Consider the following 60,948-nt stretch of genomic DNA (forward strand, 5'->3'; position numbering starts at 1 on the left):
CGCCTCCTCAGGACCCTTGGCTGGCTGCCAGCCTGGGTTCCCGCATTTGGCCTGGAAGCCACCTCCAGCTTTAGGCCTCGATCCGTGGCCCACTCCGGAGGCCTTCTTGTCCTCTGCAACACACCCAGGCCTCTGCTGTCACCACGCCAAGTGCCTGCCTGGTGCCCGTCAGTGGCGCTTTCTTACTCAAGGCTGGCTATCCACCGTGGAGTGATCCCGGGGAAGAGACCCCCAGCCTCCCCCAGAGTGCTATGTGAGCACTGTGTGAGCACTGTGTTAGCACTGTGTGAGTACTCTGTGAGCACTGTTGTTAGCACTGTGTGAGTACTCTGTGAGCACTGTTAGCACTGTGTGAGTACTCTGTGAGCACTCTGTGAGCACTGTGTGAGTACTCTATGAGCACTGTGTGAGTATTCTGTATGCACCGTGTGAGTACTGTGTGAGCACTGTGTGAGCATTGTGTGAGCACTGTGTGAGTACTGTGTGAGCATTGTGTGAGCACTGTGTTAGTACTCTGTGAGCACTGTGTTAGCACTGTGTGAGTACTCTGTGAGCACTGTGTTAGCACTGTGTGAGTACTCTATGAGCACTGTGTGAGTACTCTGTATGCACCGTGTGAGTACTGTGTGAGCACTGTGTGAGCACTCTTTGAGAATTCTGTGAGCACTGTGTTAGCACTGTGTGAGTACTCTGTGAGCACTGTGTGAGCCCTCTGTGAGTACTCTGTGAGCTCTGTGTGAGCACTGTGTGAGTACTGTGTGAGCACTGTGTGAGCACTGTGTGAGTACTGTGTGAGCACTGTGTGAGTACTGTGTGAGCACTGTGTGAGCACTCTGTGAGTACTGTGTGATTACTCTATGTGCACTATGTGAGCACTCTGTGAGCACTGTGTGAGTATCTGTGTGCACTGTGTGAGCACTCTGTGAGTACTGCGTGAGTACTCTGTGAGCACTGTTGAGCACTCTGTGAGCACTCTGTGAGTACTGTGTGATTACTCTATGTGCCTGTGTGAGTGCTGTGTGAATCCTCTGTGCCCTCTATGAGCACTGGGTAGGCATGCCTTTGCCCTGATGCTGGGAACAACTCCAGGACCATCTCGTGCACCCCCTGCCCTGGTGCTGGGAACAACTCCAGGACCATCTCGTGCACCCCCTGCCCCAGTGCTGGTGTCGGCTGCCTCTCCTTGGAGTGGGAGCCGGGTGTCAGACCTGGGCCCTTCTGGGCTCCTTGCTGGCTGCCTGGCTGCAGGACTTGTGCACAGCCACCATGGGAAGTGAGCAGGTTTAGCCCAGAAGACAAACACATGTCACAGCACAAGAGAACCAGCTGAGCCAGAGGCATGTGGCTGGGGACAGAGGTGACAGGGCTGTCAGAGACAGGGCTTGGGTAACTGAGGTTCTCAGCCAGTTTTTGTTCTTGTCAGCCCAGAAGAATGAATGTGGGAACTGAAAGGCATTCCGAGCAAATAAAGATTCAGCCCGTGATACTGACCCTCTGCATCTGTGGAATGGCACTGTGTGCGTGTGTCTGTGTGCGTGTGCACTGTACTGTTGACTGTGTGCTAATGTGTCAAGAACAGCATTGTACACTGCTAACATGACTTTTGATGGCTGTAGACTAGTCCACCGAGTTGACACAGCCTGGATTAAGTGTCAGGTGGGACACTCTGCTCTCCGGCTTCTGTTGCAGTGGGTGGTTTTGCCACCTGCACCCGAGGACGTGAGCGCACTGACGTTTGTCAGCCCTTTGGTTTCTTTCTGAACCATGCTCCAGGAGGCCTGTCCTGCAGGACAGGGACAGCCCCTCATGCACAGCCTCACAAAAGGGTCTCCTTGCTCTGCCTCCTCCCCTCCCTCCCCCTCTGTCCGTCTTTTCCTGAGGGACACACTGCCCTGCACGGGTTCCATCACCTGTTCTCCGTCCACTCACCTGCTGGGGTCTTCAGGTGCTTTCCCTGGCTCAGCCCTGTGGACAGGGCTGCAGTGAACGTGGGTGACCATCACCTGGGCATGCACCCCGGCCACGGCTGTGGGCCACAGGGGTGCTGTCGCCTTGGGTTTCCGTCACGGGGTGCTGACCGTTGGTGCCTCTCGCAGGGCACAGCCCCTGTCCACACCTCCAGCACTGATTGTCCCCGTCTCCCTGGTAACATCATGCCGCTGGGTGACAGTGCGAAAGACCCAGCACCCAGAGTGGGGTGTCCCAGGCCAGAGATGGACAGGGTGGCCCTGGGCAGAGAGGGCAGCGTGGGGACTGTACCCAGCTGGTGGTGCCACAGCCATCCCACGTAGACACACCACAGAGACCCCGGGGCGGGGGCAGGGGCCAAGGCAGGTCCCTGCGCCACGTGGACGAGGGTCTTCCTCCGAGGCCGAGGACATGGCTGGCCAGGCCAGCTGGGCTGGAGCCTCGCTCCTGGCCGAGGACCTCTGGAGGGGAGCGGCAGAGGACCTGGGGCAGGGCAGCCGGCATCCAGTTTCTCTGGGGACCTTTCCCACGCGGAGCCATCAGGGAAGTAATGGGAGAGGACTAAAGCTGTGACAGGTGACCAAAGGTCCCATGTGCCACACGCAGCGAACGTGGCATCAGCTGGGGACACATCCTCCACACACTCCGCAGGGCGTCCCCAGATTGGCTTCCCTTCAAAGCCCCTCCAGTGCCGGCCGGCGGCCAGGCCCCTCTGGGCCCCGTGGAACAAGCTCCTGAGCTCCTGCCCTGGACCCCCACCGGGCAGCCCCAGGCCACCCCACCAGCTCAGGGAGGCCTGGGAACGCTGGGTCCCCACCAGCCGCCGTGGCCCCCGCCTCCTCTTAGGACACTCAGTGTGAGTGTGTCCCCGCGTGCTGGGTGGCTCCCTCCCTGTCCTCAGCATGGAACTGCCCTTGGCCAGGGGGCTTGGCCTGTCCTGTTCACAGCTGCTTCCCAGCCCTGGGGGCCTGGCACGGGGCTGTTCTGGGGGTCCCTGTGGTGCCAGGTGTTTGTCCGGGCTTTGGGGTCACAGCCCACTGTCAGGAGCCTTAACCCCGCAGGAAGCTCCTTCCAAATCAGGTGGGTTCCTGGCCACTGTCGAACCTCAGGGCCTGGAAAGCCGGCCATCTTGCGGCCGGCCCTGGCCTCGCGTGCCCGAGGAATCAGATCCAGGGGCCACTGGAGTGGAGCCCCTGGGAGGTCCCTGGCCCAGGGCCAAGGCCCGCTGGGCGGCGTCTTGTGAGCGTTGAGTACTAAATGGCAGCAAGAGCCCTGGAGAGAAGAGGCCTTCCCTCACGTCCAGGTCTGCTGCCTGCTGCGTGGCTGGACAGAAGGCGGTGTCCATGGCCGAGCCGTCTCCCGGCAGGGCCTAAGTCACCAAGCTGGCACTGACCCGTGGCCGAGCCTGGACGCAGCTCCACCCTGACAGAGTGAAGGACGGCGTGTGGGCGTGGGGTGGGGAGAGAGTCTCACAGGGGACTTTCCTCCCAACACCAAGCTCGGAGCAGTCGCCAGGTGACGTTGTGAGGCCCTGTTACGTCACCACCTGGTCCTCCACTGTCAGAACTCGTGGACACGGTTTCACTGAGGAGCAAGTGTCCAGCCTCAGCAGCAGCACTGTCCTAGCTGGCCACCCGCTGGGGGAGGTCACTGGAGGAGACACCCCCAACGGGGGTCAAGGGCGGCCGTGAGAAGGCCCCGCAGACCCAATGGGCTTTCTCTGAAGCAGGCGGTATCCTGACTGGGACGCGGGCATTGGCCCCCGAGCACCCCTTACTGTTCTTACAAATGTCACCTCCAGTTCCTTGATCCTGTGCCCAGAAGGCTCTGGCCAGCGGCCCCTCAGTGACGCTAGCCCTCAGCAGACGCGAGTGGTGGCCGTCTGTTTCCCTGCAGCGCATCCTGGCCCTGGGCCGTGACCTCTGTTCTGACCTTCTCTGCCTCGCACACATTCAGTACTTGCTTTGAAGGGGGGGGAGGGGTCCTGGAGCCGCTGGATGTGCCTGGGTCCCCGGGCTACATGGCTGCCACTCCGTCTGAAGTCACGGGTGCCTGAATCACAGCGGCCTGCCTGGCCTGCCCAGAGGCCGACGCTGGGCCGAGGTCTTCCTTCCTGGAGGCTCACAGAGCGCGGCTGCCATTCTGGCACGAGGCGGGAGGAAGAGGCGCACCACAGCTGTGTCCTCAGGTCCGAGTCCCCGTCCTCACCCCAGGTGTCCTCGCCTGGGCTCAGTCCCACCCGCTCCCCGGGGGTCACCCCACCTGGCTCTCCCACCCAGCCCCCCTCGTCCCTGCACCCGGGACCGTCTGAGCCTGAGTTTGCCACCTGGAGAGCTGGAGGGGCAGAGAGGACTTCTGTGCCCTGCCAGCCTCCCTCCAAGGTGGCACCGCAGTGCCCACCGCAGCACAGACGCTGAGCTGTCCCCACGGAGCTGAGGCAGTGGGGCGGACGACTCTGACCCCAGGGCCTGGGGACATGGCAGCTGGGGGTGTTCTGCTCTGCCCAGGTCTGACTCGGGCGGAGGGGAATGGGTGCCGAGGGCCAGGGCCAGGGCTGGCTGACCAGCAGCCTCAGCCCAGGGTTTATTCCAGCTCTGGGGGGTGGCCTGGACCTCCCCAAGGGGCAGCCTCAGGTGAAGGCCCAGGAGAGCTGCCCCAGGTGCCCAGGGTGTCAGGAGCCCGAGAGAACAGGAGCCAGGCCCGCGTGGAGTGGTGGCCAGGCTGCCCCACAGCAGCAAGCCCAGAGCCCGTGGCGCCGAGCAGGGCCACCGTGGCCAGGGAAGGTGGCCTTGGGATGGCAGGCTGTTTTCCATGTAAATCAACAATGGGGCTGGGGTCCGGGCTGAGCCAGGCGAGGCCGTGTCCTGAGACCCCGTGGCTGGGCAGGCTCTTTCTAGCCTGAAGCCCATTTCTAAGACCTTGAAACTCACAGTTGTGAAGGTTTTTCAGGAAAACGATGTCCAGCAGATTCACCCACCTGAACTGCGCCCTGGTTCAGGACCCTCCCAAGGTTTTGAAAATGGGGAGAGAGGAGTGGTGCAGGAGCTGGGTGGGATCTGCGCCCGGCCAGAGCTACACTAAGACCCTGTGCTCCTGGACGGCCTTGAGGGACAGGGGGCTGACCAGCTCCCAGCCGAGGCAGCTCACAGCTGAAGGGGGAACACGGGAGAGAAGGGCGGGCCCCCGAATGGAGCTGGGAGCAGGCAGCAGTCAAGTGGCCTTTGTCCTGTACGTCCGTAAGTCCAGACCTGAGTGCCCACCGCCTGGGTATCCTGGGGACACAACAGACACAGGCCTACGGTCTGGGGTGGCCGGGCAGCGTGGGGGCTCCCTGGATCAGAGAAAACAGGCCTCACCCCTCCGGCCGGGGTTGTCCTCGCGAGGAGGCCAGTGGGCAGGCCTGTGAAGCCGGGGAAGGACGCTGCCAGCCCTCCCGGTTCCCAGGCCCCGGCCCCAGCCGTCCCATTAGAGGCCCTTTCATGTGGCGCCAGGGTTGGATTCCTCCTGTGAAACCACAGAAACCCAATCCCCCTTGACCAGCCCCAGGGCAACTCACAGCGTCCTCTTCCAGATGGGCCCCCTGCCCTGGCCCCGTCCTGACCCTGCATCTGCTGAGAGGAGTTTGTCCCCAAGGGGACCAAGGGGCAGGCCCTCTCACAGACACGATAGTGGACCTGCATTGGGGGGGTTGGGTGAGCCCCCTGCCCAGAAACTCTCCACGGTCACAGTCTGTATGTCCTCTCCCCTTTCTCTGGTCAGAGGCCACTGGGCTCAGGAGCCAGAGGCTTTGGAGCAGCAAGGTGCGAGCCAGCCCGGGAGGGGCGTGGGTCACCAAGAGGTGGGGGGCAGAGGTGGAGGGCTGGCCAGGGCAGGAAGCCGCCCCCCGGGAGCACAGAGAGCAGGAGGCTGCCCACTGCGGATCTGAGAAGCACTGTTGGCCCATGTGGGGACGTGGCCATCTGTGGGGTCTTCTTGCTAGAGGTAGGGACGGAGCAGGACGAGGGTGGGTGAGCCCTCAGGGGCCATCTTTCTCCTGGAGGTGCAGACCTGTCACCCAGATGGAGCTTCCCAGCCCTGGGCCCTGCCCAGCCAGTGGGCCCTGAGCACACCAGGAGGGACCGCGGTGGGTCCCAGGGGCCGATGGCCCTCCCCAGCTGCCAGCCTCTGCCTGCAGCTGGTGCCCCCTGGGACCTGCCCTTGGCCAGGTGCAGCCTCTGGCCCAGGGACAGCCATGGCCAACTCCTTGTCACACACACCCCACCTCCATCAGGGTGACCTGGGGACCTGGGGCCACCCTAGGAGCCCAGCTGCCCCTGGGCCACAGCCTGGCCCCCCTGGCACCCTGGTGGGGTGGGATGTGCCCCTGACCTCACCTCTTCAACTTGCCCTGGATTTCCAGAGGTGTGTTCTGACCACTGACCACTGGGGTGGCCCTTCCAGGTGGCACCTGTGGCTGGAAGGTGAATTTGTCTCACCTGTAGCCTAAGAGAGGCCCCGGAAGGGAAGCCCCTCCACACACATGTCCCCTCTGGGCACCAGCACTCAGCTCAGTGGAGCTGACCCAAGTCCACTGAAGTCACATGGGCCTCCCGTGAGAAGCCATTGGCCCTTGGGGCCCTGCAGATTGCACTGAGGCACTGAAGGCCAGCACCCGGGAGGCAGGGGTCGTGCTCTGGGTGGGTCTGGAGGTGACTAGACAGTGTGGGATGCAGGCTCTGGCAGAGAAGTGGACAGGGGGGTGGACAGCACAGCCTGGGGCCAGCACAGCTAATGGACCCTGGCCTCCAGTGCAGAGATCCGTCCCTCATCTCTACACGGACGGGAAAGGGAGGACCACAGAAGCCTGTGCAGGGGAAGGGACTGGAGGCCGGGTGCTAGGCCCAGGGACCTGCTGTCCACAGCGGACACCCCTCTCCCAGAGGCACCCCACTCTGTCATTGGCATCTTCTGGGAGGTCCCCACTTTCTACCACAATCGTAAAACTTGCTCTGGGGACGCAGAGTTATCAGAGGACCACAGGATGTCCCGATTCGGCTTGTCACCTGGTCTAGATGGGGGACCCAGGACCCAGGAGCAGCAGTGACGTGCCCCTGGGGTCAGAGCACTGCTCCCGGGTACTAGATGCAGAGCAGGCCACTCCCGGGCCTGGGACACTGAGGTGGCCCTCGTATTCTTGCAACTTGTCCTGTCAGAGGCTGAGGGTGCTCTGCCCAGCTGTGGGATGCTGTGGCCACCTGGACGCCCGTGTGCAGCTGACGCGCTCCAGGCACCCCCCCTCCCAAGGAGCGAGGCTCTGACAGCCGCCTGGATGGCCCCCCGCACTCGGGGACGCTGCCCACGACTCTCAGGTTCCCGTCTCCTCTGTGCTCAGGCGGGGCCCTGCGACCTCGTCTCCCCTCACCACTTGTGGGGACACAGACAGGTCTCCAGCGGGGACGGTGACGGGACGAGTTCCTGCCTGCCCAGCTGTCTCCTCTGTCACTCAGGGTCTCCTCTGGGTGGGCTTTGAGCCAGAGGCGGCTGAGCTGGCAGCCCTGGGCATCCTGAGGACGAGACCAAGACGGGGCTGGGCTGGGCAGGGCGTTCCCTCCTAGAAGCCAGGTGGGCACCTGCAGGTGTTGGCCGGGGGAGGACTGAAAGGAGCCACTGAGAGGCCAGGCTAATTGGCATCTCTCGCCCCACACGTCGGCGTTGCTGGAGCCAGGCGTCCTGCAGGAGGCCCTGGCTGGCTCTCCCGCGTGTGCGCCAGGCTGAGCCCCCCTGGGGGAGGCCGAGGCGGCCCTGCAGAGGTGGTCCCCCCTTTCCCAAGTGAGCCCGGCACTTCTGTGGCTCCTCCTCCTGCCAGGGCGTGGGCACCCCATGCCTGACTCTCTGCTGCCAGCAAAGGCTGAGGCAGGTGGAGACCAGGGACAGACGTCAGGGGTCCCAGAGCTCACGGCGGGTCAGCAGCCAGCGCCTCCAGAAAACACCTGGAGTCGTCCTCCCGGAGAGAGGCGCCCACGCAGCCAAACCCAAGCGTCTGGGGTCTGACAAGGGGTGACTGAAGCAGGCGGGCAGGGGCAGCAGCAGACCTGAGGAGGGTGGGGGCCACCTGGAGAGCGGCCTTCCTGGGCCCTGTGCATGGTCATGCTGGACAAACCTGAGCAACGAGGCCGGAGGACGTGGATGGTGGGCTGCGGTCCACGCTGCAGCAGGGCCAGGTCCTGAGGCCCCTTCCACCAGTCCTGGGGGCTGGGTTCTCAGGGCTGAGGCCTAGGCGGACGGCAGTCTCTAACCAGAGTGTCAGCTCCAGGAATCAGTGTGGATCAGGCCACACGTGGCCACAGTGGGCATGATCACTGTGGAGAGATTCAGAGGACCCCCTGGGCAACACTCCTGAGGAGGCTCAGGAGAGCTGACCAGGGGGTGGGGGCAGGGTGCACCATGCCCAGGCCTGGAGGCTCCTCCACTTATGGGTCTTATGGGAGGGGCTGCACCTGGTGAGGTCACTAAACTCACATGTCTGAGGTGGCGGATAGGATTTGGGATGGCCACATGTCTAGGTGCTCCTCCATAAGTTTGATAAGGTGGCACTTACAAGTTCCTTATCAATTTACGCCTCATGGTGGACCTGGGCAGAGAGTGGTTGTTCACTTACACAAAGAAGGTGTGTTCATCTTCTATCTTGGCACCTGTGCTTAAAAACGGAATAGCTCATGGAAAACCAAGTGATCTGAGTTGATCTACTCGCATTTGAATTTTTGGTGGATGGACCATGGTTGAGGATAACAGACCTCCTAAATAATTAATTGGAAAATTTAATTGTACTTTATCTATTGCTATCTCTAGATTATAATTTTTTAATAAGTTTGTAAGTGTGGCATAATATTCTAGCAATGTGTTTTTATCTTTATGTGCTAATATTACATCATCCATATAGTGAAATATTTGTAGCTCAGGATTTTGATTTCTAAGTGGCTGGATTGCTTTGTTAACATAAATTTGACACATAGTTGGGCTGTTAGCCATCCCTTGAGGGAGTACTTTCCATTCATATCTCTGATCAGGACCTTCATGATTCAGTGCAGGGATAGTAAATGCAAAACGTGGACTATCCTCAGGATGAATTGGATTGAAAAAAAAACAATCTTTAATATCTATAACTAAAACCTACCAGGTTTTTGGCAAAGCAGACAATTGGGGAATCCCTGATTGAGCAGGTCCCATAATAACCATCTCATTATTAATGGCTCTTAAATCTTGCAATAATCTCCATTTACCAGATTTCTTTCTGATGACAAAAATGGGAGTATTATGGGGAGATACAGAAGGTTGTATATGTCCTTCCGCTAATTGTTGTTTGACCAGGTCATGGGCTACTTGTATCTTTTCTTTAGTCAGGGGCCACTGAGGAACCCACACTGGTCTTTCTGATTTCCAAGTAATTTTTATTGTCTCAGTGACCCTTTCTGATAATCCAACCCATGTCTCTCTGTTCCTTGATCTATTTGTATTGGTGCTGCTATACCTTGTTCTTGTTCTTCTAATCTTTTTTCTTTCCTAAAACCTTGTCTAGCCCTAATAGTGGGTGCATTTTGGTTGATGTTATTTGTTAATGTCAAACCTAATTGATCTAGGACATCTCGTCCCCATAAATTTATGGGAAGATGATCCAATACATATGGCTGTATAGTTCCTTCACATCCTTCAGGATCCTTCCAATCTAATACCATTGCACTTCTATCGGGATTAGTCACCACTCCTAGGCCTCGAAGCGTTTGAGTGGCTTGTTGTAATGGCCAATGTTTTGGCCATTCTTGACGAGAGATGATGCTAAGGTCTGCACCTGTGTCCAGTAGCCCATTAAATTCATGTCCTTGAATATTTAGTTTTAGCATGGGGAGAGAATCTAAATTTAAAGACAGCATAGCCCAATCTACACCTGTGGAGCCTAATCCCTTGGAACCTCTTTCTACAGCATGACTGGAAAATTTATCATGCAGGCTGGGTATTATTAGTAACTGTGCTATTCTATATCCTGGTGAAATTACTGATATACCTCTTGGAGAACTGGCTATAATTTTTATTTCACCTTCATAATCGGGATCAATTACCCCAGGACTTATCATAAGTCCTTTTAGAGTAGAAGAACTGCATCCCAATAATAAGCCTACTGTTCCTTTGGGAAGAGGTCCTTTTACTCCTGTGGGAATGATTTGAACTCCCATCTCTGGAGTTAGTACTGCTCTGGTGGAGGCGCAGATGTCCAACCCTGTGCTCCCTCTGGTTTGTCTGATGAGAGATCTAATGGACAATGTGTCCTGGGCACTACCCTGATGGGGTTGCTGGGTTCCTCCATTGCCCCGTATATTTGTGGTTGTGGGCCCCGGAGCATTGGGCCCCCCTGTTCATTTTTTGGCAATGGAGCGCGATGCCTTTCTCCACAATATCGTGGATACACACCTGGTCCTTGTTCATTTTTTGATAATGGAGTACCCTCTATGGTGGTTTGAGAACGGCATTCATTAGCCCAATGTCTCCCTCTATGGCATCATGGGCAAATACCCACTATTCTACTCCTTTGATTTCTAGTTTTGTTAAACCCTCCTCCTATGGGGCAATTCCTTTTAAAATGTCCTGTTTGTTCACAATTGTAGCATGTTTCTGGCCTGGCATCTAAAGCCTGTTTTACTGCAGCTGCCACGACTTGCTCTTGTTCATTAATGTCTCTACATAATTTAATATATGTGTTTAAATCTTCATGTTTCCATGGTCTAATGACTTCTCTGCACCAACGATTCACTTGCTCATAAGCCAGTTGTTTTATTAATGGCATTGCTTGCTCTGTATTCCCAAAAACTCTGGTAGCTGTCTGAATAAGCCTATCTACAAATTCAGCATAAGGTTCATTAGCTCCTTGTATTACCTTAGATAATTGACCTTGTAAACCTCCATGTCCTTGTAAAGTCTTCCATGCCCTTACCGCATCTACAGCAATTTGTGCGTATACGCCAGGATCATATGCAATTTGTTGCTGCTGATCCTTATAAGGTCCCTTTCCTAACAACATATCTAGATTTCTCTGAGGGTAACCAGCTGCTGCATTTCGCCTAGCCACCTCCATGCAAAATTCCTCATTGGCAACCTTCCATAACAGGTATTGTCCTCCATTTAGCACAGCTTTACACATACTAGCCCAATCTGCTGGCGTCATGTCCAAGTTGGTAATGGACTCGACCAAGCTTACAGTGAAGGGTGCTTGAGGACCATAGGTTGTTACCCCCTCTTTTAGCTGCTTCACTTTTTTGAAATTTAAAGCACAGTGAATTCACTACCCTCCTGCCTGCTCAAGTACAGGGCATGCTAATCTTTGAGGTCCTGTCTCAGGATCCCAACTATCAACTGCGGGGGTTGGAAGCCTCCCAGCATATGGAGGTGGCGCTGTTGGTTGGACACTTACACCCTCTGGTGACAGAAAGGTGTTAGTAGCAGTCTCCTGTTGTAACTTTCCCCTGATGGCTTTTTCTGCTCTAAACTTTCTTCCTTTGTCTGACTAGCTCGAGAGGCCTTCTCTTTTACTTGAATTTTTCTACTATAACTATAATACAACCAACAAGATGACGCCAAACAAAACCAAGACAGAATGAAATAAAAATGGAACCACACAAAGTCATTCTATCAGCCTTTCTATCCTCCTGAAATGTCCATCCGTCCTTTCTCCCTATCCGTTCCTCAGATGTGGGTGGTTTTTCTTCCGTCTCACCCATCTCCAGGGTCAGGTAACTTAAAACAAAAGTGAAACAAAACGAAAGAATAATCTTAAAATGGCTCCCCCTCCTCTCGCCCTGCCCTCAGGGGCGAGCAGTTTACCTTATCACTCACCCTCAGTCGTTCTCCTGTGGGCCACCAAATGCCGCAGTCTGGCTGGGCACAATTCAGGAGCCACTTGTCAAAGGAAACGAACTTTATTTTTAGAACCACACACACCACACCACACAGCTCTTCAGGAAGTCCCTCAGAGCCCAACTGCCACCACCGGCTTCCCACAAGCCCTCAACCTCCCCCACTCCTCCTGCTCTTGAGGCCTATTGGCTGGGTCGCATGGGCGGAGCCAAAAGAGTCCCCCAATAAGCAGCTCCGTGGTCTGAAAGGGCAGGGAAACAGCCCAATGAGCATCACCGCAGAGGACCAATCAGCTGGCAGCTAGAAGTTTGCTGGGGCCGCTGTGAGCCAATCATCAGCTGGCAGCTGGAAAGTTTGCTGGGGCCCCTTCGGCTGTGGCTCTCAACACCTGCTGGCCTCTGAGATGGGTTCCCCGACCCCCGTCACCCCTCCTCATGGCCACCTCTGTGTGCCCGGGTGGCCTCCTGCCCCACCTCCCAGCTGTCCCTCATCCTGCTGCCTGCTCTGCATCATGGAGTGCCCGTGGTGATGGGTGCCCACAGCCCTGCGTGAGCCACCTGCTGGGCCAGGGGAGGGAGGACTGGAGGACAGTGGGGAGGGGAGGCTGGGCCAGGGAGAGGGGTGAGGGGTGTCTAAGTCCTCCCTGGGCCCATCAGCATGTGCTAGTGCTCCCTCAGCAGGACTCAGGGCCGCTCCTCAGGGACCCAGGCCTCAGTCACTCACATTAGGTGTCCGCCGGCTGCCCTGTGCATGCCAGTGCCCCCCTGTGGAGATGAGACAGTGGTCTCCTTAGAAGCCACTGTCCCTGAGAGGCCACAGGGTGGACAACTCCAGCGGGAAGCCAGACCTCTTGGGCATGGCCTCAGGGCTTCGGCCCTCCAGCCTCAGGGACACTGCTGGCAGGATGGGCTGCAAGGCGTGGCCTCTGGGCTGCTGGCCCATCAGGGCAGGCAGAGTGGCTGGGCCAGAGCGGCCTGCTCCATGGGGGCCAAGTGGGGAGGGCTTCCAGCAGAGCTCAGGGGGGTACAGGAGCCTTCCCTGTCCTGGGTCCAGGGACCCTGAGGCTCCCGGTTCTTCATGGAATTTGGTTTGGGCACCCACAGGCAGAGCCCCAGTGGGAGCCACCACCCTCCTCTATCTCAGGACTTGAGCTGAGGGTCAAGGTGAGCCCCAGGGCCCATGGCCCAGAGCTGACCCCTGTGAGGTCGGGGCAGTCGAGCCTGATGGTCAGCAGGCTGTGATCACCGTCCTGGAGTGCAACTGGGTTCTCACTGGGCAGTGCAATGAGGAAGTCGCAGCCCAGGTTGTGTGGGAGCCTGAGGCCCTGGCCACACCTTGGGCCTGGCCACACTGTCCTCCTGCCTCTGCTTGGTGAGAGAGTCCAGGTGGTGATGTCTGGCTATCACAAGTGCCCTGCAAAGCCATCAGCATCTGGAGGCTGTCTCCGGCCCACCTAGAGGCCACCCTAGTGTGGACAGTGAGACGTTCCTGGGTGGGACTCTGCAATCTCTCAGGCCGCTCTTCCTGGGCCTTGTCCTTTCTGGAACTTGGTCTTGCTCCCAAGGGTCAGATGAAGCAAGGCCAGGCCCCCTCGCTCCCTGCTCACTCCACGGGGTGCTGTGCGGGACGGCCTGTCCTTGCCGGCAGTACCTGCCAACCAGTCTCCCACCTAAACGCTACCTCAGAGGGTCACTGGCCCAACAGCTTCCATCCGGCACCTTCTCTGTGCCCACGCCTTTCCCAGGCTGGTGAGCCATGAGCTGCTGCTGGCAGAACCTCCTCCTCTCCACTGTCAGCTGAGGCTGCCGCCCCTGGGTCCCCCACCCACATGCCCTGGGGTGAGTGCTAGGTGCTTCGATGACCATGACTCTGGGCTGGAAACTGGAGCCGCCCAAGTCACACAGTTGTCCTCCACCGGGGTATGTGGCTCGCTCGGCTCACAGGTCCTGGTTGCCGCTGTGGAGAAATGGAAGCTACTGTGCCATTTAGTTCACATTATTTTACGTCTTAGTTTCTCTGTCTCCATTAATTGAGGTGAACAAGTTGACTTTGCCTGTGGACGTGGGGTTTTGAGAAACCAAATGGAGCCTGATGTGGCCACTTCAGCCTGGGCCACATAAATGCACAACGGACAAGGGATTCAGCTGGAGGCCGGGAGACAGAAGTGGAGCCGGAAGAGGGGCCTAATGCCACTCCAGAACCTTGACAGGGCCCAGCAGGCCGGGCCACACCCAGGACGGGGACTTCCTCCGAGATGTCTGCACTGTCCTGACCTGAGAGCCACCCACCCCCTGCCACCCATGTGTCCCAAGGTCTAAGGACTCCTGTGGGGATGGGTCTGTCCCTGGTTCTCCACCACTGAGGCTCAGGATCCATCCCAATCATGGGAGCAGGGACTTGAGGTGGCCTGGTCACCTGCTGATGCGGAGTGGGGTCAACCAGCCATCCCTGGACTGACCAGGGCACCAGGCAGACGGAGGCCTAACCCTCCTTGAGTGGCAGGAATCAAGTATTTCCCTGGGGTGGAGCCCGCCTTCACACCCCAGGGAAGCCGTGGCTGCGACGACTCCAGCCTCAAAAGCCGAGTGTCCTGTGACGGGCCCTCCTCCTGCCATAGGCCTTCCTCCTGGCCACCAACCTGACCCTGACTCCCAGAACCCACCCTTAATACAGGATCGCCCAGAGTCCGGATGGGGCCCAGGGCCCAGGATGGCCTCCCGCTCTGCCCAGGCAGGACCTCAGAAGCCCGTCAGGATCAGGACCGGGAACAGCAAGGCTTCCTGTGGGGGCCAGAGCGGGCAGTTGTGCTGGGGGAACTTGGGGCTGGGGCTGCCAAGGTGCACCTCTGAGTGGGGTGGGGGGAGCAGTGTGCCTCTCCTCTTGCAGGAAAGCAGACGGCCGTGTCTCCCAGCCCTTGTCCACAGAGAGTGGCCAGCACCGTAGAATCCTCGGGGCGTCAGGCAGCAGCCCTGAGCTGGAACGCAGACCGTAGCCAGGAGCCCGCTCTCAGCAGAAGTGCAGTTGGCCCTCAGCTCTGCATCTGCGCCTCTCCAGGGGCTTGCTGCTGCCTCCCAGCCTGGCCACCCCCCTCCTGGGCCACCCCCCTCCTGGGCCACCCCTCTCCTGGGCCACCCCTTTCCTGGGCCACCCGCCTCCTGGGCCACCCTCCTCCTGGGCCACCCCCCTCCTGGGCTGTGTGAGCCTGGCCACCCCCCTCCTGGGCTGTGTGAGCCTGGCCACCCCCTTCCTGGGCTGTGTGAGCCTTGGCCACCCCCCTCCTGGGCCACCCCCCTCCTGGGCTGTGTGAGCCTGGCCACCCCCCTCCTGGGCCACCCCCCTCCTGGGCTGTGTGAGCCTGGCCACCCCCCTCCTGGGCCACCCCCCTCCTGGGCTGTGTGAGCCTGGCCACCCCCTTCCTGGGCTGTGTGAGCCTTGGCCACCCCCCTCCTGGGCCACCCCCCTCCTGGGCCACCCCCCTCCTGGGCCACCCCCCTCCTGGGCTGTGTGAGCCTGGCCACCCCCCTCCTGGGCCACCCCCCTCCTGGGCTGTGTGAGCCTGGCCACCCCTCTCTGGGCTTCCGAGGTTTACGGCGAGGTGAGATCTGGAAGTGAGCAGGTGTCCCAGTTCAGCTGGTGCAGAGGGGACTGAATCTGCAGGCCAGGTGGGGCCAACTACTGACCAGCACCCGGGGGCCCCCAAGCTTGGTCCTTGAGGTTCAGGAAGGGACTGGGGGTTATTCTCATTGACGTTTTAATTTGGCTCCCAACAGTGGGACACCCATGTGCCACTGGTACCACTGGGGAAGGTTGCTGCGTTAACCCTTCCTTTCTGGAAGATTCCGATGCCTCTGCTGGTGGCCCAGCTTCGGGAGCTCCGGGGCATGTACGCTGAGGGACAGGCTGAAGCTGGACGGGCGGCAGGCGCCCTGCCATGCAGACCTGGGGCTCTGCTTCCTCTGAGCAGCCCCTGCCCTCCTCCCACGAGGGCTGCCCTCTCTGCAGGACACCTGGCCGCATGGAGACAGTGAGCTGGGAGCGCAGGCCCCTGAGTGCTGGCGCAGCTTCCCGCTTGGGCTCGGCCTCCCCTTCCTTGTACTGCAGGCGCGCTGGCCACCAGGGCTGGGGCCCTCCTCCTCCCTGCCACTCACTCTGCTGTCACAGCATGGGTGTGGGCTGCCTCTGGGGACCTACGGGAGGTGCTCCGTCGGTGCCCCTCCCTGCTCCCGTGATGGAGGCGGAGAGCTCTGCAGGAGGGGCCCTGGGGAGCCCCCTCCCTCTGCGGGGGCACTGGAGACATGGTGCAGAGCCCCCCGTGGGGACGACTAAGGCCTCAGTTGCCAGTGACCTCATCCTGCTCCATAAATCATGCCTGGCTGCCCCACGTGCTGCCCAGACATCTCCAGGGCCCACGGCTGAGGGCAGCTGCTTTTCCAGGCCAGGAGGAGGGGTGCTGAACGGCAGCCAGCGTCTAGCAGCCCCTCACAGTCTGTCCCTGGCGGAACCCAGCTCCTCCCAGGCCCTGACCGGCTGGCCTTGCCTAGCCCAGCTGCTCTGTGGGGGACCCCTCCACGAGGCCCCGCAGGTGCACCTTTCATCTGGCGCGTGCTGCGCCCCTCCCCTTCACAGGTCTGTCCTTCACAACTGTCCGACAACAGCAGCCCAGCCCTGGGCTCACATCCCGTTCCTGGGGGACAGCAGGTCTCCACTCCACAGAGGGGAAAAGCCCATTCAGAGACGCACAGCTCAAAGCTGGAGTTCCAAGTCTACAGTCAGACGGCACAGAGCACGTTCTCAGACGCCACCCCCCTTCCCCCGGGCAGCCTCAGGCCCTCCTAGGGGCCTCAGGTCAGAAAGGGAGGTCCTGGAGGTGAACAATCTTGTCCTATCTTTCTTCTGGATCTGGGCCTGGCCTACAGTGAGGGCTTGGTAAATGGTGGGTGGGTGGGTTGGTGGGTGGGGACAGGGGGTGGGTGGGCGAGGGGCATGGTGGGGGAGGACTGGGGGTGTGGGGATGTGTGTAGGTGGTTGAGACAGTGGGTGGGTGGGCGAGGGGCATGGTGGGGGAGGACTGGGGGTGTGGGGATGTGTGTGGGTGGGGACAGTGGGTGGGTAGGTGAGGGACATGGTGGGGGAGGACTGGGGGTGTGGGGATGTGGGTGGGTGGGGACAGTGGGTGGGTGGGCGAGGGGCGTGGTGGGCATGGCGGGTGGGTGAGCTGGTGGAAGGCAGGTGGAAGGTAAGTGCTCTCTTCTCGAGGACTGTTTGGGAGATATTTTGGTACCTAAGTCTCCATGACTGACTGGAGCCGCTTTCCCACCTCTGGTCAGAGAGATGAGGCAACAGAAGAAGGTACCAGGAGATGTCACGGCGTCCTCTTCTTCCCCTGGGACGTGGGGCGCGTCCACCTTCTCTGCAGTTCCTGGGGCTTCCTGCTCTCTGTGAGGAATGGCCGGTGGCAGGAGCAGGTGTCCCCCGAGAGCACACAGGGCCTTCTCTTCACAGCCCGTCCCAGGCCGCCCCACCTCACTCCAGGCCACAGTGCCAGCAAGCGTCAGGGTGTGACCTGGCCACTCCCTGCAGAGCCCCGGGGCAGGACTGGTCTTGTCTTCCAGCCGCTGGTGGCCCAGGCTTGCTGGGCCAGTGGCCACCTGTGGCCTCACCACCTTCTCCCCTCCACGTCCCCCACCACCCCGAGGCGTGGCACTCTGCTTTCCTGGTGTCATTTCTCAGGGGCTTTCCCATGTGTCTACGGTTTTCTCATCTTTTAAAGTGTGGGTGGGACGGGGTGGGGGAGGGGCACGGTGGTGACTCTGCCGGAGCTGAGATTGTCTGAGTGGTGACTGTGTCCTGCAAAGAAGCGAAAAGGAAGGAATGGAGAAAGGAAGGACATGGGAATGCCCATGGGGTGGCCACAGGGTCCCAAGTATTTCCAGGAATAACCTGGAGGGATTTCCCATGCGATTGGAGTCTGCTGTGACAGTGGATGTGAGAGCCGGTGACGTGTGTCAGACCTGCCAGGCTGTGAGGACACTGGCCCTCAGCGGGGCTGTGCTGGCCCTCGGGGGCCACCGTGCCCCCATCCTGTGGGAATGCAGAAGCACATGAGCCATGGCAGCAGCTCAGGGTGTGGCAGCCACCAGCCGCCCTCTGCCACGGTGTTGGCCAGCTGGGCCCAGGTCGCCCAGGCCAGCAGCTCCACCCTGCCTTTTCCCTGAGCTCTGTGATGTGCCCACGGTCATCAAGGCCACAGGGGCCTGTTTCTGAATTCTGACTCTGCAGGAGCTGAGATGGCCTGTTTCCTGAGGGACTGGGCAGGTGCAGCCTGCTGGGTCAGTAGCAGCTCCCCGGAGGCCTACACATGGCCATTTCCTCCGTGGCGGAGGAACACAAGGCCAGAGAGAGGGCTCTTCTGCACTGTTGGCCACCCTCGTGCCTCTCCTCCCACCATGGCACGGCATGAGCCAGCAGGCACAGAATCTGCCCAGGACCAGGGAGACGGTGCTGGCACCCTTGTGCCCCAGACAGCTGCCACAGCCACAGGGCTCAGTTCACAAGCCACTGGCAGAGGACCCCACAAGATGGACACAGCTCACGGCCCTCAAGACCTGGAGCCCTGGGCGGTGGCCAGGGAGGAGCTGGCCTGCAGTGTAGATGGGCAGGAGGCACAAAGGGCCAGAATCGCCCATCTGGGCTTCAGGCTGCAGAACTGTGCACCAGGTGCCCTCGGTTCCCTGATAAAGGGTCCCTTTCATCCCTCGCTCACACATAGGGTTCCAAGAGCTCTCCAGGAGAAGCTGCTGCACTGTCCACCGGCACGTAAAACCGAAACAGCTGCTATATTTAACAAAACACATCCCGTTACCATGACAACCTGTGCTCTAAAATTAGAAACACGGCATACCACGGGTGGATGCCAGCCGGGGGGAAACTCAGAAAGCCTCCATCCACTCTCCAGACGGAGCGAGGGCCCCACCCCCTGTGCCCACGAAATCTCCAGTTTCCTTCCTGTCGGCAGGCCCTGCACGGCTGGGAGGGGTTCCCTGCGTCTCCAGCCCCGGGGGTCTCTGGCAAGCCCGCGCGGGTGGCTTCACTAGGAGGACTCGACCTGTGCCAACTGTGCCGATGCTCTGCTCCCCCCGAGTAGACACACCCTCACAGGAAGTGTGGCTGGGGCATCGGGCAGGGAATCGACGGTGGCCCTGGGGACACAGAAGTCCCCTCCCTGAGATCCCTTCTTGCTTCCAGATGAGAAGTGCATTACTGTTAGCCACAGGACTCAGCCCCTTCCCCGACTCCCACCAGGCCTGACCCCCCACCACCCACAACACTGGGGTCCTAGACCCTCATGGTCCACACCCCAGCACAGTCTCCTGAAGGACACAGACCTGGGGACCTCAGCTAGTGCCTTACAAGCAAGGAGCTGGCCTCGTCAGAGGAGGAGACACTGCCCTCCTGCCTGGGCACAGCCTCCAGGCCACGTTGGCACCCTCAGGCCTGCAGGCTGCCACCCTGTTTCCAGAGGCGGGACTGTCAGCTGAGCCACCTGCTCCCCCAGGCCCCACTGGTGGCCCTCACTGTCTGCGGTCACCTAGCGTCTGTGTCACCCTGTGAATCTTAACAGACGTGGAGATTTGCAGGAGCCTCCACTCAGGGCTGGAACCCCCATGTCCCGTCACACCCCTACCAAGACTCCTCCAGCCACAGCTGTGGCCGAGAGGCGGAGCCATGCACCCAGCGCCCCCAAGACCAGCTGGCTCTCTCCGCGGTGCAGGACACGGATGGGAATGGTCTGTTGAGCCACCTGACCCTTCGGGGTGGTTTGGGGCTCTTCCAGTTGGGCAGATGACTGGAGCCGCTGTGGCCCTCAAGTCCAGGTTTGTGTGAACCAAGTTCTGTTTTTCCAAGAGGGGGGCTGTGGGGGCCCAGTTCAAGGCTGGCCACGCTGTGGTGTGAGTGGCTGTGGCACCTGTACTCCCATGAGCCCGTGTGACGGCTCCCAGATGCTCTGCCCTCCGGGTGCCCGCCCACTCCCGGGGTGTGCTTGCTGTGTGAGCAGGCTGTGCCCAGGTGCTGAGGGACAGTGCTTGCCACCTCTGGCGAGGCCAGCCCCTGGCTGCACCCTCAGGTGAGGCCCAGGCCGTGCTCTTCAGGGAAACACGAGGCTCCTCCTCCCACACTGCCGTGCTCTTCGGACACAGGGAGAGGGGTTCCAGCCTTACCATGCCACAGGATGACCATAGCCAACGCCGATGCACCCACAGGAGTCGGCCTGGCACCAGCACGGTGGCACCCCTCCCCACGGAACCGTGAGGCCACGTCACCAAGCCTCCCTTGACCGCTGAGCCCCTCCAGACGCACGAGCTTAGGGGCAAACCTCCGAAGGTGTGGAGGCTGGAGCTGGGGCCTTCTCATGAGAAAAAGTCCTCCTGAGAAATTGCAATTTTGGACCTTGTCCCCAAAGCTCTGCCAGTGCAACAAAGGGAAGTGGGTTCAGAATGTCACCGCTCCAGAACGTTGGCTGCCCAGGGAAATGGGAAACACATGGGCATTTCAGGGCTCAAACACGAAAGAAATAGTGTAGAGACTTTCGGATTTTGATGACGACCCAGTTTTCCCTTGACGTTTCCAATGGTGAATTGCCAAGTCAAAACAAATTTCCTAAACTTTCAACAATTAAGAAAAGAGTTGGTTCACTCATGTTGGAGGACAGGACTTCTCTCTTTTCTTTACAGAAGGTAATGATAGCACATTATATGAAGAGCTGCCAAAATTACACAGACAGTCGCTGCAGAGGGTGTGGCCAGCGGGTGACCGGCATGGTGGACAATGTTGTGTCCTAGGCTTTGGTGATGCTCATGGTACTTGCCAGATTTTAAAGTATTATGATTAGTTGCAATTTTTTCCCATTACAAATGAGTATTCACTTTTATACCTAAGTTTATATTTACTAATTTTCTCGTTTTCTGACAGCCTCCAAAGTTGTGAACGTCTCAAGTCCCACGCACCTGTGTGCACACCTGTGCAGGTAGGGGTGCCAGAACCTGAATGTGATCGCTCCTGCAGCTGCTCCTGATGCGGAGGGGACAGGGGAGACAGAAGAGGGTGTGAGCCCGGCACAGCCCAGGGCTGTGCTTTGGAGGAGCAGAGCTCCTGAGGGGTGCGTTTCTGGAGCCCCGACCCAGGTCTCACCCCAGTCTGCTCCTTTTTGATGCCTTGGGGCCACTGTGATGCACGGGGTACAGCTCAGGAACACAGCCTCACCTGGAGACCGCAGGGGCATCTGCACAACCGAGTCCAGGCGCGCTGCAGGGTCCCCACCCCCCTCCACCCTCCGTCATGGGCATGGGGCTTGGTCATCGTGGTCCGAGCCCAGCCCACCAGATGGGGCCTTCCAGTGATGGGCAGCTGGCAGGCAAGGCCACCAACGGCTCTAGACTCACCCTCCTGCAGCCTTGGCCAGTGCAGCAGAGCGCGTCGTCCTGGTTAGCTGCCTGGCTGCTCCACGCGGAGAGGAAGCGCTCTCTCCACTGTCCCTGGCAAGCTTCCATGACCCCTCGTGGCCGGAGCTGTCCCCTGGGACGCGGGCCCTCTCGGCTCACCTTGCCCGGCTCGACCCCCCTCCCTGTGGACATCTCGTGCGCTCCCCCAGGCACCGGGGAATCGATCTCACCCCAGCTCACAGCTGACTGGGGAGCGGCTCGGGTCAGTGTCTCAACCTCCTGGCTCCTGTTTCCCCAGGACGACAGCACAGGGCGGGGTCAGCCACAAACACTCCAGGTCCTTCCCAAGCTGACCTTCCTCCCGCGGCCCTGTGGCTCCCCCAGGTCTGCACGTCTCTGTGTGAACAGCGTGTGTGCAGTGTTCTCGTCAGGCGTCCTGTTCCCGGGACCGCCAGGATCCGTGGAGGAAAGGAGGCCTGGGAAATGGGAAATGAGGTAGGAAGAGAAGTTCACAAATTTTTTTTTATTTTAGTTTTCTGCGGACACAACATCTTTGTTGGTATGTGGTGCTGAGGATCGAACCCGGGCCGCACGCATGCCAGGCGAGCGCTACCGCTTGAGCCACATCCGCAGCCGGAAGAGAAGTTTAAACCAGATCCTTTCTCACAGGGAGAGCGGAGGTCAGCCTTAATGGACCTACGTTTATCTGGCCAGGGGAGCCATGAGGAGAGACTCTCAGTGAAACTGAGAATCCTGGATGAAGACAGGCCTGGGGGGACGAGGTGGGGGAGGTGACCACCCCAGCAGGAATGAGGGTCCGGGCAGCCTAGGCCAGCTGTCCATCACACTCACTGGTCACCTATGGGTTGACTGGAATTTCTCTTTGGCCCAGAGACACCCAGGAGGGGGAACCAGCCAGGACCCTCCACTCACCTCAGCCAGCCTTGGGCACTGATGAGGTGGGGGCCTGGGCAGCTCTCCCACATGGTGGCAGGTGGCCCCAGCGCCATCAGACCTGATAGACTCTGCCCCCCCCCAAGCTCCCGCGGGCCCTGGAGCTTGCCATGGTCTTACCCACGGTGCCCGCCTCCCAGGAGCCCGTCCTGGGCGTCCTGCTCTGCCCGGCCCCTGGTTGTAAAGTGCCCCCTGCACACAGCATTCAGTGTTCAGGTGTGTGGCTCATCTTTGGGCCCTGGGCAGAGAGGGCCTGCTGGCCAGGTGGCAGGTGGAGGGGCAGACCAGGAGGACAGGCCCTCCCGACACCGTTCCCAGCACCCAGGACGAGGGCCCCAGGGCCACGGGTGGCTCAGCAGGGGACTCAGCTGTGGCCCCTGCTCTCTGCCAACTCCAGGCTGGCCCAGTGGGTCCCTTGTCCCCCTCCACACCTGTCTGCTGGGGGCAGGACCCTGCCCACCCTTCCTGAGACCCTCAGCCAACTCTTTGACACCTGTCTGAGGCTGAAGTGCCTTAAGGCCTCTTCCTCGAGGGCTCCGGCTGCTGGTGACACCATTGCTGAGGGCTGGGGACGCAGCTCAGGGGTGCCTAGCAGGCTTGAGGCCCTGGGCGCAGTCCTCGGTGCTGCCCAAACAGACAACCACGAAGAAGATCCGCCCTGAGGATCAGGACTGAGGAGGGGCCTGAGTCAGAGGATTCCCTGGGCCACGTGGCAGTGCCCTGAGCGTCACACAGGCCACTGGGCCTGCCAGGAGGCCGAGGCTTGTCCATCCTCTGGACGAGGAAAGGAGTCTCAGAGACCTGCAGTGGCTCAGGGTGTCCATGGCCGAGGTGCAGACCAGCAGGTGACCAGAGTCCCGCAGCCCAGGAAGGAGGCCTGCCATCCCCGGCTGCTGTGTGTGTTGGGGGGGACAGCTGCCCTCTCTGCTCTGGCCTGGCAGGCTGGCTCCAGTCTTCCTGGCCTCCACCCACCCTCCCTCCCCAGGGGCCCCAAAAGTTGGCCTGGCCATGTGGCCCCATGACTTCACAGGGCCAGGAGCTGTCAGCCTGCTACCGGCCAAAGAGAGGGCTTCGTGTAGAAAGCATCCTTCCTCCTGGCTCACAGCAACAGCTGGACGCAGGCGGAGCAGCCCGCCCCAGGGACCGTCCTTCCCTGAGCTGGGGGCAGCTGCACATGCTTCCTTCATCTCCCTCCCTCTGCTGTCCCTCCTGCTCGTCCCGACCCTCCTCCCGCTGTCCCTGCATGCCCCGTCTCTCTGTCTTCTCTTCCTTCCTCGGTGCCCATCTCTGCCCCTCTCTCTGCAGCACCCAGCACAGCTCCCGACCCCCCGAGCACCTTGTCCCCACTGCAGACTCGAGTTCATCCTGCAGCTGTCCAGGGCCTTCTGAGTCCCCACATTCCTCGGCCGAGACCGCAGGAGCCGCCCTCCACCCAGCGCCCTACCTGGGCAGTGCCCACCCGCCGCCCCGGTGCCTGAGGACAGACGTCACAGGGCTGGTTCATCACAGGCACCACTTGTGGGTGGGGCAAGGGAAGGCACAGGCCGGGGAGATGCCACTGTCCACGCCACCAGGAGCTCCCTGTTCCCAAGGGTCCTGGGAGGACGCAGGGAGGGAGCCTTTCCTGGGACCTCCAGTGGAAGGCAATGGGACCGGTCCTGTGGGAGGCCGTCTCAGGAGTCCTGCACCTCAGGTTGCCATGAAGAGGTGGCCCGTGTCCCCTCCATGTCACTGCAGGTGTTGGGCAGCCCTCCCACTCCCGGCAGCTGTGTGAGGGCAGGAGCTGGAACCTGGGGACGTGCAGAGCCAGAAGGTCACCCTGGGTCCTCACCAGCCCTCAGCACTTCTGTTCCATGGACAGTCATCCTGAGAACAGAGGGCCAAGTCCAGCTCCAGCCACATCTGAGCGGTGAGGTCAGTGTGCCTCGTGGACAGTGTGGCCCAGAAGAGTGTTCTGGAGCTCAGCTCTCTTCTTGGAGGACCAGGGCTGAGGGATCGGGGGCTCTTCCCTCAGGGCAGGCAACCAAGCCCCAGCCTGCAGGTGCCTGCCCACCCTGCCTTCCCCCGACCCCCGTCCTGGCTGGTCCGCCCCTCCTGAGACTTCTGGGTTTCCGTCTGCTCCGGCCAGCTCCTCCGCTGAGGTCCACAGCCCATCACCAGGAAAGACCAGCAGGTGTCGCGGGGGCAGGTTTAGGTGACCCCGGGAGAACCAGGACTCGGAAATGCTGTGCCCTGCACGGGGCAGGTTCCTCTTGTCAGGGCTCAGAGCTCCCGAGCACGGGACCGCACCCCAGATGGGGCACGTGGCGGTCCCGGTGGCCTGTCCTTCCCCAGGACCAGCAGCACAGGCCCTCGTCCTCCTGGCCCGCTTCCTCTGGCGGCTGATAGAGAGGAACCAAGGTGTGCTGCCCAGAGAAACCATCTCCGCCCAGGGAAGGTGCTGCCCGGTGGGTCAGAGGAGTGACTGGGGCCTGGCCCCTCCTCTGGCGAGTCTTCAAGGCACGTGGTCAGCCTGCCGATTTCCCCCGACTCACGTGCAGGGCTGCGGCCCCTCCGTCTTTCCATCGGACACTCGGCCCCCTGTGAAGAGGAGCTGGTGAGCGCCTCAGGCCCCAGGCTCCCCTCGCTCCCGTTCAAAGGCGCCCTGCACCCCGGGTTGGGGAGGTCGCTCAGGGCACACTGGCCTTGGAGGGGACCACAGGCTCCCAGGAGGGGGTGCTGGGCTGGCTCCTCTCTGAGCAGCTTCCTGCATGGTGGCCTCCGCGGGCACCGGGCTGGTGGACCTCGAGCTCAGCCCGCTGTGGCCTCTGGATGCTGTTTAAGTCCGTTGGCTTCGCCCACCCGGGGCCCAGGCTCCCCTCTGCTCTGCAGACCACACGGTGGCTGCCATGTGTGGGGCCCAGGGCACCCGCCAGCCGCCCACCAAGGGAGACTCGGGGAGCCGAGGCCCCAGCACAGAGCCACGTCCCTAACAGGGAGCTTGCCAGAGAGCCTGAGGCTGTGGGCTGGCGTCACTGGGGCTGTGTGGGGCCACGGCAGGGCTCCTAGATGGCGGGACGTGGCGGAGCAGGTGCGGCCTGCACTGTCCCTGACCTGGCACGGGCGGCACAGGGCACCCTCACCCACCCTCAGCTGCTGCTCGGGGGCAGTGGCTCCGGACCCTGCAGGAGTAGCTCTAAGGACCCACCTCCCGGCCACAGCCCGGGCGTCCCGTGGCCACTGCCACTCCTAAGGCTGGGGAAATGCTCAGGACGTGGGAGGCCAGGACCTGGAGGCCAGGGCTTGCCCAGCACACGGTCTCCAGAAAGCCCTCCCTCGTGTTGCCCACGGAGAGACCGCGGCTGAGGGGACGGGAGGCGGAGCTGGCATCTGACTGCCCAGACACACTCATGAAGACCCTGTGCCAGCAAGGGCTGGGTGAGGCCCGATGGCGGGTGGGTTACAGCCACCAAACGCACCTGCACAGCAAGCACACGCCGCAGGACTTTAAGTCCACGGACTGTGACCCACTCACACTCCAGGCTTGGGACACTTCAATCCTCTCCAACCCGCCATTGTACCCAGGCCCGCTCCACCACGGGCCCCTCTGATAGGCTCTGTCTCCCTGGAGGCGCTCTGGTGGACAGGAGGGACACTCCCAACACCCAGGCTGGTGGCCAGCAGTGGCCGCGCAATCCACCTGTGGCCAGCACTGTGCTCAGAAGCAAGCGCAGGGCTTCTGCCCCACCATCTTCCCCCTGAAGCCACTGGTCACTCTTCCCTTTCACTTGTGTCTCGGAAGTGAAGTCCGGTGGGACCAGGGGGCCTGAGCTAGGTAGAGGCCCACCTCCTGCTCCTTCCTTCAGATGGGGTTCATCTGTCCACCCCTTGCTGCTGGTGTCCTTGGTCCACGCCTGGTCCCCAGCCTTCCCATTCCAAGGCCAGGCTGACCTCTCTCCAGAGCAGTGCTGTCCACCTGGGCTGTTGGGGCCAGCAGCACTGAGGAGGGCCAGGAGGTGGCCGTCCTGGGGCCTGGGCTGCAAGAGGGTCCCCAAGGGCTTCTCTCACACACCTCTGAGCCAGGCCTGAGGTCCTCCCCTCTCCATTGTCCTCCTCTGAGCCGCTGGCCTCATGGTCACGTGCTGTACCCTGTCCCCATCGGCAGCACCCCTTTCCTGGCCTCCTCACTAGACCAGGGCTCTGCAAGGAAGGGCTAGTCCACGTGGCTCATTGTTTCCTTCCCAGTGCCCAGCAGGGTGCCGGGAACACAGCTGGTGCCCAATGAGTGTTTGCTGGGTGGACAGAGGATTTTATGTCACTTTCCCAGGGACATCAAATCACTGAGTCCCGGGTGTCCCCACTGACACGGAGCCAAGGGAGGCTCACTGCGGTGGCTGGCCTCCCCGGGCAGGACGCCGCAGAGAGCCTTGTCCTCTGAGCACAACTGCACCCCCGCAGGCTCCCGAGGTGGCCCAAGAGGCCATCCAGGGCCTCTTCAGGACAGCAGCCCCGTCAGCCCTCCTGTTCCCAAAGCCACCTTCTCCGTAGCCCCCTGCTGGACCCTGCTGCCCTCCCTGTGCCTCCCTGCACACTGGCTGGGTGTGCAGGTGCCTTTCCCAGGCCTCGGGCCTCAGAGGGACGCTGCAGCCTTCCGGCAAGGTCTGTGGAGAGGGTGGCGTGCGGAGGAGGGGACCTGGGGGGTCGCAGGGAGTGAGGCTGGGGCTCTTCCCTCCCCAGCACCGCGGCAGACACCCACGTCCACCAGGAAACAGAAGGAAAAGGAAACCCGTCCAGGGGCACAGTGGCCTTGGTGCCAGGAAAGGCCACTGCCCGGGGCTCAGGTGAGCACGCCCCTGCCAGCCAGGACTTGGGGCTCCATGGATGCCCGAAAGCCACCCTGGGCGGGGCAGGGAGTGGGGCTGAGGGATGCCTGCCGCTCTTAGGGTCTGGACAGAGGGTCATCTGCACCCCCGTGAGGGGCTGTGCCTGCCGGCTCCCCGGTCACTCCACAGCCTTTCCTCTGGAAACAGCCCTTGGACATCCCTCACTGTGGCCATTTTAGCACCCCCCCACACCCATCAGCAGCTTCCGGTGGTCCTGTCCAACAGTCCAAGCGGACAGCGGATGTCAAAATCCAGCTGCAGATGGCCCAGAAATCCCACTCAGTCAAGGCCCTACTGAAAGCCAGCCTGGAGCAGAGGTGACCACTGGAGGAGAGCTGAGTCACCTGCCTGTCACCTGGGGCCTGGGTTCCTTGCCTTGTGACCCCGGGATGACCTCGCTGTGTCATGTGGTCCTCACCTTGGACCAGTGACTGCTCTGATCCTCTGCACCTGAGCCTGACCAGCGGAGGCCAGCTCACCTGTTGCCTGGCACCCCAAGCTCCCAGCGGGACCCCTGGGAGGTCCTCCCCAGTGAGCAGGTGCTGGGAAGCCCAAGTCCTCACTGTGAGAGAGAGTGTTCCCGGTGGCCAGCGGCTCCTGTGACCCACAGTCGCATCCGGGAGGCAGTCTATTCTAGAGAACAGCCCCAGGAGGCCATGTCCCCTGAAGAGGGCTTCAGTAAGGCATGGATGTTGGAGCTGCCCGTCCTGAGCACCGGCATCTGCAGAGAGGGTGCATGGAGCCTGTCCCTCCATGCCCCCAGCACCAGCCCCTGGGGGTGACTACAGACCGAGGGGTCCCACGCTCCAGCCACATTAGCCACCAAGATAAACCCTGAGTGTGAGGGTTCACCGTTTCTACAACAGCTGACCCTTTTGTCCCCGTGAAGCGGGGCCATGTGACTATGTATGGCTTCAGTTATGGATCAAGTCCATGGAGACTGGTCACATTCACCTGCCCTGGCTCCCCTTCTCTGCCAGGGCACCATGCCCGCAGGGAGGAGGAGAGCAGAGCTGCCGAGGACCCCCTGTCCCCAGGCGCCTGCCCACCTGACCTGGGACCCCTGTCCTAAGACCACCCCTCCCACCTGACCTGGGACCCCTGTCCTAAGACCACCCCTCCTACCTGACCTGAGACCCCTGTCCTAAGACCACCCCTCCCACCTGACCTGAGACCCCTGTCCTAAGACCACCCCTCCCACCTGACCTGGGACCCCTGTCCTAAGACCACCCCTCCTACCTGACCTGGGACCCCTGTCCTAAGACCACCCCTCCTACCTGACCTGGGACCCCTGTCCTAAGACCACCCCTCCCACCTGACCTGAGACCCCTGTCCTAAGACCACCCCTCCTACCTGACCTGGGACCCCTGTCCTAAGACCACCCCTCCCACCTGACCTGGGACCCCTGTCCTAAGACCACCCCTCCTACCTGACCTGAGGCCCCTGTCCTAAGACCACCCCTCCCACCTGACCTGGGACCCCTGTCCCCAGGCACCGGCCCACCTGACCTGGGACCCCTGTCCCCTGGCGCCGGCCCACCTGGCCCAGCAGGTCTGGCAGTTACTTGCACTGAGCTTCTGTGAGTCCCCCAGGCCCAGAGGTGCTGGGTGGAGGGAGGGGCTGCATTCAGTCCTGGACTCCTCCTGGGGTGCCTAGCGGGGCTCTGGCCCAAGCTCAGAAAGGACCTGGCCCTGTCTCTGGGCGGGAGAGAAGGAGACACCACCACAGGGGCCAGAGGCTAGAGCCCGAGCTCATGTGGCAGCAGAGGGGACAGCAAACAGGAAACCCGTAGAGGAGGAGAGGGGCCTCAACCTCCAATCGCAGGAGTGCTGAGTCTCAGGGGAGCAGCCCCTAAGGACCGGGGTGGACCTGGGGCCTGGAGCCAGCCTGCGTTCAGACTAGAACCAGGCAGAAGGGACAGAGAAGGGGAGGAGTGGGCAGCACCTGGATCTGGCGCCAGAGCCCGCCTGGTCCCCTGCTGCTGGTGGCCAGTCGGCCCCCTCCCATGCTCCTGTTCCTCAGGCTCCGGTGTCTGAACACTTCTCTCCTGTCCTCCCAGACATGGGCTCTCCACAGAGGGTCCCAGCCACAGATCAGAGGCTGGGCCTTCCCGTGTGGGCAGAGGACGCTGACTGAAGGAGAAGCTGGGCCTGGCACCCGTCCCCGCTGCCTCCATGGGCGGTCTGCGGGCCCAGGAGGGGTCCCTGCTCCAGCCCAGAGCCCTGGTGTGAGCAGGCCCCGCCTTGGAACCCGGAAGGGGGTTCTAAGAGGGGACCCAGGGAGAGCCCCGGGCCTGGGAGTCACACAGACGGGCCACCGCTCTGTCACTGCCTGTGAGGGAGATGGTGGCTCTCCAGACCTAAAGTGCTGGCCGTGTTAGCTTTTCAAGACCCCTCCACGGGCAGTGCCAGTGAGAAACGGCCACCTTGCGCTTCTCTGTCCCCTCACAGTGGGGAATCCGCAGAGCCACCGCCTTCCACACCTGGCACGGGTGGCTCCTTCCCGGGGTGGGCTTTCCTTCAACGCACTGTGGTTGACAAGTTTGCGCTCAGCTCATCTAAATGTCCCACCCAGTCCAGGAGAAGAAGGTGGCACTGAAAGACCCCAGCCTCAAAGCCTTAAGCTTAATGTTAAGAAATATAACGTTTTGCTCTGCAGTCACAAGATGCTTCCTCCTAACCGCAACCCATGCCCCACACCCCCCATGTTGTAACCCATACGTTAATACCCTCATGTCAAAACCGCAAGATGTCCCAGACAGTTAAGAAACCACGAGATGTTCCAGAGGGGCAGACTTGAGCAAAAGAGGACAAAAATAGGAGCACATGGGTGGGGTCTCCAAACCCACTCTGCCCCCTGTGACCACTTTTAGGGGAGCTTGAGAGGGGGCCAATGAAATAGCTGATACTGTGCCAAGCTGTCATGGGGGGGCCAATGAAATAACTGTTACTGTGCTAAGTTGGAATCTTATCCCTTGCAACCTATAAGAATCCTGTAACCCCGAGCCCATGCATGCAAGCTGCCTAAGCCACGGCTGAGGTTCTGCTTTGCATCCATAGGCGCCTATGTGAATAAATTCCTCCTGCTGATTGCATCCAGTGACTCGCGTGTTCCATTCTGGGTTGGGGTCTCGGGGGTCTTTCATTTGGGGGCTCGTCCGGGATTACCGGAACGACCCAGACCCAAATCCGGAGGACACTCGACTTCACTGGGAGGTAAGCCGGCAAATACGAGCTCTCTGTCTCTATGTTTGTCTCTATGTTTAATGTCTTGCGCAGCGTCTGTATTCTGAAGTCTACGCGTAGCTCAGTATCTGAAGGCAGCTTGAGAAGGAGCTAATTTGAGGTTTAGCTCGGACTTCTCCCCTGCCACCCTGGGAGACGTCCCAGGGATCCGAAGGGTCCATTTTTTCGGGGCCCCCAGTGTTTCTGAAGGATACACTGTCTTTGTAGGCGAAAGAGAAGTACTAACTTCTCCCAAGCCATCTGAATTCGGTTTCTGCCGGCACCGCGCAGCGCTCGTCCCGTTCGGTCTCGTCTTTGTACTACTGTGTCTGTCTGTCTACTTTCTGTCTGAAAGAAATATGGGGAACACCCTAACTACCCCTTTGAGCCTTACTCTAGATCATTGGCAGGACGTCCAAAAGCGCGCAAACAACTTGTCCGTGACGGTCAAAAAGAAGAAATGGAAAACTCTCTGTGCCTCAGAATGGCCTACATTCAATACCAGCTGGCCTCCTGAAGGAACCTTTAACATTGATTCTATCTTACAGGTGAAGTCTCGAATCTTCATCCAAGGTCCTCAGGGACACCCTGATCAAATACCCTATATTATTACTTGGGAAGATTTAGCTTCCACGCCACCCTCCTGGGTAGCTCCTTTCTCTCCTCCTAAGTCTCCTTCTTCTTCTTCTCCCCTCGAGCCCTCTGCCCCTCTCCTTCCAGTTCCTCCTCTTCTACCCCCTCAAACCTCCCAACTTTACCCTGTTCTCGACAAATCTGAAACTTCAACTAAGCCAGGGGCAACACCAAAGAAGGTTTTGCCACCAGAAGACTCAGCCCTAATTGACCTGCTAGCTGATGAGCCTCCTCCTTATCAGCCCCAGCCCTTGCCAGCCCTTGGGTCCAATCCACCTTCCTCGGAGGAAGAAGAAGATGACCAAGAGGGTCCAACAGCCAGTGCTCCCCCAGATCCATCCCCCATGGTGGGACAGCTCCGAGGACGACGGGATCACACTGCACCAGGGGACACTTCTAGAGTTCTCCCCCTGCGGCAAATGGGGGGTCCCAATGGCCAATATCAGTATTGGCCATTCTCAGCCTCTGACCTTTATAACTGGAAAACTCATAATCCTTCCTTTGCTAAAGACCCTGTAGCTTTAACCTCTCTGATTGAATCTATTCTAGTGACTCACCAGCCAAGGAGAAACAAAAAGTTCTTTTGGAAGCTCGCAAAAATGTACCAGGGGATGATGGGCGACCTACCCAACTCCCAAATTTGATTAACGAGGCTTTTCCTTTAACCCGGCCAAACTGGGACTATACCACTGAAGCAGGTAGGAACCACCTACGTCTCTATCGCCAGTTACTCATAGCGGGTCTCCAAGGAGCAGGGCGTCGGCCCATTAATTTGGCCCAGGTAAGACAAACTATTCAGGGAGCAGAGGAGAGCCCAACAGCATTTTTAGAAAGACTAAAGGAGGCATATCGGAGGTTCACACCCTTCGATCCTGATAGTGAGGATCAGAAAGAAAATGTCTCTATGACATTTATTTGGCAATCTGCCCCAGACATCAGAACTAAGTTGCAAAGACTGGATAATTTGCAGGATTTCTCTCTAACAGATTTGCTGAAGGAAGCAGAAAAGATATTTAACAAGAGAGAAACTCCAGAGGAACAAAAGGATAGAATCAGGAAGATGCAAGAAGAACGAGACCTTAAGCTTAGAGAAGAGTCAGACAAAAGGGAAAGAGAAAGTGATCGAAAGCGTAACAGGGAACTAAGCAAAATATTGGCCACTGTAGTTCAGGCAGGACGTCAGGGAGACAAAGTAAGTCAGGACAGGGAACGGAGCAGACCCCATGTAGACCGAGACCAATGTGCCTACTGTAAGGAAAAAGGACACTAGGTAAAAGACTGCCCAAAGAGACCCCCCAACCCTAGAAGAGGTGCAAATCGGGCCTCGCAGTTACTAGCATTAGATGAAGACTGAAGGAGTCAGGGCCAGGAGCTCCCCCCTGAGCCCCGGGTAACCCTACAAGTAGGGGAGCAACCTGTAACCTTCCTAGTGGATACGGGAGCCCAACACTCAGTGCTGACGCAAGCACCAGGACCCATAAGCCACAGAACAACATGGGTCCAAGGTGCCACCGGGAACAAACCATACCGATGGACTACCGAAAGAGAAGTACACCTTGCCACAGGTAAGGTTTCTCATTCGTTTCTACATGTGCCTGATTGTCCGTATCCACTACTAGGAAGAGACCTGTTAACCAAATTGAGGGCCCAAATTTATTTCAAGGACGGGGGTGTCTCTATTACCGGGCCAAACCAGACCCCCTTGCATGTATTGACTTTCAAACTAGAAGATGAATACAAACTTTTTGATAAGTCCTCACTACCTATTAAAAACATGGACTATTGGCTTAGTTCCTACCCGGAGGCCTGGGCAGAAACTGGAGGAATGGGAATAGCTAAACAACAACCTCCAATAGTCATACAGCTAAAAGCCACTGCAACTCCTATTAATATTAAACAATATCCTATGTCAAGGGAGGCCTACCAAGGCATCAAGCCGCATATCAAACGCCTCCTAGATCAAGGCATTCTAACATCTTGCCGGTCGCCCTGGAACACCCCGCTGCTACCGGTCAAAAAGCCAGGGACTAATGATTATCGACCGGTTCAGGACTTAAGGGAAGTTAACAAAAGGGTAGAAGACATTCACCCCACAGTGCCAAATCCCTACAATCTCCTCAGCACCTTGCCTCCGACCCATACCTGGTATACTGTTTTGGACCTAAAAGATGCCTTTTTCTGCCTAAGACTGTCTCCCCAAAGTCAGGCCCTTTTTGCATTCGAATGGAAAGATCCCGAGGAAAGGGTTTCTGGACAGCTGACTTGGACGAGACTACCACAAGGATTTAAAAACAGCCCAACGCTCTTTGATGAGGCTCTGCACCAGGACTTGGCTGAATTTCGGGTAAGACACCCTTCCTTAATTATGCTTCAATATGTGGATGATATCTTGTTGGCTGCAACCTCCAAAGAAGACTGCCTAACAGGTACGAAAGAATTGTTGCAAACCTTGGGACTACTGGGGTACAGGGCATCAGCAAAGAAGGCCCAAATCTGTCAGACAAAGGTTACCTATCTTGGCTATGAACTTTACGATGGTCGGCGCTGGCTGACAGCTGCCAGGAAAGAGACTATCTCAAATATACCAACTCCCCAGAGTCCCAAGCAGCTGCGGGAGTTTCTAGGAACCGCAGGTTTCTGCAGACTCTGGATTCCTGGGTTTGCTGAGATAGCAGCCCCCTTGTATCCACTGACTAAACCAGGTATTTCCTTTACCTGGACTGAGGAACATCAATTGGCATTTGAACAAATTAAATTGGCTCTTTTATCGGCCCCCGCCTTAGGTCTGCCAGACATTACCAAGCCTTTTGATCTGTTTATAGATGAAAAACAGGGTTATGCAAAAGGGGTTCTAACCCAAAAACTGGGACCCTGGAGGCGCCCTATAGCCTACCTGTCAAAGAAATTGGATCCAGTGGCAGCCGGATGGCCACCTTGCCTCCGGATGATAGCAGCTGTGGCTCTTCTGATTAAGGATGCCACCAAACTGACTTTGGGACAGCCATTAACCCTATTAACCCCTCATGCCATTGAAACCATAATTCGCCAGCCACCCGACCGCTGGATGTCAAATGCCCGGCTCACCCATTACCAGTCTTTGTTATTGGATACTGACCGGATCCAGTTCGGCCCCTTGGTGACATTAAATCCAGCAACCCTCCTGCCGCTCCCGGAAAAAGCAGATCCTCACAACTGCCAGCAGATTCTTGCAGAAACACAGGGGACCCGGCCAGACCTCACAGACCAACCAATGAAGGATGCAGAGCTAGTCTGGTATACAGATGGAAGCAGTTATCTGCTCAATGGAGAACGACGAGCAGGAGCGGCCATCACCACTGAATCTGAGGTAATATGGGCGAGTGCGCTTCCGGGCGGGACGTCAGCTCAGCGGGCAGAACTGATAGCTCTGACTCAAGCCTTAAAGCTGGCAGAGGGGAAAAAGCTAAATGTATACACAGACAGCAGATATGCTTTTGCCACTGCTCATATACATGGGGAAATTTACAAGCGCCAAGGATTACTAACCTCAGAAGGAAAAGAAATCAAAAATAAGACTGAAATATTAGCTTTACTTAAAGCTTTATTTTTGCCTAAGAAATTAAGTATCATGCATTGTCCCGGCCATCAGAAAAAAGACACTCCAGAGGCCAAAGGGAACAGATTAGCAGATGAGACAGCCAAGAAAGCAGCTCTAGGGCCACAGCTCTTAATAATGACTCTATTGCCCCAACAAGTAGACCCACCGCATGCTAACCACGAAGAACAATGGGTCTATGAAGACAAGGACTTAAATGTCATACAGAGACTGGGGGCTACCTACAGCCCAGAGGACAATACCTGGAAATATCAAGGAAAGACTATCATGCCCCTTAAAGATGCAAAACAACTAGTGAAGTCCCTACACAGACTCACACACCTTGGAGCTAAAAAGATAAAAGAACTTTTAGACCGCGGGGAAGGTACTTTATATCTCCCAAACAGGGATCAACTTCTTCGCCAGACAGCAGAAAATTGTCAAGCATGTGCCCAGGTAAATGCTGGTAAAAACAAGATTGGAATCGGAATTCGAATAAAAGGGCATAAACCTGGAACCCATTGGGAAATAGACTTTACTGAAATCAAACCAGGTATGTATGGCTATAAGTATCTTCTAGTTTTTGTTGATACCTTCTCCGGATGGGCAGAAGCATTCCCGACTCGACATGAAACTGCTAAGGTGGTTGCAAAGAAATTATTAGAAGAGATTTTTCCCAGGTATGGGGTACCTGGGACAATTGGATCGGATAACGGGCCTGCCTTCGTTTCCCAGGTAAGTCAGATGGTGGCCAATATATTGGGGATCAATTGGAAATTACATTGTGCTTACAGACCCCAAAGTTCAGGACAGGTAGAAAGAATGAATAGAACTATTAAGGAGACCTTGACCAAATTAACGCTTGAAACTGGCACTGGAGACTGGGTACAGCTCCTGCCTTTAGCCTTATATCGGGCCCGAAATACCCCAGGCCCACAGGGACTAACCCCATTTGAGATTCTGTACGGTGCCCCACCACCTGCTGTTAACTTTTATGAAACTGAAACCTGTGCCTCCCTCGCCCCATCTATGCAGACTCATTTGCGTGCCTTGCAGCTGGTTCAGAACGAGGTCTGGAAGCCTTTAGCCGCAGCATACAAAGAGGAACTTAAAACCCCATCGCTGCCACATCCCTTCAAAGTCGGAGACACCGTCTGGGTACGCAGACACCAGAGCAAGAACCTTGAACCACGGTGGAAAGGACCCTACACTGTCCTGCTGACGACTCCTACTGCAGTCAAAGTGGACGGCATCTCTGCTTGGATCCACGCCTCTCATGTAAAGACTGCTCATCCACTGGAATCCACCAGCACCTCTTCAGGATGGAAATTGCAGCGCACTCAAAACCCGCTAAAGATAAGACTCACTCGCTGCTGACTTTATTCACTTTATGTCTAGCTCTCCCCATGTCAGCTGCCAGGCACCACTTGTATAACCCCCCGCACCCCCGAAAGTCCCAGACAGTTGGGGATCCTAGAAGCCGCAGTACAGCAAGATCTGAGGACAATAGAAACCTCTGTAACTGCTTTAAAAAAATCTTTAACCTCCTTATCAGAGGTAATATTGCAAAATAGACGGGGTCTAGACTTATTGTTCTTAAAGGAAGGAGGGCTTTGTGCTGCCCTAAAAAAAAAAAAAAAATTGTTACTTTTACACAGATCATACAGGGGTAATAAGGGAATCCATGACAAAACTCAGAGAAAAGACTAGATGCACGGGAAAGATCCCTGCGGAGCTCTCAAAGTTGATTTGAAGGCTGGTTCAATAAGTCCCCATGGCTGACTACTCTATTATCTACTATAGCTGGACCCTTGATTATCTTGCTGTTGATTTTAATGTTTGGACCCTGTATTTTTAACAAATTGATGCAGTTTATAAAAGACAGGCTTTCTGTAGTACAAACCATGGTCCTTACCCAGCAATATCACTTGCTTCAACAACAGGCTGAATCTGAACCCGAACAGGCAGATCTATGGATATAAGATTATATCCCTGATAAAAAAAAAGGGGGGAATGAAAGACCCCAGCCTCAAAGCCTTAAGCTTAATGTTAAGAAATATAACGTTTTGCTCTGCAGTCACAAGATGCTTCCTCCTAACCGCAACCCATGCCCCACACCCCCCATGTTGTAACCCATACGTTAATACCCTCATGTCAAAACCGCAAGATGTCCCAGACAGTTAAGAAACCACGAGATGTTCCAGAGGGGCAGACTTGAGCAAAAGAGGACAAAAATAGGAGCACATGGGTGGGGTCTCCAAACCCACTCTGCCCCCTGTGACCACTTTTAGGGGAGCTTGAGAGGGGGCCAATGAAATAGCTGATACTGTGCCAAGCTGTCATGGGGGGGCCAATGAAATAACTGTTACTGTGCTAAGTTGGAATCTTATCCCTTGCAACCTATAAGAATCCTGTAACCCCGAGCCCATGCATGCAAGCTGCCTAAGCCACGGCTGAGGTTCTGCTTTGCATCCATAGGCGCCTATGTGAATAAATTCCTCCTGCTGATTGCATCCAGTGACTCGCGTGTTCCATTCTGGGTTGGGGTCTCGGGGGTCTTTCAGCACCCTGTCCCCGCCAGAGTGCAAGGCAGCCAAGGGCTCCTGCTCCGGCCTTCTGGGCTGTCATTCATAGGCTCATGGGGGGGGGGGGTGTGGGGAACCGCTCCGAGTGACCACGCCTTCCAGTCCTGCAATGACCACGCCTTCCGGTCCTGAAATGACCATGCCTTCCAGTCCTGCAATGACCACGCCTTCCGGTCCTGAAATCACTACACCTTCTGGTTCTGCAATGACCACGCCTTCCGATCCTGCAATGACCACGCCTTCCAGTCCTCAAATGACCACGCCTTCCAGTCCTGCAATGACCACGCTTTCCGGTCCTGCAATGACCACGCCTTCCGGTCCTGAAATGACCACGCCTTCCGGTCCTGCAATGACCACGCCTTCCGGTCCCGCAATGACCACGCCTTCCGGTCCTGCAATGACCACGCCTTCCGGTCCTGCAATGACCACGCCTTCCGGTCCTACAATGACCACGCCTTCCGGTCCTGCAATGACCACGCCTTCTGGTCCTGCAATGACCACACCTTCCAGTCCTGTAATGACCACACCTTCCGGTCCTGAAGCACAGGCTCTGACCAACCGGTACATTTGGTGGTGACTGGGGTGTTGTCCCGGCAGGATGGCAAGGCAGGACTCCAGGTGCAGGGGGTTGATGACAAGGCAGGACTCCAGGTGCAGGGGGTTGATGACAAGGCAGGACTCCAGGTGCAGGGGGTTGATGACAAGGCAGGACTCCAGGTGCAGGGGGTTGATGACAAGGCAGGACTCCAGGTGCAGGGGGTTGATGACAAGGCAGGACTCCAGGTGCAGGGGGTTGATGACAAGGCAGGTCTCCAGGTGCGGGGGGGTTGAGCCCCACTCCCCTGTTCCCTTGTAATCCTACCCCTGGCCTCATTTGAATGGCTTCTCCCCAATAAAAGGTTCAGCACGTGCTCCACTCTCTCTTTACATGGACCCCTAAGGTCAGAGGAGCCAAAGAAAAAGGTATCTCTGCCTCTGTGGGATCATTTTGTGCAGCCCAGTTCACCTGGAGTGACCTGAGTGTTTAGTCATGGAACATGACACTGGGGAATCCCAGAAACACTGGGTGACGCACACCCGAGGCCCAGGCCAGTGGACGTGAGTCAGCATCTCACACAGTCAGGTAATGAGCTCCACGCTTTGTGGTCACGCTGTGTGGAATGCGGACGAGCTGTGGCCACCCCCTGTCCGGGTCATGGCCTTGGTCTCCAGCCCGAGATCTGCAGATCAGCCTCAGGCCCCACACTGCTCTTGAAGAACGTGCAGAAAACACGTGGAATCTTTACTGAATGAAGAGTGAGAGAGCTTCAGCCTCTGAAGGTTCCAGCAGCTCCCTGGGTGGGGACAGAGCCGCCCCAGGAAGGGCCACGACACCTGCTGGGGAGGGGCTGGTTTCAGGCCTGACATGCGACCCTTCTCCCCCTGGTGATGGCCAGCGAGCTGCTGGGGAGCGGCCACACTCGGAGGACACGGGGAAGGAGGTGGTCCTGGAGACCCCGGAAAGCACCCTGGGGGCATGACTCTGGAGAGATGTAGGACTTGACTGTCCTCTGAACACGGAACACTCTGGTGACAGGTATCAGAGCGGCAGACGGGTTGGCTCATGTGGGAGGTAGGGAGATGTCCAGGGTGAAATCCAGCCGAGAACCAAGACCCACACAGGGGGTCCGTCACTTTACAGCTGTCACCATGGCGCTTAAAGCAAGGAATCCACATGATGGATCTAAAAACAGCCTGAAGACTGGTGGACAGAGCTGACACTGAAGGTCAGAGGGACACAGGGACAAGCAGAGCAGGGCGGGGGAGGCCCAGGCCAGCTCTTTGGCACCCCGTGACCACCAGATGGCCACAGAAGAGTGCTGGAAGGAGAAGGGCTGTCTGGAGACAGTGGGAGGAGGGGAGCTGCCGACCTGGAAATCCACATCCAGAGAGGGCTTTCAAAACGAGGGCAAAATGGCACTGCTTTCAGAAAACCAAAGCAGAACAGATGTCCTCCCGGTGGACACGCTCTCGGGGATGGGGAGGACACCCTGCAGCTGAAGGTCGCAGTGCGGAAGGAAGGGAGCCAGGGTGAGGGACCAGCCAGCAGCCGAGGACGGTAACCGTGGGCAGCAGGGACAGCAGCATGGTGCTCCCCCGGGAGAGGTGGCCGCCCCAGGCCAGGCCAGTGGTGTGTGCCGGGGCCAGCAGAACCTGGGGCCAAGCGCTGCCCGGACACTGAAAGGAGAGGAGAGGAGGAGGGCCGGGAGAGCGCTGCCGAGGCCCTCTGACCCGCCTGGCCAGGCCCAGGGAAGGCGCCCACAAGGCCGTGCTGGGGCAGGAGGGCCTGGCTCTGCTCTCCAGGCGCCTCCTTGGCTGGGAGCGCTGGGGGAGCTGGGGTGGCAGACCTGCAGGTGCCGCGGCTGGGGACTGTCCCCACGGGTTTCCTCGAGCCCTCAGAGCATCTGGCTGCCCCCCACGGGCGTGGCTTTGGGTGAGTGAATGCTCCAGGTGTGGGTGCCCTTGCCGTCCCCAGCACCATAAAGAAGACACGAGGCGCGTTCCCATGTCCACAGGATGAACAGGCTCAAAATCCACTGACTGATGACCCAGGAAAAGAAGAGCGCAGACCAGACCAAGGAGGAGCCAAGGACACCGGACCCACTGGACTAGATGTCCCCGGGGCAGGGACGGGGCACAGCAAGGGAGGCTGGTGACACTCAGTCCCGCAGAGGATCCAGGTGGAGACGTGATGGCTTTCCTCTGGTAAATCTCCATTTGTGGGGAAGATCTTTTGAGGGAACACCTATTTTTAATTGGATAAATTTACACTCTGTACCAGGAAGGAATTAAGTTGAGAAGCCTCACAATTTTGCAGGAACTAAATATGGGGAGAAATTCAAAAGAACCATAAATAGATATGATTTATTTGACAAGTTTTATCTTATATTTGCCAAAGCAATGTACTCTGAATGAAGGCATAAAGATAGTATCTATGGAAACATTTGGCCTGGAATGTTTACACATTTATATATGAAAAAATAGAATTCAGATTACCCTCTGCTGAGCAGAAGCTGCTGAGCTCATGATACCTCAGCATCATTAGAATATCTTATAAACATAGCCCCGTGAGCAGAAAAGTCAGTGGAGGTGTCCACGATTTTGAACTTATTGAAGACAAAATGAAAATCGAAAAAAAGACAAATTTGGTAAGAGAAAGATGAAGTTTAAAAAAGATGACTTTATGAAAAGAGACTAAACAGCAAATTAAAATACAGCATATGGGCATGCGTCTGGCGGGGCTGCTGCCCTTCTCGTAGTTAGAACATGTAAAGACGTCTGCGTCGTTGGCTTCCATGAACGTGGATGCAAGTTATTTTTAACAAGAACTTTATTTTTGAAACTCACTTATTAATGGGCCTGCTTTATAGATCCAGCAATATAATCAATTGTTGGCCAATTAACCGTCTGTTCCACAAGTTGACAAGTTTTCCTCCTTCTCAGAACCATCCCTGGTTGAACAGTGAGTCATGTGAGGTGGCAGGAAACCCTGCAGCCAGTGCCGGGGACAGCAGGTGAGTCCCCAGCTGAGGCTGTCCCAAGCACAGGACACACCACAGAGGGAGCAGCTGGGAGCCATCTGGGCGAGGTGGGGTCTGCTCCAGCAGCAGACCCCGCCTGGGAAAGACCTGATGGGAAGGAGGTTGCTGACCTGCCACTCCAAGGGGTCTGGGCACACCTGGCACGGCGTGGGTGGCCAGGCAGCGTGGCAAGCACCTCGCAGCAGCGGGGGCACAGGGAATCCCCAGGAAGCAGCAGCTGATGACGGCTTGTTCTCCAGCCATGTGACATCTCTGCATTCTCATACCAGGGCTTGGAATCCAGCAGAGGCCAGTTGGAGGCAGAGGTCCTGAGCAAGGACCCGTGACTCCAAAGACCAAAGCGCATCTCACACAGCCACCTGCTCCCTCCACACCCTGCAAACCCTCTGAGGCAAACGTCGAGATCAAAATGCCCAGGAACTCGGTTCTCCAGGTGCAAACACGAGAAGCCAATGAGATATTTATGTCGAGTCTGTCTTTTATCAAGGGCGATGGTAGGTCGTCCTGTTCTACTGCCTCTCTCTGCCCGTCTATGACCATCCCAAGCACTAGGAAAGGAGCAGACTCACAGAGGTGTCCTTCCATTCCCATGCACAACACGGTCAGCTGGCCTGGGCCCCCTCTACGTCAGCAGAACACCGTTGTTCAGATAAGCCAAGGAAATGGTGGATAAGACAGGGTCAACAGGAAGGCCACGTCTGCCCGTGTCACCAGCTGTCCGACCGTGCCTCGGGTGCTGGGCTCTGCCCTGTCCCTCAGTTTGGATCTTTCTTGGTCCCTGCCTGGGCCGTTTGGAGCTGAGGGACTGCTGGCTGAACAGGACAGTGCCTGAGGACTGCTTCAGGCGAAGCCAAGGCTCCGGGTTGGACTCTCTTCCCTGGACGAGGAGCCTTTGGGGTGGGGATGGTCAGCCTTGTGTAGCTGGAGCACCTCCGGCCCAGGCCTGCGGCTGAACCGTCTGCTGCCCCAGCCCCCGGGTGCGGCCTCCCTGCTTCTCAGCGGGATGTCCTGCTCAGCTCCGTCCAGGGCCAAGCAGCCTCGTCTTTCCCCTGGTGTCCCTTCTGCCCAGGGTCCTGGATCCGGCTCTCAGCTGCCCTCTGCTGCCCTAACCAGGGTGAGAGGCATTTCTCCGGGCCATTGGCAGTGGCTCTCGCAGCAGTGGGTAAAGCGGTGTCCTTCCAGGGAGCCGAGTCTCCCCCCCACCCTCTAATGCTCGTCTTGTCGCATGTGAGAGAGAAAAACAAACTTATATCTTCTTCCTTTTCCCCCAAACTAGCAGATGAGCCGGTCAGAGGCATTTGCCTGCAGCTGTTATACCAGCCGCCTTCCTGTGCTGGGGGTGTGAGGGGCAGTCCCTGGCCTTTCCCTGGGGCAGCTTCCGGAGCACCAGGAAGGGAGGACACTTCTGAAACCCGAAGAGCAGGTTTAGATGGTGTCTAAGTCTAACCTTGTCTAGTTACAAGAAACCCAACGGAGCCAAGAGCAAAAGAATCCAATGCTGATCCACTTAAAGGGGTGTGCGGCTTGTTGCTACCTCTGGGGCAGCTACCTGGCCTCCGAGGAGCCTCGAATCGGGCCTTCGATCCTCAGAGGTTCTTCTGAAATGCTGGGTGCATTCACCTTGCCCATTCTGCAGGTGACCCCAGAGCTGCAATGTGGGCTGAGCCGAGACCCAGGACAGCCAGAGCTCGGTGGCCTTTCTCCTCTGTTCCTGCCGAGGAGGAACCAGGAGAACCCACCTGCACCAACAGCTGGAGACTCACGCGGCCCAGGCTCCTTCCTCTCTCCCCCTCGACTGCACCGTGAGGAGGAGCACAGAGAGGCACAGCAGACACCAGACAGGAGACAACGCACAGCGGGAATCCACAGATGGAAGGAGACTTGAGGAACGTCCCCGCGCAGCCTGCCAGGCTTGTCTGGATTCCAATTCAAACAAAATGTAAAAAGAATAAATTGACATTTATGAGACAATTGAAAACCTGAAGCCAGACTTGACGGTTATACTGAGGATTTTTGACGTAACCTCAAAATCCATTATCATGTCTAAAAATACAAGTCTTTATTTTTAGAAATACAAGAAACATTTGCAGATTGCATGAAGGTTTCTGGAGAATGTGGAGCAGGGAACGTGTGAGGGGTCTGGGTGGGGAGAGAGGCCGGCCTGGGCTGGGCCTGAGCCGGGTGTCCGGCATGGGAGGTGGGTCACGGCGTGGTAGGACCACGCTTGCCTCTGCTTAGGGAAGTCCCTTCTGTCCCAGCTCCCTGGTGACCAGGAGCTGGCTCCTGTGATTCAGTCAGGCCCTCTTCCAAAGGAGGCTCGGCAGTGGACGGGCCCTCAGTGCCTCCGAGGCCAGGCAGAGACGATGACCATTCACCTGCCTCACCTCACCCGTCCGGCACCTTGAAGGCGGGCTGGTCTGACAGCCTTGCGGCGGACCGTGGCACAGAGGTTGGTCTGGGGAGGGGCAGGACAGGAAACCTCAGTTCTCGCTGGAAGGGTGCCCCCGGGGGGCCTGGTGCCAGCTCTGCCCCGCAGGGTAGACTTCGCCCTCTGACCCTGGTCACTTTGGGGAGGAAGGTGGCCAGGACCTGACCCGCGCTCCCCAGCCTCCAGCACGGAGGGTCCTCAGCACCCGTGTCCTCCTTCAGGAAACGGAGCTAACGTCCTGGCCACCTTCCTCCCCAAAGTGACCAGGGTCAGAGGGCGAAGTCCAGGCTGCCTCTGGTCTTTGGGAAAGTACAAAGCAAAGCCTCCCCGCAGTGGGCGCGGTGCCGAGGCTTGTCTTACACGGTGACAGTCACTTCCGAGGGAGCTCACAGCCTGGGTGGGCGTGAAACAGGCAGGAGGAAATGGGGTCCCTTCACAGTGGTCCCAACAGTCCACCGAGAGGGGTTTCTGGTCCCCCCTCCCAGCCTCTACCACCACCCACCAACCTCAAGCAGACTGTGGAGGAGAGAGGCGCTCAGCCCTGAGCTCTGACCCTACCTACAAGCCAGGGCCACCAGACACGGTGGTCAGTGGAGGGCCCTCCCCGTCCCGCCCCACCAGGGCCAGCCCTGCTCTGCCCAGAGCCCTCAGCCTCCTGGAGGACCTCTGTCGTCCACGGGGAGAGCCCTGAGATGGGAGGGTAGCTCACTCTCCTGCCTCTGAGAGCAAGGCTTTGGGCTGGGGTCTGGGAGTGAGACCCACAGCCCCACTCCACTGGGCTGGCCGCCCCCCTGCAGTGGGCCCCCTGTGTCTACACCCAGGCAGGGGCATCCGGGAGGAGAGGGTGCTCCTGAGGGCGCCTGAGCCCTGCGGAGGCTCCGGGACCTTCCCTTCCTCTGCGAGAGTCCCTTCGAGTGACGGGGGGCAATCCCTCCCTCCTGGTGAGAGGCTGAGGGGTGGGGACGCGCCCTACCCGGGCTGGGGGCAGATCAACCGAGGGAGGAGTGGGCCTGGGTAGGCCACACGCTTTCCCAGTGTCTCTGCAGCAGGGACCTGAGGGCCATGGAGCAGCTGCCCACCTGAGGAAGCGCTGTCTGCAGGACAAGCTGCATGGCGGGTGGGAGCCCGGGCAGAGCGTGCCCTGGGAGCGTCTCTGCGTGTTTATATATAGGAGCCGGAACCTACGGTCACTGCTCCCCGCGGAGACGGCAGTTTTTAGAAAGCATCTGTTCTGTGTTCTCAGTAAGATCCAGGGGACTCTGAGACGAGGGGAGATGGGGAAGTGACAGACGGAGATGAAAGTGGAACTAGCTGGGAGGAGGAGGGAGGCCCGGGGAGGAGGCTCCGAGCGCAGGCTGTCCCAGCTCTGCCCTGCAGAAGGGCAGCCGGCGGGAAGACCCCCGAAACCCTGTAGGGTCACTCAGGAAGACCCTAGGTGGAGAGGAAGGCGGCAAGAAAGACAGGTCATCCATGGAGCCCGAGGACAGTCCCTCCTGAGATGCTTTCTGACCAGATGGAGTCCAGGTGGCTGGTGCGAGGTCCCTGAGCTGCAGACAGAGGCCCTCTGTCAACCAGGCCTGTGGCTCCCGGGAGCCCTGACCGTCTACAGGTGCTGTGCACTCTCCTCCAGAGGCTGGGAGGCCACATGTGGCCACCAGCTCCAGCCCACAAGGAGAGGGCCGCTCAGGGCGCAGGGTCCTGTCTTTGTGTTGAGGACACACGGATGAGAAAGACCCAGGGTTTCTTTACCCACCGCCACCCCCGCCCCGCGGCATCTCACACAAGCTGGGGCTCCCATCCTGCCACTGGAGGGGGACGCTGGATGGGACCCGCCAGCCCCAAGGTACCTGCCAGCCACCTGCCTGCCCTCGTTGTCTCCCAGCCTGTCCCCACTCTGGGACAGCAGGCAGGACCCTGGATGTGACCTGCCTGCCCCAGCCACACAAGGTCCCCACCAGCCACCTGCCTGCCCTCCTTGTCTCCCAGCCTGTCCCCACTCTGGGACTGCAGGCAGATGGAGCGTGTGCCTTTTCCTGTCACTGGTCCTTGCCCTGGGGTTGCTCTTCTCTGCTTCTGCTACTCGTCCCCCATGACCCCAAGGAGGACACCTTGTCCGCCAGCCCTTCCTGACCTCAGCTGGCCCCTTCCCACCCAGGCTGGGTCCCACAGTCTGAGGCCGAGGGGTGGTCGGGCAGAGGTGCAGTGCTCTCTCTGGCCTCCAGGCCCAGCACCTGCTCTTCTCTCCCAAGCGCTCGGTGACTTCATCAGTCCCACAGGGCTGGTGGCTCCTTCTCAGCACGGTTCTCGGGACTGAGCCTCCTGGCACACCTTCCCTCCACTCCTGCCTGTGGGAGGAGGAACAGTCCTGGGTCTCGGCAGCCCCACATCATCCCAAATCCTCAACAGGCGTCAGCCCTTTCTCCCAGGTGCCATCCTCTCCAGGTGCCCGCGGATGGGCCTGCCCTGTCCTGCAGTCCCCTTCTCTCTTTGCCACAGTCCCTGTGGAACCAGCCATGGTTCTGGGACATGGTGGCCCGCACTGTGGCATGACAAGGCACAGGGACTGTGTGAAGGGGCTGGGGAGGGATGTTCTGGCAGCAGAGGGAACACGAGTTCAAGGGGCTTAAAGCTTCCCCCCGGGGACGCGCGTGCTGGCCAGCGGAGCCCAGACCAGCCGGGACGCACTAACTTCAGGTGTGGGAAGCGCAGCTGGCTCCGGGCCGGTCTCCAGCAGATGCCAGGGACGTGGCCGGTGCAGCATCCACCGCCCAGCCCATGAGCCTCGGCTGCCGCCTGGCCACACCAGCACTGCCCTCCCCTGACATCAGCCCTGGACAGGGCCCAGGGACAGGGACCCTGTAGCTCCGGGTGACCTGTGGGGCAGCTGAGTGCCTCTGTGCCAGCAGTCATGGCTCTCCCCAGGACACAGAGGGACAAGGACGCCTGGCCAGCAAGCTGCAGCCCTCAGTCCTGGGTTTGCTGGACGCCCAGAGTGGGTGTGGAGATGAGCAGAAGGGCCCATGTCCCCCTGGAGCAGGCAGGCTCTGACAACCGCCAGGGTCGGTGCCTGGGCCTCTCTGCAGCCTGGCACAGGGGACACACCCCTTCCCGGTGCCTGGGCCTCTCTGCAGCCTGGCACAGGGGACACACCCCTTCCCGGTGCCTGGGCCTCTCTGCAGCCTGGCACAGGGGACACACCCCTTCCAGGTGCCTGGGCCTCTCTGCAGCCTGGCACAGGGGACACACCCCTTCCAGGTGCCTGGGGCCCTCTGAGCCTCTCTGAGTGAAGGGCAGAGCCCCTCAACATTCCCCCACTCCTGGGGACCAGAGGGCCCAGGCCAGAGCCAGACCTGTGGTCACTTCAGCACTGCCCGCACTGGGCCTCCAGCCCTGAGCACCCCCCTCCCCTGAGCCTCAGTTTCCCTCCCCGTAAAGCAAAAGGCCGGAGTCCTCCGCAGCTGCTCACCTGCCACTCTTGATTCTAGAATCAAGGAAACTTGAGGGCAGGTGGAGGCTGGACTGCACTGTGAAGAGGTGGGCAGCAAAGCACATGGCCTGTCCAGTTGGCAGGGTACTGCCCTCAGGGAAGCTCCTGAGCTGCCTTGGATGAGGGGAGGGGAGGGGCGCGGCCACCGTGAGGGTGCTCAGTGAGAGGGGCTGGCGGGCTCTGGCTGGGTGGCACCATCGTCTCCCCTGAAGGACCTTAGGGATAAGTGAGAAACTCGCGGCTCACCTTCTAGGCCACGACCACGGCTGAGTGTTCCTGGTGGGGCCTCGGGGCTGTCACCAAGCCTGTGTTCATGGCCCGGGTCTTGGCAGTCCCTGTGGGTCTCACCTGCAGTGCCCCTGGCTGGCTTCCTGAGGTGCCTCCTGGTGCTGCTGGCGCTGCCTGTTAAGCCAGCTCCCGGGCACAGTGGCTCTGGGTGACCTGTGGGTCAGCCCCAGAGCGCTGCTCAGGGGCCTTTATTTTATTGCCCTCTGTGCTTCTGCTTAATGAGGCCGCGGCCGCCTTGCTGGACCCGACAGCAGCAGGGCCTGGACGGGGGGCTGTGTGCAGCCAGCAGGACGAAGGCTCCTCTTTAACCCGCCCCTGGCCACTCCTCATCTTGGGTTTCTTGACCAGTTTCAGAGACGGGCTGAGCCCTGAGTACCTTGTGGTGGGGGACAGACATGACCAGGCCTCTCTGCCCTCTGAGGGTGAAGATGGAGAGGCAGTGACACAGCCAGGGCAGCGGCCTCTGAGGGCATGCTCCACACTCACTTTGCCACCACCACCCAAGTGCCCTTTCCACAGGGCCAGACGGCCCGGGCAGCACAGGCGGGTCAGACGGCCCGGGCAGCACAGGCGGCCCAACACTGGCCGAGCTGTGAGCAGGAGGGGGCGCTGCTCTCAGCCCTGGGCATCTCATGCCCCTGCCAGCTAGATAGGGGCTGCATCAAGGGGGACAGAGGAAGGGCCAGTGTTTCCAAGTCAGATTGGCCCCTCCATCTCGCCTGGCCAACAGGGAAGGGATAAAGAGAGGAGCGTCAGGGAGCAAGATTCCTGTTCCTCACCGAGGAAGGGCCCAGGGAGGGCCAGGCCGACCTGGGCAGCGCCCAAGCCCACCCGGCCCCGGGAGGCTTGGTGAACTGAGGAATGAGGGAGACTCCGGGTGCTTCTGAAGACCCTGGGACGATGCCGGCTGTGAGGGCTCTGAGAGCCAGGGACAGGGAAGGGCCGGTCATCCCCAGAGTGGCTGATGGCGCACCACAAGCAGGCGCTGCTGAAGCCCTCTGTGATGCACGGACGATCCGGGTTCCTTCCAGCACGGTCAGCGCAGCCGGGTCCAGCCTGCCGCACGCAGCGCCGTGACCGTCCTGGAGACGGACTCTTCCTTCTTATAGAAGTGTTTTGTGTCCCATGAGAAAAACAGATCACACGACCCAGGAAACAGAAAAAGTCATGTCCCCTCCTTCCATCTGGGGACTGGGGACTGGCCCCAGCAGTCAGAGGTGGCAGCAGGCCAGGGTCGGCTCGGGGACAGAGGAAGCAGACGCTGTTTCACATATACGCACATTTTCCTGAAATCAGCTTTTCCCCGTTGACAGTGTATTACAGAAATAGTTCAGTGTGAGAACTAAGACGTGCTCATAGCTGCTCCGGATCACTGTGTGACCCTTCCACATACGGATCAGGTTTACTCACTGACCCTCACCCGGAGCATTTAGAGGTTTTGTTGTGTTTTCCTTACCATTAAGGAAACTGTGAATAAGGGCTCTTTGCTTTGTAGTCATAGAATCCTGTGTCTAATGCGGAGGCTCTGCTGACCACCGGAATATCTCCCACAGCCTCAGGGGCTCTTAAATCTTTGTAGCATTTCTGATCCCAAAAGGTGATTTTAAGAATTTTATTGCTATATTTGCACTGACTTCACATGATGCTGGCTGTTTCATTCCCCTCTGTCTATACCTGGGAGTCTGGGAGTCCCACCCGCAGTCCTTCCCTCAAAGGCGGAGCACTTCCCCAGGTTCCCGTTGGCTTCCACTCTGGTGGGAGGTGTTTGGCTTTTGTTTTTTTAATAGCAACGTACACTTCCTCGAGGTCCCACCGACCCTGCTTTCCACCAGCCGTCCTGGAGTCCTGGAGTCGGTCACCCAGACACAAGGCCTCCCTGCCAGTCGGTTCCAGAACACGGCTGCAGCACTACTGGATTCCTGGTCCCAGAGCACTTCCTGCAGAAGGAAGGCCCTCTTTCCCCTTGGCCCCTGTGGTCCAGCGCTGCAGGCACCACAGCTCTCAACCCCGCTGACCCCTGAGAGCCCTCCCTGGACATGGCTCATTGTCTGGAAGTTTCCTCTCTGAGGAGTTGGGGTTTCACTTTCCACTGAGGGGTGTGGAAATCGGGAGTTTTTACAACGATCACTACATTATCTTGTCACTCAAAAAATATCAATGCAGAAGTAAATGATTTGGGATGCAGATCCCGGAACCCTCCCTCCAACCAGCCCAGAAGCCTCGCCCCTCCCCCCACCAGGAGTCCTGCAGTCAGTGGGCGCCAGGGGACCCTCCCCAAGGGTCTTTCTGGTTTGCACTGTAAGCTGGAACTCAAGCCCCGCTCTGGTCCCACTTGGCGTATCTGCTGCGCGCCTCTCCCTCGCTGCCCTTCCAAATCCGCAGTCCCAGGACCCCTCCTGAGGGGCTGCAGCAAAGGCCCGAAGGCCTTGTCCTCCGGTCACCTGGCGTCGGGCGAGTGGAGCAAACGTACCTGAGCACAGCTGGCAGTGGGAGGGCTTCAGGCTGCACAGGGCCCTGGCTGACTGGGTGTCGGAGGGCCCTCCTCAGGGCCAGGCCTGGGGTGCTTCCTGACACCTGCAGTGGACTGGCCTGACGTCCCTGTCCCAGGCACCTTGTTGAAAGGGGGACTCTCACCCCAGGGACCTGGTGGGGCCTGGGGGTCTGCATCCTGACGTCTACTGATGCCGGGGACCTCACACTTCCATGAGAGGGCCTGGGTTCGAGTTTCCGGAGTGCCAGGCTAGTCCCAGTCCAGCTGCCCTCCGGCTCCTCGGCTCCGTCTGTCCCCTCTCTCCCCGATGCCCCCAGGCCCACGGCACTGCTGTTCTGTCGGGCTGTGCTCCTGCTGCAAGGCTTGCGCTGTGGCTCAGGCCGCGGCCGGGAAAGGGCACCTGGCTCCCAGCTCCGGCCCCAAGTGCCTGCCGATCCCAGCCGGTGCGGCAGGATGGCCTCAGAGCTGGGGGACCCTCCTCAGAACAGCCCCGAGAGCCTAGTGCAGGCAAGAGGGTGCGGACAAGCCTGGCCCAGCCTGGGCTTCCCATCAGAAGACCCCTTGAGCTGCTGACGGCTCTGCAGCCTGATCTGCCCCCCAGGTGCCCTGGGCCTGACTTCGCAGTAGACACAGCTGGCCGGCTCTCCACTCTCTCTGGTCAGCAAGACAAAGCTTCCCAGAGGGATGCGCAGTAATATGTCCCCAAGTCCCTGGAGCTGGTGAGGGAGGAAGTGCTCCTCGGCTGGGCGGGCAGCCAGGAGGCCACTGCCCTGCTGACCTCCCTCTGTCCCCAGCAGGGAGCCCAGGCCTCCTTTCCCCCCACCCCCCACCCCATCCCACTGCCTTGCACACACCAAGGGGCAACCTGGTCCACGGAAGGCCCCGGGAGCCCTTTCTGGGCCTCTGGGTAGACAGCCGTGGCTCACACCTTGGGAGGGACGCAGACGCCTCCGGGGAGCGCTAGGGAGGGACTGAAGTCCAGCTCCTCTGCCCAGAGCCAGTGCTCAGCAGGATTGGCAGCTCCAGGTGCCTCTCAGCTGTGAGGAGAAGGGAAAGCTGCTGCTGCACAGGCAGGACGCCCCCTCGGCTGGCCACGGCACCTGCTCTGGTCACAGTGGGCTGGAGGCGTGGCCACCTGACAGTGGTGGAGTGTGCTCCCTCCCCTCCGACTGGGTTCTGAGGGCTCAGTCCTTCTGTGGGAGTGGTCTAGCCTGGCTGCTGGCCCCCCCCAACCCCACAACTGAACCGTCCCTGCCCTGGGCAGGGTCCACGGCACCGCACCCTGGAGGAAGCCCCGTCCACCCTCTGTCCCCAGCGCCAGCATGGCATTCAAAGCTCCGCTCCAGGCTCCTCCACCAAGAAAATCACAGAGATCTGAAGTGTGGGGTGCGCTTGTGTGCCCTACGGCCTGGGCTGAGGCTGAGCGGCCTCTGTGAGCTCAAGCGGCTGCCAGCTGCCCTGGGTGGGCGCAGTGGTCTCCCAGCCCTGCTCTTCCCTCCGCCCCAGATGGGGTCCTCCCTCTGCTGCAGTAGCGTGGCCATGGTGGCTGTCGGCAAGTCTGCAGCGTGGCCCCAGGGGCCTGCGGGTGGGTGTCCTCTGCCTGACCCACCTGGTCCACACAAGGGCAGCAGCGGCTTTGGCAGGCCCTGCCCTTGGAGCTGTTGTGCTGACGGTCAGGTTCAGGAACCGGGCAAGCGGATGTGTTTACTCTGAGTGTGAAACAGAGGTGTGGCAGGCGGGGTCCGGGCTCCCCTGAGCACTTGAGAGGAAAGGGGTCCCGGAGGCACCGAGTGCTTGCACTGCCACCACCAGTGCTCCGTCCACAGTGGCCACCGGCCTCCAGGCAGGCCACACTGGCAAGTCCACGGACCACCAAGAGGACTCCAGTGCACACAGACGCCTCGCGCACACCAGTGCTTACAGGCCTGGAGGGAGAGACCGAGGTTCCCCTGAGCACACAGGTTCCCTGGTGCCCCCCCACTGGGTCCCACTCAAAGAGGGCGAGGCCTCCCGCGAGCCTTTGCAGGCCGGGAGCTGCTCCTTCAGAGGTCTCCTGTCCACCAGGTCCACCTGCCACCAGGGCCCCCGGCTTCCTCCTGTGCTCCTCCACAGCGGGTCCTCCACACGCCCTGCAGCCCAGTCCCCGACGTGGACACTGAGGCACAGAGATGCAGAGTGGGCTGCTCGGGCTGCCGCTTGGTGGGATTGAGGAGCTCTGTGTCTGGAAACAGAAAGGGCTGCTCAGGCCCCCACGTCACTGTCATGGTCCTCTAGGGGCCTAATGGCTAGGCACCTCTCCAGGGAAGGCTGGTCTCCTGGGAACCTGCCCGAGTCCTCCCTGTCTGCACCGGTCAGGGTGACAGGCTCCACCGGCTGCGGGAAGAAAGGGGTGCTGACCAAGGACTCGCCGAGGGGCCGCTCCGCCCTGGGGGCTGTGCTTACCTCATCATCGCCAGCCTCCCCCATGTTTCTAGGGGCTACTGAGGCCCAGGACGTGGGCCTGGCCACGCACAGACTCAGCGGCCTCTCACTGGCCCTCCCTCTTTTCCCTCGCCCAACAGGGTCTGAAGGGGTGACAGCCACCAGGCGCTGCCCTGGGAGCAGGAACTACAGGCCTTGCAGCCTGGGGCTCAGAGCCAGGGAGATGCAGAGGCTCACTGAGGGAGGTGATTCCTGACAGCCCAGAGGACAGACGGCCATCTCTGGCTGTCCCCGCGGCTCTGAGCTCAGCTCCACGCAGTTCACAGCAAACCTCCCCAGTCCCTTCCGGCAGGTCTGGGCGGCCGTGGCTGCTTTAATTGCTGGAGGACCCAGAAGCCCAAGCTGGCCCTCGTCAGTGAGGGCCTACGCTCGTGCCAAGCAGCAAGGAGAGGACATGTGGAAAACCAGTGCTCAGACTCTCCAACTATTAGTTAATGCAGCCGTCTCCATGACAACCAAACAGCACAGAAACAAACCATCAGCACGCAGATGTATGGCCGAGAAGGTTGAGCTGAAGCCATCCCAGAGGTACATTATTTTCCACTTTTAGTTATAATAATAATAATAATAAAATTCACAATCGAGCTGGAGAGCCCGATCGGGCAGAAATCTCCACCCAGGCAGAAGCCCTGGTGGAGCAGGCCCACCAGGGCGTGACATGTGCCTTTCCCAGAGGCGTGACATGTGCCCTGGGCGTGGTGCTGTCCCAGGAGCCCTGGTGGAGGTCAGCTCGGGGGCATGAAGTGCACCAGTGGGTGGACTGCAGCTGGCCTCCCTGCTGGGCAGGGCAACGGGAAGGTGTGGCGACCACCCCTGGCTCTGGGTCAGCCGAGAGCCCATGCACAGGTCTGAATCCCAGCTTCCCACCTGTAAAGTCAGGGGAAGGCTTCAGCCCACCCAAGCCCAGGGTAAGCAGGACGGTCCACTGAACCGGCCAGCACGGAGCTTCACAGCACTCCCTCGGGAGGACCCGGGGGCTGAGACCCCAACACAGGAATCGCTCCCTTCTCTCCAACCCCACAGGAGGGCCGTCCCCGTGAAGAGGAGAGTAGGGAATGAACGCAGGCCATGTGGGCCCTCGGCTTCTACGGGGGCCTGAGTGCGAGGCAGTGGCAGATGGTGGGTGAGGCTGTGTGCCAATAAAGCTTTATTGACAACGGTGGGTCAGACCAGACCTGACAATTGTTCACGGCCCCTATCTGTTGTTTGGCGGCAGCCCCTTGGCATGAATCTGTCAGGGTATCTGTCACCTGTTTCCACACCACGAGGGGTTAAACCCAGGCCCCGTGTGCGCTGGGCAAGAGCCTACCTGAGCCACGTCCCAGCCCTGCCAACACCACGTCAAAGAGGGCAGCGGGTCAAGTGTGGACGCTCTATCCTCAGGCACCTGTGGGACGGGGCGAGCCTCCAGCAAGGCCCCTGGGGGCCCCGAGGGGTTGGCGTGCAGCACCTCGAGTGGGCAGGCAGTGCCCGGCCGCTGGGCAGAGCTCAAAACTCAGGCTCCCCTCGTGGGTTTGGTCTCTAGCAATCGAACAGCTGACAAGGTGGTAAAGACTGTCCCTGCTGTCCCCCGTCCCCACTGTCCCTCTCAGGCCATGCAGTCTCCCTGTTGGTCAAAAAAAGCAGAAGAGCCCAACGCATTGGCTCCAGGGACGTGAGGACGGGGCGGTCAGAACCGTCAGAGCTCTGAGTGACTTCTAGGACCCTGGGCCACCCACAGGACCCTGTGCTCCCAGAGATTCCCCTTGTTCTGAAGGTCCCTCCTGACCACTGACCGACAGGGACATCCATCCAGCCAAACCCTTGAGTTAGCAAGACCTGCACTCCTCCTCACGGGGACCTGATGCCCTGGTGACTGTCAACAGCTTTTGTCCTGGATGCAGGATGGATGAGCCAAATGGGGAGAGGGTCCACTCCATACTGGAGAGTGAATCTCCAGAGCTGTCCTGGACCAACCTACCAGTTCTGGCCAGTAGAATCAGGGCCCATGGAGCAGGGCTGTCCTGGAACCATGCAGGACCCAGCCTGAAGGGGCGATGACCACCAGGCGGTGCCCCTGGGAGCTGGGAGCTAGAGGCCTTGAGCTTGGGGCTCAGAGCCAGGGAGATGCACAGGTCACTGAGGTCCTGTGCCTGCCATCGGGGGTCCTCCCCAGGGTGCAGTCCTGCTCTAACCCTTGGGGGCTGTTGCTTTAGTTGTCTTCATAAGTGCACCATGAAAACAGAGCACCAAGATGCCACCTGTCCAGGTCCCTTCTCAGGGCCTCGTGTCTGCACCAGGGCCATCACTGGCCGGCACGCGGACCTGGACCCTGATTCCCCCAGGCCAGAAGCCCCGGTCATTTCCCTGGGCTCACTAGCCCTTCCTCTGGACCCAGCTTATCAGAGTCCTGGGGGGCGCCGTGGCCTTGCCAGGCCTGCCCTGCTCGGCTCCTCCAGTCTCCACCCCCCACACCTGGAAACCACCTGTGCCCTTGTTGTCTAGAGTATCCACGCAGTGACCGTCGCCGCTGGGGCCACTCCTCAAGGCTGAGCACACGAGGCTCAGACTTGGTCAAGTGGTCAGCGGAGGCGTCAGAGATGCCTCCCAGTGGGCAGGAGGCGGGTGGCGGGAGGCTCTCATCAGAAACATGGAGGAGGCTGACGGGTTGGGGCTGGACAGTGGATCCTGACCTCTGGCTGTCCGCCATCCACTCCCCCCAGGGTGTCTCAGGTGTCCTGGGACACTCCAGGTCAGATTCCAGTGCAGACTTCCTGACCAGCTGGAGCATGTGGACGAATCGCTTGTGTTTCCTCAACTTCCTGAGTTAAACAGTCCCCCAGGGCTGCCCCGCTGTCCCCCTGGGGGACCTGCAGGAGCACCCTAAGACCGAGAGCCTTGAAAAACCCCACGCCAGAGGACAGAGTCCCACACAGGACAGGGCAGCAGGAGCCACTGCTGTGCCTAAGCAGGACAAGGACATGGCTTGTCCCAGGGGCAGGCCCTCTGGTGACCAGCAAGGCTGTGCGTCCCTAGCTCCAAAGGGCCTGGCCTCGGGTCAATGCTTACTCAGACCTGAGGCTTCCTGCAGCGCACCATGAACCTGGGGGCTCCGCGTTCCTGTGCAGCCGCCAGCAGACTGCGAGCTCGCGCCTGACGGAGCCTCCCGAGCCTCCCGCTCAGGGCAGAGGCCTCCTGCTGCAGGATCGAGGGCTGAGGCTCAGGGCAGAGGCCTCCTGCTGCAGGATGGAGGGCTGAGGCTCAGGGCAGAGGCCTCCTGCTGCAGGATGGAGGGCTGAGGCTCAGGGCAGAGGCCTCCTGCTGCAGGATCGAGGGCTGAGGCTCAGGGCAGAGGCCTCCTGCTGCAGGATCGAGGGCTGAGGCTCAGGGCAGAGGCCTCCTGCTGCAGGATCGAGGGCTGAGGCTCAGGGCAGAGGCCAGGCTGGGAAGTCAAGATGGGCTCGGCCTCTGCTTCTCTCCAGGACCCTCCCACACCTGGGCGAGGCTGCCCTCCGAGTCCCGCCCTGTCTGGCCTCCCCAGGACACCTGCTGCCCACCCTTGGCAGGGCCTCCCAGACGACCCAATCTCATTTCACTCAGCAGTCCCTGAAAGGTGTCCCCAAGCCACCGCCAGGGAGCCCATGCCATGTGGGGTGAAGGGACAGCTGACTGGCAGACGCTGACCCCTCCTCCACGTAGAACCCCTCCCTTTCCACGCCAGAGAGAGCCCAGTACTGGGAGCGTGTTCCTGAGGGAAAGGGACGCCAGGCACCACGGGCAGCACCGTCACCAGAGCCAGAGACCCGTGCTGCTGGTGGGGGTGGGGCGGGGGGGGTGCAGGGCGGCTCCGGCTCCGGACTGCAATTCCAGTCCACCCACAAGCACACTGCCACGCCACGGGCTCATTCCCGGGGCCTGCACTCCCTGGGTGAAGGGGCCTTTGGAACCTCCTCTCAGCCAGGTATGGTGGCCATGCCTGTGATCCCAGCAGCTCAGGAGGCCCAGGTGGGAGGATGCCAAGCTCAAGGCCAGCCTCAATATTTCAGTGAGGCCCTAAGAAACTTGGCCAGACCCTGTCTCAAAATAAATAAAATAAAAAGGGCTGGGGGTGTGGCTCGGTGTAACTGCCCTGGGTTCAATCTCTGGTTCAAAAACAAAACAAACCCCTCTGAAAGCTCCAAATCTCAGAACAAAACCACAAAGGCATCCATGCCAAGCAACTCCCAGCCTTGGCTGCCTGAGGAGGCCGGAGAAAGAGGCCATGATGCAGACTCTACTCTGTGGTGAGGTCTCCCAGGCACCTGGCCTGAGGTCACCTGGCAGGGACCACCCCAGGCTGCCTGGCCCATACTGAGCTCACAGCACACTGCACCTGTCCGGTGACTGTGGCTGTGCTGCTGAGGCCCAGGGACAGGTCCCTGCTCTGCAGAGCAAACTGGGCAGCTGGTGGGCACCCTCTGCCAGGCACCTGCCGCCCTCCCCGTGCCAACCAGCAACATTGCTAGAGCAGAGCTGCTGGCCTCCTGAGCGCCTAGCTACTTGTGTCTCGTGCCCCAGAAGGCACCCTGAGCAGTCTGACCCACAGGTTCCCAAGAGCACAGCAGGACTGCCACCACCTCCCTCCCCACCTACCTCCTCACCACCTCCTTCCTCACCTCCCCACCACCTCCTCACCACCACCTCCCTCCCCCCTCCCTCCCTCCCCCCACCTCCCTCCCCCCCACTCCCTCCATCCCCCCTCCCTCCCTCCCCCCCACCTCCCTCCCTCCCCCTCCCTCCCTCCCCCCCACCTCCCTCCCCCCCACCTCCCTCCCTCCCCCCCACCTCCCTCCATCCCCCCTCCCTCCCTCCCCCCCACCTCCCTCCCCCCCACCTCCCTCCATCCCCCCTCCCTCCCTCCTCCCCACCTCCCTCCCCCCCACCTCCCTCCATCCCCCCTCCCTCCCTCCCCCCACCTCCCTCCCTCCCCCCACCTCCCTCCCTCCCCCCTCCCTCCCTCCTCCCCACCTCCCTCCCCCCCACCTCCCTCCTCCCCACCTCCCTCCCTAAAACAGAGGGAGAAGAGTAGCAGCAGTTACTACATTAAAATACTGACACAGGCCACTTACAAAGGAAAGGGAGGCTGACTTTGGCTCAAGTTCTGGAGGTTCAAGTTCAAGATGGGGAGGCAGCACGTCAGGGCAGGAGTGTGTTTTGAGTTCCCTCTTAGGAAGCCAGAGTGGAGAGAGAGCGGGGAGAGTCGGGGTCCCAGGGTGCCCTGGAGGGCACGCCCCCAGGACCTAGAGACCACACAGGGCCCTGTCTCTTACATGTCCACAGCCTCCCAACCCTGCCGCCTGGGGACAGGGCTCTGCGTGTGACCCACACTAGCCGGCAGCACCCTTCAAACATCGGGAACTTTCTCCCACGTTTGTCTTAGACGTGTGCCTGGGCTTACATCAGAACTGTGCCCTGTCCTCTGCCCTGAGTGCCATCCACAGGGACCTCGAGAGCTCTTCTCCGTGGGCAGCAGGTGTGCAGAGCTGGTGTGGAGGGGGCCTCCCCTGCCACCACCTGTCCCCGCTGTGTTCCCACTTCTCTCCCCCATGTGCCCTGTGTCCCTGCCCCCTGCCCCCTCCCGTGCCCCCCCCGTGCGCCCACCTCCCCCCCTGCCCCGTGCCCCTCTGCCCTCCCTCCTCTGCCTTGTGCCCCTTCCTCCGCTCGGCCACAGGCCTCTCAGCAGCAGCAGGAGTGGCCGCTCCCCAGGCCCAGGGTGGGACAGCTGCTCCAGCTGGAGAAAGCAGAGACGGTGCTCCTCAGCCCTGATGGCAGGATGAGCCAGGGGGCGGCGCCAACCAGTGCCCTGGGTGACCCCGCAGGAGCCGGGCTGACCCAGCAAAGCCAAGTCAGGGAGCCCAAGCAGAGGAAGGGCGTCCTTGCCTGCGGTCACGCCCCGCGCCTCGGGCAATTTTGTGCAGCTCAGAATGTGGACCACCTTGGCCGACGTTTGGGACACACGTCCACAGGTGCCCCCAGGACCCCCTCAAACCTCCGCCCACTGCGACCAGAACAGGCACCGTCTACCACAGAGTCACTCTGCACCAGCAGCGTGAGTGGAAGGGTCAGGCTGGCGGGCGGCCCCTGGGCCCTGGCTTTGGAGGAGAGAGATGGAGTCAGCAGTCACCCCGAGGGAGAGGCTGCCTGGCTCAGAGTCTCCAGAGGGCGGCCTTGGCTCCAGCGGGCACCAGCCTCTGCCTCCCCACGGGGGACGCGGCTGACCCAGAACCCTGCCCTGCTCCGGGCGCCCCTCCCAGCCTCTCTGCAGCTCGGGGGCCGCGGTGGCCGAGGTGACCTAATGGAGCCAAAGGGAGACTTCTGGGAAAGGCCGTCCTCCTGGTAAAATAGAGAAGCCAGAGGAGAGTCCCCGCTGCTGTCGCGGAAGACATGATGGCCCCGGGAAGAGACTTGGAGATGGAGGAGAGCGGGTTCGCCCCGCAGGGTGCGGGTGCAGCAGAGCCTCCCCAGAAGCTGCCGCTGCCCTGTCCTCAGGGTCTTGGTGCAGTCCAGGGTCCTGGGTGCCCAGACTCCCTCATGCCAGTCGCCTCCGTGTCCCGTCTCCAGGCAGCTCTCTTCCTGCCCAGGGCTGAGCCGGCTCCCCACGGAGCAGACAGGAGCCGGTGGCAGGGTTAACAGAGAGAAAGAGGTGCCTCAGGAAGGAGTCGCTCGCCTCGTGGCGGACTCCCGACCCCCGCTGCCCGCAACTGTGGCATGAGCTGAAGAAGCTCTCACAGCAGAAAACAGGTGACAGACTGATCCTGAGACCTGCTGACCACAGGAGTCCTGTCCACTCCATGAGTATCCTGATTATTGAAACCATGTTTGGGGCCAGGGCTACAGCTGACGCCCGTCTAACAGCTCAGGAGGCTGAGGCAGGAGGATCACGGCCTCAAAGCCAGCCTCGGCAACTCAGCGAGGTCCTAAGCAACTTACGAGACCCTGTCTCCAGATTTAATATAAAAAGAGCTGGGGTCGGCTCAGGTTTGGGATCTTTCTACCCCTCGCACCAATGTGCCATTATAACATACAGTGAGGCAGGAGCCCTAACGCAGAGCCGGGACTGCTCACCCCTCAGGTGTTAATAGAGGCCGAGCAGGGGACCTGGGCTTCCACTCCCACCTGGCAGGAACGAGGCAGGAAGGACACGCAGGTGTCACTGGAAGTCACCTGAAACCCATTTCATAGACTCAGAGCTTGGTAATGTACCACACAATACACACGGATTTTTAACTGAGCTCACTTGTCACACCAAGACCCAGAGAATTTCAGATTGAACAGAAATAGAAATCAAAACATGCTGACAGCGAGATGTCAAAGATGTCAGAATTCTCTGACAGAGATTTCAAAGCAGCCCTCATGAAAGTGCCCCAACAAGTAATTGCAAACGTGCTTGAAATAAATTTTTAAAAGAGAATTTCAGCAGACAAAATACAAAGATCTAGCAATGAAATAGAAGGTTAAAAAAAACTTAAATGGGGAGCCAGACAGGTGGTGCACACCTGTAATCCCAGTGGCTGAGGAGGCTGAGGCAGAAGGATCGTGAGCTCAAAGCCAGCCTCAGCGAGGGTGAGGTGCTAAGCAACTCAGTGAGACTCTGTCTCTAAATAAAACACAAAATAGGGCTGGGGGTGTGGCTCAGTGGTGGAGTGCCCCTGATTCAATCCCCAGTAAAAAAAAATAATAATAATAATTATGATAATAATAATAATATGGAAACTTAGAGCTTAAAATGTATCTTGAACCTTTTCAAACTAGGCTGGGTGCACACCTGAAGTCTAACCCTCAAGAGACTGAGAGGGACGGGCTGCTGGGGCCCAGGAGCTTTGGGCCAGTCTGGAAAACACAGGGAGAGCCTCTCTATCTCAGAACAAGTGGGCAATCAGTGGACGGGGACAGCAGAGGAAAAGTCAGGAGCCGGACGGCAGGACCGTGACCACCCAGTCTGCACCGTGAGATGCGTGAGCAGAGCCTCGGTGCCGTGTGAGAGCAGAACAAGGCCTGGCCTTCACGTCACTGGAACCCCAGAAATAGAGGAGACATGGGGCCAGAGAACAAAGACCTTGCAGAAATATTAACCAAAACTCCCCGAATTTAACAAACGGATATTATTACGTATTCAAGAGACTGAAAAATCAACAAAATAATCACCACAAACACACACAGAAGAGTCAAGTTCATGAACACTAAAGACAAGAAGAACTCTGGGAAGCGACCAGAGGAGGCGTCCCCTACGGAGGGGGCATCTAAGGGACGTGACTTTCCATCAGACATTGGGGGAGCTGGGGAATGTTCTTCATGTACGGAAAGAGCCACCAACCCAGTGTCTCGTAGTGTGGGAAGTGATCTCAGGAATAAGAGGGGAACCAGCTGTTACCAGATGCCCTGAAACGGAGGTCTCCATCAGCAGGTGAGCTCCCTGGAGGCCAGGTGAGACCCTCCAGCAGAGGCAGAGGTCAGATAAGCGATCCGGGAGGCTGGCTGGGATGAGGAGGGGAGGAGCAGGTGGGGTGAGTCACTGGGTCTCTTGAGTTCTCCAGATCCCATTTGAGATGAAGGCAGAACGTCTCGTTCTCGGACACCGAGGACTCGGCCAGTGTGTCATCAACAGGGGGAGAGATGGGGGAGGGACGTCTAGACTCCCCTGGAGGGCGCGACCCAGCCGCGGTCACAGTGCAGACCCAGGGCCACCTCTCAACAAGCCAAGAGGAAGATGCACTCCCATGACGGCCCGGAGCCAGCGGAAGCCGATCTGCAGCCAGGCGCGCAGGAAGGGGAGCCGGGATGGACGCGGACCCAAGGGACACACAGCGGCGTGGACACCGCAGCCTCCACACAGCAGTGGCCGCACCAGACGCAAACGGAACAAATAAACTAACTGAAGACCGGCAGCCTGAGGAGCCGGGAGAAGCCATGGCCCAGCTACAGCTGTCCACACACAGGAAGCTTGACGGGATGATGAAGAAGGCAGAGGACGGCAGGGGCCGGAGCATGTGAGATGGGCTTCAAGCCAGGGGACAGAGAGGGCCGAGATGACGGCCGTCCACAGAGGACACGG

The 60,948-nt window shown here is 59.4% G+C and overlaps 1 protein-coding gene and 1 long non-coding RNA gene across 2 annotated transcripts; both read left to right on the forward strand.

Moving 5' to 3' along the window:
• The first annotated feature begins 30,327 nt into the window (after positions 1 to 30,327).
• LOC144365695 (uncharacterized) lies at positions 30,328 to 37,050 on the forward strand. Its single transcript, XM_078018378.1, has one exon. It carries the CDS (start codon positions 30,690 to 30,692, stop codon positions 31,605 to 31,607), a length of 918 nt encoding a protein of 305 aa, XP_077874504.1. The 5' UTR covers positions 30,328 to 30,689; the 3' UTR covers positions 31,608 to 37,050.
• A 981-nt stretch (positions 37,051 to 38,031) lies between these two features.
• On the forward strand, positions 38,032 to 42,804 carry LOC144365696 (uncharacterized). Its single transcript, XR_013424464.1, has 3 exons — positions 38,032 to 38,698; positions 38,804 to 38,888; positions 39,092 to 42,804. It is a non-coding gene; the product is annotated as an uncharacterized LOC144365696 (long non-coding RNA).
• The last annotated feature ends 18,144 nt before the right edge of the window (positions 42,805 to 60,948 follow it).

This window comes from Ictidomys tridecemlineatus, chromosome 7 (genome assembly GCF_052094955.1).
Source record: "Ictidomys tridecemlineatus isolate mIctTri1 chromosome 7, mIctTri1.hap1, whole genome shotgun sequence".
Classification (NCBI taxonomy): Eukaryota; Metazoa; Chordata; class Mammalia; order Rodentia; family Sciuridae; genus Ictidomys; species Ictidomys tridecemlineatus.

What these genes read in the sequence shown, in the direction of transcription:
- LOC144365695 (XM_078018378.1), top strand. Translation starts at nt 30,690, where the DNA reads ATGGGGAACACCCTAACTACCCCTTTGAGCCTTACTCTAGATCATTGG.